The sequence below is a fragment of the Neopsephotus bourkii genome, unplaced genomic scaffold (genome assembly GCF_033783945.1).
Source record: "Neopsephotus bourkii isolate Nb327-2 ecotype Australia unplaced genomic scaffold, CSIRO-AGI_Nbou_v1 NB_1825, whole genome shotgun sequence".
Taxonomy (NCBI): Eukaryota; Metazoa; Chordata; class Aves; order Psittaciformes; family Psittacidae; genus Neopsephotus; species Neopsephotus bourkii.
In genome coordinates, this window is record NW_026902298.1 from 7,042,024 (window position 1) to 7,112,386 (window position 70,363).

At 43.5% G+C, this 70,363-nt stretch overlaps 5 protein-coding genes across 7 annotated transcripts; 3 read left to right on the plus strand and 2 right to left on the minus strand.

Annotated features, from left to right (window-relative positions):
• Positions 1-3,317: 3,317 nt before the first annotated feature.
• GPR83 (G protein-coupled receptor 83) lies at positions 3,318-7,900 on the minus strand. Its single transcript, XM_061343414.1, has 4 exons — positions 7,425-7,900; positions 6,588-6,713; positions 5,549-5,682; positions 3,318-4,777 (listed from the first exon to the last, which is right to left on the minus strand). The coding sequence occupies exons 1-4, from the start codon at positions 7,809-7,811 to the stop codon at positions 4,153-4,155; spliced, it is 1,272 nt and encodes a 423-aa protein (XP_061199398.1). The 5' UTR covers positions 7,812-7,900; the 3' UTR covers positions 3,318-4,152.
• Positions 7,901-11,187: 3,287 nt separating this feature from the next.
• Positions 11,188-32,937, minus strand: MRE11 (MRE11 homolog, double strand break repair nuclease). Of its 3 annotated transcripts, XM_061343737.1 has the most exons (21): positions 32,910-32,928; positions 32,428-32,531; positions 31,827-31,959; positions 29,223-29,383; positions 28,497-28,584; positions 27,750-27,891; positions 26,297-26,411; positions 25,114-25,299; positions 24,466-24,637; positions 23,698-23,778; positions 23,035-23,161; positions 19,478-19,581; positions 17,652-17,825; positions 16,440-16,502; positions 15,528-15,547; positions 15,295-15,491; positions 14,291-14,374; positions 13,221-13,273; positions 12,661-12,728; positions 12,185-12,263; positions 11,188-11,569 (listed from the first exon to the last, which is right to left on the minus strand). In XM_061343737.1, the coding sequence occupies exons 2-21, from the start codon at positions 32,445-32,447 to the stop codon at positions 11,522-11,524; spliced, it is 2,115 nt and encodes a 704-aa protein (XP_061199721.1). In that variant the 5' UTR covers positions 32,448-32,531; positions 32,910-32,928; the 3' UTR covers positions 11,188-11,521. The 3 variants fall into 3 exon arrangements, with proteins under 3 accessions (XP_061199721.1, XP_061199720.1, XP_061199722.1); XM_061343736.1 differs by having other exon boundaries at positions 15,295-15,547; positions 32,910-32,937; XM_061343738.1 differs by lacking the exons at positions 32,428-32,531; positions 32,910-32,928 and having other exon boundaries at positions 15,295-15,547; positions 29,223-29,364; positions 31,827-31,960.
• Positions 32,938-33,329: 392 nt separating this feature from the next.
• Positions 33,330-36,087, plus strand: ANKRD49 (ankyrin repeat domain 49). The gene is made up of 2 exons (XM_061343307.1): positions 33,330-33,936; positions 35,118-36,087. The coding sequence occupies exons 1-2, from the start codon at positions 33,676-33,678 to the stop codon at positions 35,574-35,576; spliced, it is 720 nt and encodes a 239-aa protein (XP_061199291.1). The 5' UTR covers positions 33,330-33,675; the 3' UTR covers positions 35,577-36,087.
• A 2,056-nt stretch (positions 36,088-38,143) lies between these two features.
• On the plus strand, positions 38,144-42,312 carry CUNH11orf97 (chromosome unknown C11orf97 homolog). Its single transcript, XM_061343463.1, has 4 exons — positions 38,144-38,327; positions 38,897-39,001; positions 39,868-39,993; positions 41,920-42,312. The coding sequence occupies exons 1-4, from the start codon at positions 38,240-38,242 to the stop codon at positions 41,925-41,927; spliced, it is 327 nt and encodes a 108-aa protein (XP_061199447.1). The 5' UTR covers positions 38,144-38,239; the 3' UTR covers positions 41,928-42,312.
• A 7,537-nt stretch (positions 42,313-49,849) lies between these two features.
• On the plus strand, positions 49,850-54,392 carry FUT4 (fucosyltransferase 4). Its single transcript, XM_061343304.1, has one exon. It carries the CDS (start codon positions 49,865-49,867, stop codon positions 50,945-50,947), a length of 1,083 nt encoding a protein of 360 aa, XP_061199288.1. The 5' UTR covers positions 49,850-49,864; the 3' UTR covers positions 50,948-54,392.
• Positions 54,393-70,363: the final 15,971 nt, after the last annotated feature.

Genomic DNA, 70,363 nt, shown 5'->3' on the forward strand with positions numbered 1-70,363 from the left:
TACTGCCTTTAGCTTCAGAAACATCTTACCTGTAATATATGTATGTCCTTGAAAACATTCACTGAAAGGGAAAAAAACATTCACTAATGTAATATATGGCCCAGCCCGAATGGCTCTGGTTTGCAAAGCTGCGTTAAAGCGTTGGGTAGACAGAGCATCACCTCTCATGAGGCTCACCTCTGCTGTCAGTCTGTTCATCACCTCCTATTGATCATCAACCTGCAACCTTTGTCACACCAAAAGCTCCCTCAGATGGAGCTCCCAGTACCTGCACCTGTCACAGTGCTCCAGGAGTCCCCAGGATGGTGGGATGATGGCTGATGCATGAGCTGTCATGGCAACATGTACCTCTCCAACAGTGAAACTGTTTGCTCCCAAAGTTTTAGGCCCTTCAGTGCCTGATGTCTTCTGCCTGAGGGATTGCAGAGTGCAAACTCCCGCCTGTGTCTGATGATGAGTATCGCAAATCAAATATACCATCCAGACAAAGCTCTGAAAATGCTCTGAAATCAATGATTTATGGGCAAGAAAGAAACTTTGAACATCTAATACGACTGAGCCATCAGCAGGTGGCAAGCAGAATAATCACAACTGAAGTATTTGTTCTTGAGTCTTCTAAGCTAAAGACACACAGGAAAAGAAGGGGAAAAAAAGACACTACAGAAAAAGGTAAACCATTAAACAGAAAAAGATTAATTTCAAATGAAAAGGAAGCTTCTTTTTTGGTAAGACTGACAACAGCAGAATCATACTTTGAAGATGCCTTGCTTTAGTTTCCTGAGGAGGGTGGCCCAGCTGGCAGATGATGCTGACAGGACAAAGTCACGGCAGTGCTGGCCTGGCAGAAGCCACAAGAGATGTGTGGCCATGCACAGGAGTGGAGAAGGATCAGAGCAGGTCAAGCTGCTAGCAAAATCAAACTTTCAGAAGTAGATTTCAGGCAGACTTCTTCTCTCAAGTTGTCTGACCAAACAGAGAAAGAATCCTGCATAATACTGGATGCCATATGAAGATTTGAAACATTGCATGTCCCGAGGGGGAGACTCTTAAATAAAACCCCAAAACTTGAGTAGACAAAGTTTTTAATTCCTGAAGCCACATGACTCTATAGGTAAACGCAACCATAATTGCTTCCCTGAGTGAAGCAAAGATGCTTTTGGGAAGGGTCTCTTGATCTGCTCTCTTCTCCTTTTGCTTAGGGAAGCTCTTCTGTTCATTACTAGCTTAAGCTGAGTAAAGCCATTCCAGAAGTCTCAGTAATGGATTTATTAATGAATAAAAAACACCAAATGTGTAGCCTTAAAAATGGTTTAGTTCAACATTTACATAACTTGTGATGAAATTAATGTGTGAAGAAGGTGGCATTGGCTTCCTGTACCTCTTTTCCTCATGCTATCTGCTCCCTTTGTGTCTTCTCTCTGAGTCTCTTCTTCCTCCTGCTGTCATCCCACACTTCCTTCCCTCTCAGCTTCTTCCTCACCACTCTTCTCTCTCCTCTTTGCTACCACTGGATGAACACTTGCTTCTAGAAACCACATGAAAACCCAAAGCGTTTTTCTTTTGACTAAGGAAAGCAAATGTAGCATCCAGTTTGTCGCTTTATCCCTTACCCATATGTGCACACATGTGTTTTTCTTCTCCTAGGGAAATGTTTTAGTGTTTAAGTAATGTTTTAATACTTAAATAATTAAAAAGTGATAAGGATGACTACAAGGGGTTATAGAATCATAGAATAGTTAGGGTTGGAAAGGACCTTAAGATCATCAAGTTCCAACCCCCCTGCCATGGGCAGGGACACCTCGCTCTAAACCATATCACCCAAGGCCTCGTCCAACCTGGCCTTGAACACTGCCAGGGATGGAGCATTCACAACCTCCCTGGGGGACTCTGAATTTAAGTTGGAACTGTGTGATTACAACGAAGGAAGATGCAAAGGGAAAAAGGAAGGGATAATGTCCACTGAACAGACCTGGGGAGAGAAGGGCTAGCTTCCCAAACTCTCATGCAGAGGGTCTTCCAAGACTACCAGACCCCTCTCTCTTGTAGGGCAAAAATAGGCTGAGGTTCCTGCTTCTCTCATTTGCTTTGGCATGTTACCTTTTGTATCTTCTGATACAGAACATATAGGTCAGATCTTGTGCAACTGAAATCAGGGAATGGGTCTGATTTACTCTAAATAGGTTCAGAATATGTCCCAGGTTACTGTGGCTCTCAAACCATCCCATCACCACTTCCCTCTTTTAAGTGCGTAGTATTAGATTTTTAGGTATTCAGCATTCCTGAAGGTTTATCTGTTGGTAGAGAGTTGAGATCTGCTGTCACTGGACAAGGGCACAGAGCAAAGGCTCTGCATGCTTGGGATCTCTAGTAGAATAGATTAGACTAGGATATTTCAGTTGGAAGGGACCTTCATCTGTCCAGCTGCCCAACCACTTTAGGGCAGATGTGTTGCAAAGGTTATAGGAGGGAGTGGGACTTTCCTTAGGGGGTCAAATCAGTATCTGCATATCAGTGATACAAATACTGTGACTCATGAAGCCTTGATAAAGTAAAATCGCACTGGATTCAAAGTGAGACATTGGTAACACCTTGTGAAAGCAGCCGAGCTGCAAGGCGAGGTAGTCCTTTCAGTCTTTTTACTCAGCTGTGAAAGACCTGCACAAGGCATAGAATTATTTCTAAGTTTATACTAAGACATTGGGGAAAACTGGTTTTCTTTTTCCTCTTTCCCATTTATAAAAGGAACATTTTTCTCACTTCACAGCTGGCTGCTCCAAGTTGAATATGGAACGAGGCACACTGGTGTGGCATTCAAGCTAATTTCCAAAGCACGAGGAGAGTTATTGCTCTCCTGTGCAATAAGAGGTACAGCTTTTGAAGTGCCTTTTTTTTTTGTGTGGTTTTGTTATTCAAAATCTTTTCCTGCTAAGAACATTAAGTTCTGCAAACTACTCCAGACAGCTGCAGTCACATGAATTTTCTTTGCCACCGCGAGAAGGACACATCTCACTCGTCTTTAAATGCATCAGAACTGTGCAATCACCAGAGGGTATCTTACAAAGAAATGTTCCACTTTTATTACTTGCTATCAGAGATATTATCTGTTCTCCCAAAGCAGTTCATTTATGAACTAATTCTACAGAGTGAACATCTTATCTGGGATGAAATATCCCAAACGACTGATCTGAGAAATACCTGGGTATTTACATGATAAAAGAACAACATTCAAAGGCAAATTTAAAAGTCAAAATGTGGGATCCTTTAGCTGCCATTTGACAATAATGTAAAGGTGCGCTGATCGTAGTCCAGACTTGTCTAACTGTGGATGGGATGTCCAGCATTCTCCAAAGTGGCTTTTTGGGGCTTAGTTCTCTATTTGAAGAAAAGCCTTCTGAACTCTATGTGATATAGCACTGGTGGCAGATGCTGAGCTAACAGGTTGGTGTTTACCATCTACTTATGCAAAGAACAGGCATCCAGTTTTCTTCAACTTTACCTCAGAAAAAGTTCCTGTGATGTAAGAAATTCCTCTGTTTATCAATGTCGACCTTACTCTCCACTTCTCTGAGGGTATCTTCACAAAACCATGGACTTATGAAATACACCTGTTCATTCATTCTGAGGAGATCATGACTTTTCAGACCCCAGTTCAGAAGGGATGCCTTCCTACCCAGCTGTCCTGGTTAAACCATGACACCAGTTGCATGGATCTAAGGCAGCAACATAAAGGTCTACATCTTCACCACTTCCGCATTGCTATGAAGAGAGTTAGAAAAGGAGGAGGAAGGACAGATGCGACTAGACTGTTGCTTTAGTGTTTAAGTACCAGCAAAATACACACACAGCCACAGTGGTAAAAAGGCTTAGTCACACAGATAACAGTGACATACATGCAGAGAATCCCATCCTGCAAGCCAATCCAAAGTCAACTTGAGAAAGAGAGTTCCTTCCTGGGAAGAGTTTGCTTTCTCTCCTTTAGGGGTTTCACACCATGATCATCAGCCTGCATGAGACATGTAGCTCTTCCATACAACCAGAACCTCCTCTTTAGTTCTATCACCTGTGGTTGCACACCCCCTAAGTAGGCCAGGGCTCCACATCTTCCCACCATTTCAACTCTAGCCATATCTATGGGCTGTGCAGGCTCACTGTTTAACTCACAGGTACAATTGGCTCAACTGCAGAGATGTCTGTCTTTCCTGACTGGATGTTGGAAGCTGACGAAAGGACACGGGAGGCCTGCAACCTCTTGAAGTTGCTGTTTTCTGGCCAAGCCGGTCGGTAGGATGGGGCTGTGGAGGGAAGCCTCTGTTCTGCGGGCCTGGGAGGCTTTCTGCACATGCTGAGCAAAGCTTTGAGTTCTGATCGGAAGCTGTCATTGAGCCAGCAGTAGATGAAAGGGTTGTAGCAGGTGCTGCTCATTGCGAACCAGTGAAAGGCGAAGTACAGGGCGTTGTTGGTGTGGATGGTCTGGCTGGAGAGGAGGAGGACGTAGCAATTCAAGGGGAACCAGCAGACTGCAAAGAGGATGACAACCAGCATCAGCATCTTTATGGTCTTCTTATTCTTCTTGCGAAGGGCAAAGTACTGCTCGGTGGTGACGTCGCCAATGACATTGCGCAGCCAGAGCTTCTTAGCCACTGTCACGTAGGCAGCAGAGATGATCAGAAGGGGCAGGACATAGAGCAGAATGAAGGTTGTTAAGTCAAGATACTTCCAAAAGAGGTCAGCAGGCTCAGGAAAATCTGGCAGGCACAGACACCGGGTAACCTCCTCACTGCAAGTGGAGACACCGAACAGGGTGAGAGCACATACAGCATGACACTGTGAGAAGAGTACACCAGAAACAAGGAGGAGGGTAGGAGTGGGCTCCTGCCATAAAGCCTGGAGGCAGACAATTTGTTTACCTACATGTCAGAGATAAACCAAGCTCTGCTGTCCAGGATTTGAGCCATGGAGCAGCCTGTGAGCAACGTGGTGATAATTTCTCGTGGGCATTCATGACCTTTTAATTATTTTATGAATTCCATCAATTACAAAATTTCCAGCTGCACAGAAGCAGGTTTTTATTTTCTGTCCTTTGGCAAACAGAAAATCCTTATTAAAGGACCTCTTCCTCATTAAAGCACTTTCCAAATACCAGTGTCCACGACAGTATTTTATGGAGCAAGGAGCTGAGGCAGGTTTTGCATTTTCCCAGGGCTGATGAGCAGATTAAAAGCTGCCAGGTTTTAGTTTTTTCCCCATTTCTGGTCAGATTGGTATATTGTGTAAAACATCAGTGTATAGAAATAAAGGCTGCAGGCCAGATCCTCTAATTTACTTGCCTATTTCATGTGATTAGTGTGAAAGAATAAAGATAATATGATTAAAAATAGAAACAAAGACAGGACATAAGCCATTGCTACGGCATCTGATGAAAATAACAGACTACATGTTTGGCTGCCCTCAGTATAAGCTCAGGGCTTTCAGTAGAAGATGCCAAAGTACAACCACTGAGAGTTTCGCCTCTAGGGAGACTGTGGAAGAAAGCAAAGCACATCCTTACCTGTACTCAAAGGTAAAGAGTTTTTGGTAGATAGCATGTGGTAGAGAAAAACAAGTTGCCATGATCCAGATTACAGAGATGTAAATAACACCTTTTGCAGTAGATATGCGAGGTTTCAGTGGGTGCATTATAACCTGTGCAAAATAAACCAGTACTCAGTCTTATGATATTTCAGGAAATAATTACATCAATTTTTCATATGATCTTCTGGCCTTAAATCTATTACTTCATGTGGAAATGCAGCATGCCAGCAGTACAGTCTTCACCCAGCTCTCATTGATTACAAGCTCTACATGAAAGCCTGAACTTTTCTTCATTGAAATGGGTAAAGTCACATCCCAGTCCTGCCCTCACATTTCAGTATTTGTGTCTAGGTGGGGAAAACTGGGTACCAGGGAGTCTCACACATATTTTAACCAGACCTGCCTAGGGATGCTTCTGAGAGCCAGTGCATTTCCTGGAAACAGGAAGCTTTGTGACAGAAAATGTCAAATGTCAACTCTTTTGTGTGGTTGTTGAGTGCCTCCAAACCAATAATGCCTGACTCACCCCAGTTTTGAGCCCATTATCAAGAGCAAGCCACAGCTGTGCTTGTGACAAAGACCAGTGTGCAAGAGTCAGCTCTCTAGTGTTCAGGGTATCTTAGAGTAAAGGGAGGCAGAACTGTGGAAGCTGTCTGGAATGTCCCTGCATCCATGGTGCTGGACAAACCACCCCAGAAGAGAGCTGCCCACATGAATTCCTGTTAGGCTCTTGGACTTTCTTCTCATTTGAGGCCTATTGGATTATCTACTGCAGAAAGGCTCCCATTCCCTAGCTGGAGGTAACTGCAAGGTGATGGACAACTCCCATCTCCCACCTTGCTGCAGGCTCGAAACTGCTCTTTCTATCTGACAGTAAGAACTGCTTCCCCACCCTGTGCGCTCCTCAGGCATCTTAGATTAATCTGGGAGCTGAGAAGGAAAGGGCACAGGAATCCTTTCTCATTTTAAATATGCTCTCCCAAGCTTTCCATCTATCTGCTTCAGAGAGCCCTCACCTGGTGCCTGTCCACGGCAATGGCTGTGAGGGTCAATGCAGAGACATGGAGGGAGCAGTACTGCGCAAACCTACTGACGTGGCACATCCCCTTCCCGAATATCCAGGTACTGTTCACAAAACGAGCCTGAAACCAGAACACCATTAGCTTTGTGCACCCTCCCACACACCTCCACATGCTTATAGACATCCGAGACACCCCTTGCACATCATTCTTTGTGCTGTGGAAAGTGTATTTTGTAAAACTGCAGGTTCTTTATACAATCGTACTGTTTTCTGGCTTCTGAACCCTCAAGAGTCCAGTGCTGCTCAGTGGCCCAGCAATATCCTCCAGGACAATACTGCAGCACAGTATTAAAGATGTTTGTTCTGGTTTATCCACAGTGTGTCCTGCAGCCTAACTATTGAATCAATACATTTCTCCTTTCTGCTTACAGAATAGGGCTGACCAGCATCTTACTTTACTTCAAAGCAAAGCTTTTCAACACAGCTTGTAAAACTAATCTTTTATTTTTTTCCAAGAGGTTCATACTATTACCTTGGAAATACTTCAGAAAAGGGAAGGAGAAATAAGACCAGATACTATAAAGTACTCAGGAATCACTGGGAAGTTATTACTGTCCAGGTACTATCAGGGCCACTTTTAACAAATGGATAATCTCAGAACTTCAACTAGATAACAGGAATTAAGAGAAGAAAAAGACAGGTGGAGTTTTCCAAGCGTAACTCCAATCACTTTAATTTGAACTGGACAGAACAGCACTGCCTACAGTAGCATAAAGAAGAAAAGGCCACCAAGTACCTGTGATGCCCTTATGGCATCTCTGCCCATTCTTACCAGTGTAAAAGGTGTGTTGAGGAGTGTGATCATGATATCGGCTACAGCCAGGTTCACAATGAACAAGCTGGTGGCGGAGCGCATGCGCTTGGTCTTGATGACAACGTGACAGACGAGGACATTGCCGAAGAGGGAGAAGACAATGATGACAGAGTACGCCGCGACCAGCAGGGCTTTCACAGTGATGCTCTGCGACTCTGCTCCATACCGGCTCCTGCCCACAAAGCTCTGCCACTCAGCCAGGCTGTCGTTATCCCAGGAAAAGAAACCCGAGATGTTCTGGATCACAAAAGTCTTCTCCAGGCTCCCGTTGAGGGACAACTTTCCTGGGGTTACAAAGGTGTTAACCAGGTCGGGGAGGCAAAGCCAGATGAAACAGGACAACATCTCTGAAACGCCGCTCTGCTCCTCCGAATTGGAAACAGCTCATTTGCAAGACAGCAGAGCTCGCCTGTGTGCCAGCAGAGCTGTCCTCCCCTCGCTCAGCCCAGGTGCGCTCGGCATCAGGAGCAGGATGTTCTGGATTCTCTCCCGCTCAGCTTGCTGTTACTTTTGCTCCTTCAGTCAGCTTTATAGCCCGAGGCGAGCTCCGAGCCGGGATCTTGTGCAGCCATTGGTCTGCATTACATTATTTGTGCTCTGACGTGCTGCTTTTCCATGCAGTCACACTCCCCCAAGCGCTACTCCAAGATAAGCACATCAGAGAGAAAGGCAAATTGTCAGCATCCTTTTTCTCTACTGGCACCCCAGCTCACGCAAATTCCGTGCTGCTTATAAACCATCAGTGTGTGTGGTAGTTTTGCTGTCTTCCAGGACACAATTCCAATTTAAGATCAGTTTTAAAGGTCTGGCAGGCAGGTTGCAGCTTATTTCACAGCATGACACTCGCTAACTAGCACAGAATAAGGGGCAACAGATGAGCTGTGAGTAACAAGCCAGCTTACTTAACTCATTTTTCCAAAGACCTTTTTCCCCTCAGAGATGGAGAAATACTTAGACTTTCCCTTTAAAGAGTTTCATCCTGGCCAAGGGAATAAAAGTTTGATGTGAAACTCTGCTTTCTAGTGTCTACAGAAATACACAGGTAGTTACAAGGAGGTGATTATATGGGATAGAGGACGGGATGTCTCAGCCCAGTGAGTCCAGTATCCAAAGAAACATGCTGTATACTGGACAAGCATTGAGGAGAGGGCAGCATGTTGTGACAGTGTGCTACCCTCAACCTCACCTTCACTTCCCATAACCCTGCTCAAGTGACAAACAGTCATGGTCCTAATGTTGCATCTGGTGATGACATCTTCATCTAGGTCAACATGGGCTGGGGGGGGAACAGATAACAACACCATAGCCAAGGGCTAACTGGTAAATGGTTAACTTGCTAAACTTTGAAATCTTAGCTAAGTAAAGGATTGATTGTGCACATATAATCTTTTAGACATAAAACACTGACCACATCTGGGACTAAGTCTGGATCCAGCTGCACCTAGACTCCTGAGTTTAGAACACAACAGAGTCCTTTCTGAACCTCATGACTGACAGTTTTGTTTGACCCTGTCCTCTACGCAGTGCATCTTGTCACCAAGTCTTGTTAAACCACTGTCACATTCACTAACAGACTTTGTTAAATCACTGTTTTACATCAGTAAACATACTGTTACTTCTCGCTTAGAAGTGAGGTGTGTCAATCCAACTGTGACAGGAGTGTTCCCTGTGCCTTCCCCACAAAACACAGTAGGAAACCTAAAATCAGCATCAGACCAAATCCCACATAGCGCAGAAAGACATGTTTCTTCATGCCTGCATGTGTAAGGTGCCGCCCATCTTCTGGGGACAGATCTGCTTTTACATAAGAGGCTTTATTTAACTATCAGTTAAAAGACCATTATCTCAAAAGGTTGTATTAAAAGCTGGTCACTCGCTCAGAAGATGCTTATGACTCCCCCAGTGACCCACTCAGGCTACTTTCTCCTCAGCACAGCCAGAATCACAGAATCCACAGAATCCCAAGGGTTGGAAGGGACCTCAAGAGATCATCTGGTCCAACCCCCCTGCAAGAGCAGAGTGACCTAGAGTTCATCACACAGGTACTTGTCCAGACGGGCCTTGAATATCTCCAATGTGGGAGACTCCACAACCCCCCTGGGCAACCTGTTCCAGTGCTCTGTCACTCTCACAGTAAAGAAGCCAGCCCGCAGCGCTCCTCTGCAAACTGCTGTCAGCATCTACTTCTTCCACAAAATTGTCCAATTTAAACTCTTTTGGACTTGGCCCATCTCAGAAGGAGCTTTCCAGAGAACATGCTGGAACTGCTAAGGTAGCAGTCAACTGTGACCTTTCAGAGAGAAGAAATCTGTATCCAGCCTGGAAGCAGCTGACCAATGAGGATGCCCCTGATTTGATGCTGCCAGGAAAAAGTCTCACAATGTAACATAAAGGCTGGGAAAAATGTCAGGAAGTGGGACAGGGCAGTGTTCTGGTGCAGGTCTGGGATGAGAACAGAGCAGAAGAGGCACCTATCTCTTCTCATTGGGCTGCTCCAGCAGCTCCCAGGCCCTTCCTTTTCAGGGCTATTAACCCCTGCATAACGGTATTCCATCCTCTGACACTCAAACTCTATTTGTTACTCTTCCACATCTAATCAGATCCTGCCCCCCCTGTACTGTAATCCATATACTGGCAAAGTTCTGTGTATTTACTCCCCCTAATTTGATTCTTCGTTTCTAGCAAGGGACCCTGGCATGTGTAGCCAAAGCTACCACTGCCTTCGAAGACCAGGTGTGTTCCAGGAGAGCAGGCGACCTTCTCACCTCCTCAGCCAGGCTGCTGGGGATTGGACTGGAATCTCCTCCCATGCAGCCCAAGCCCATGTTCCTTGGAGCTAGGCTCAGTGTCTTGTGATCCAGAGGAGGTAGGGTCCCACCACACACAGGGCAGGCCCACCTCAAACACCCCCAAAGTGTCAGGGAAAAAAAACAGTGGAAGGTCCCTGGGTTATGCCTCTCCCATGTCACCCATCTGCTCTCAACACCACCATTCTGCTTCTGTTTGTATTTAAACATACCCTAGTATGAACAGGCTGCAATGGATTTGTCAGCTCAGTACCCTTACTCCACTATTCCCAGCACCCACTGGCAGCAAAGGAAGCAGCTGCCTCAGAATGCCAGGATTTGGTAACTGTATCTGGTACTTCTGTAAAAGGTATTTGTGAAATGAGGTAATTTATAAAGTGGAAAGTATTTAGAAAATGTTTGAAATAAAGGTAATATGGCTCATGAATTCAGGTCACCAAAAAGTCAAAACCATCCTAGCAACAGCACCCTTAGAGTAACTAGAAAACAGGCCTGGTGAAAACAAAGGTGTAAGAAGAATGTAAGTCACCCAGACACACCAAAAAAATGCAGTCTGAAGCACTGCAACAGGCTGTAATCACAGAGTACCCTTTGATGCTTCTTTAATACCAAAGTCCAAAATTCTTTAATTCCAAAGTCCAAAAAATTCTTTAATTCCAAATGTCTATATACTGTGACATTTAGTAACAGTGAAACAGCGGGCTTGGTTTTCCTCATAGAACTGAAAGTATCTTCCAGCTTCAATACTGAAAACTGTATTTTGGGGTCAAAGTGTTACTCTTCAGAGTTTTCAACTCTATTCATAGAAAACTGCAAATAAGTACAAGTTCTTTTGCGCTGACAAAGTCCGTGTCCATATCCATACTTGTGTACTATTATAAACTTACTCCTCTGCAAAATTCAAGCCCAAGAGATAGAGTTCTATAGAAAAGATATAATTGTTATTTACAATATCACCCCAAAACCAAAACAGCCTTTTAGAAGTTTTAGAAAGAACTTGCAGCTTCAGGCAGTACTTCAGATTATCAGACACTTGTGTCTAATGCATTAAGCAGCGCAAAACCCAAGTTACACCAAATTTGGTGCCACTGGAAAAAAATCAAAACAGAACAAAACCAAAAACATTTCATAGAAGTGAAAATTGAAGGCATTTACAGAGAAATGTCATAAAGAGAACGCCTTGCAAACTGCTTTCCATCCTCTTCACTGTCCTTCATGGTCTCTCTTGTATAGCAAGCCAGAAATTACTTATTTCCTTCTTGATGTTGCAGTGGTTTGGAATGGATCAAATTCATCCTGCAATTTGTAAACAGATGTATGTTAACTGAACTAGATGAATTTAGAGCCATAGAAAATACAATCACTTTTAGAATAAACTAGAAAGTCTGGTCATATTACTCCATGTTTTCTGACAGACCTGGTTTTATTGGTTGTAATATGAAAGAAATTATCTATGGATTTAAAGGCCATCAGTCATTTACAACTGCAAAAAAACCATATATATATATATATATATATAATACTTCCTTTTTATAAGAAAAAATTAAACAAACAAATAAAAGGACATAGCCAAGCACTAGGATAGATTTACAATTATTTTCTTCCACAGGCAAAATAACCTATTTCACACATGTCAGGAATGACAATGAACTGATTAAGAACTGAAGGGAAAAAGGACTGGATATTTTCCTGAGGTCCCTTCTAGCCTTGTATCTGATGATTCTGTATAGATTTTAAGTCAAGCTCGTTGCAATAATCTAGTCCTGTTAGTGAGGGGAAAAAAAACAACAAAAAAACAAACAAAAAACCCGAAACTATTTTCCTCTGAAATGCTTTATTTAAGTAGCTTAGAACAGTAAGTTATAGGAACTTGCATGAAATAAAGGTAAAAAGACACCCCTATTACCATACCTCATCTGACTCAAAATCAACTCCTTTAGATGTCTGGCTTTGTGAACCGCTTTTGCCAAGTGAAGGTGTAGACGACAACCTTGAAACATACAAAGAAAAGGCATCAGCATGTTCCTGATTACCAGATATTCCAATAAATTGCCCTTCATCTTAGATTTAGACCACCAATATAGAGATTTACAATAAAGAGAAGTAACAAATAGAACAACTCAAATTCCCAAATGCTAAAGCTCTGACCTAGGTTACCTCAAGCAGCAGACCAATTTATTGTTAGAGAAAAATCTACCACATTAATAGTTAAAAAAGAATTAAAAAAATAAATAATAATAATAATAAAGAATATGAATTCTCTGAATAGTGATATGACTGTCTTAAAAATCTGGTTTTCCAGACAGTGTACCAGATCCATGGACTCTGATGACTGCCAATCAGAGATATATCAGTTATGGTAGTGATCATGAAGTAAACATACCAACCTTGGATTGACTTTAGAAGAAGGAGCGGTAGAAGCTGCTTCTACATCGGAGTCATCATCTATAATATCCTGGAAAAGAAATACCATTTATAAAGCTTTTTTACAGAATTTATTATTACAGTGATAGAGTGCATAGCATTACAGCATAGAACCTTTGGGAGTTTTCCAACTATATTCCCACTTTGTTATAATATATATGCATATATATATATATATATATATAAAACACAGGGCTCCAGGCTAGAACTGTATGATGTATAAATACAGCACAAGTTTTGCTCTTCAGATCTTTGATCTTGCAGAATTCACCAAAATACTCATGTACCTACAGTCTGCATCAGAGGCTATAGTCACAAATAAAAAACCCTGGTATTTGTTTTTCTCAGACAAACACGATAGCAAGAAAGGGTGCAAAAGGTGTACAACTGACCATGCAGAAACTTGCTGCTGGAACTTACAGTTTGGGAACAGCTCCTGGTTAAAGGCTAATATTTTGACCATGTATTTATTATTCAAATCAGAAGACAGCACAATTTCACTCATGCAAAAGTGAACTCTTACCTCAGAGTAAGATTTAGATGAATTCAAGAGATCTGGTTTCAAAGACCTAAAGGCTAGAATAAAACAAATGTAATATTTTTAAAGTGCTCACACAATTACACGCTGACGTTTTATCTTTTGTTTTATTTAACATCTGCTTAGCAGGTATTTCCTCTACAAAACAACCTATAAAACAAACAAGTAAACCCCCACAAATCCAACCCAAAACATAAATTAAGCCTTTGTTAGAGCACGACATCCCAGGGATCTACCACTGCTGTGCAGCAGCAGGTGCTTCCCAGTTCTGCTGAAAAACCCTCAGTAACTTTAGTTAAGAGGAGAAAAACATTACTGTAACTGATATTCCTGTATGTCTAATAATTTAGACATCTGCTAACATCGATTTATCTGCAGTATTTTAGGTCATTTGCTGTTCAATTTCAAATCTAGGTAATCTTCTGATTAATTTAAAGCTCACTCTACCATTGGGCAGTTTGTGAAGTCTCATGTATAGATTTGTGAACAGTATTTTTTTCTTTATTACTCAAGATTAGCTGTGCTGTTTCCTCAGAGCCCCTCTCCTCTGGAGCAAGGAAAGGATACTCTCACATATGTGCTTTAAATCACAGGTAAGTTTATCTTCCCTAGTAAAATCCAGCATTCCCAAAATTTGCTACAACATAAGACTAAATGGATTTGCATTAAAGCTCACAAATGTGTAAACATCAATCAAGTTCAAATTTTGTATCCACTGAGGAATACTCTACAGATAACAGATTCTATTAAGTTGCATTCACTCTATGCTTATTTCTTAAGGATCTGCATACAATAAAATGTTCCCTATCTCCATGTCTAGACAGAAGTTCCTAACACATTTCATTTTACCCCATGGTAGCAGGATATCACTATTCTGTTCTTCCCCTCCATTTGTCTTTCATCACTGTTTCTATTTCACTAGAACCAAAAGAACCTCTCCACAGCTGAACTGGACTAATAGAAATAAAGGCAATTTAGGCACTTTATCATTAAACAGACATCTTCATTGCAATTTGAGAAAGCAGGTTAGAGCAACGGGCAAATCAAAGTCCTACCATTCATAATAGACATATTCTTGGCAGGCACAGATAGAGCCTTGTAGGTTCTGCTGCTAGGAGCTGACTCTCGGCCACTGCTTCCTGTAGGGATAATAAACGATATGCAAATCTGTTCAGTGGTAATTTTATTTTTCCCTTTAGCCTATCATAACTGAGTAGGAAGTCACTTAAAAACCTATACCGTCTACATTACTCCTTCACTTTCTAACTCAAACCAAAGCCCTCCTTACGTGCAGAAGAGCTGCTCCAAGTCAAGTGTCCATTGCTCTACACAGTCTCTTCACACGCATGCCCCTGCTCTGATGTGATCACACCAGTGCTGCAGCACATTCTCACAAAGCTTGTCTGAAGGCACTAACCAGATCAGTCCCAAGATAACTGCCTTTGTTTCAACTCATCTTGCTCTTAGACCTTTGGGAGTATTACTGAGACAACTCAAAAGAGTATGTTATTGCAAGATCACATCTTTTCTTTATATATAATGGAAGTAAAACTATAATGGAAGTACAAATCTAATAGAAGTTCTGCTACCACTGTAAAGTGCACAATCACACAAAGCCAAGCAGCTATTTGATGCTTTTTGCTTAGGAAACACTCCCCATTTCCTCAGTCTCTAGAAACAATGAAGTCTCTTGTAAATTGCATTAGAGACAATCTGCACCTCTTCTCTATACTCATAAACCTATAACAGTAACACAGATTTAGCCATGCACTTCACTGCACACACCTTCCCAATAATGAACTTCTTAAGAGTCTGTTATGTTTCTGTAGCTGAGACGCAAGAAGCAAGACATTTTTATTTTAAGCACCCCACGAAAAAGTGGTAAGTTGTAAGGCAGCCAACTATGTAAGATGATAATAAAAATATTTGAGAATTATTTTCTTTCCCCAGTAGTCCTCAAGCACCAGATTTCCACTTGATAGAAAATTCAGAAGAGAGTAGCCTTTTAAAGAAAAAAGAGTCAATAACTGCAGTACAAAGAATGTGAAGCTTTTCTTACCTCTTCTCCTTTGAGATGAACCTCTTGCTGTTGGATTTTGCCCTCTGGCACCTCTTGTCCTACCTCTTGCTCGACCCCTTCCTCTGGTCAGTGTTGCAGGAAAGCCATCATCTGAATCACCACTGCCTTTCATCCCAGTATCCATGGCTTCTTCATCACTGGAGGCTGCGACAAGAACTGCATCCTCAGATCTGTGGGCTCCAGACATAGATTTTGCATCCTCAGATCTGTGAGCTCTAGCCCTGGTCATTGCCTGAAATGGAACAATAAGTACTATAGAAGAAAGGCTCTTAAACGATGAAATGCACCATTGTTAAATCCTAGTTGTGATACATAGTTCTAATCCACTGAGGCTTAGAAGACCCAAATGCAGTGTTATGGAAGGCAAGGCGGTTTGCCAAAAAGCAGGGACAGGATTTAGCCTATTTTACATGTGTACATGCAAAGTAGTTCTGACAACAGAGTGGAGCTAGTTCATATGATACATTGTCATCCTATGTCAGCTATATACATCTGCTCAGAGGAGACCTGATCCTGATCCTTGATGACAGTGGATTCTTAAGACTAGTTCATGTGAAGACATCTCAGCCTAGGGGAACTGGATCTCACCCCAGCTGTACTTTTTCCTCGAAATCTTACTCCAGTCACACAGCTTGCAAAGACAAAAGAGCACCAGTGCTATCAGGGGTGGCAATTTTCTTTGGAAAGACATATGCAACCTAAGTATCAATTTCTGGAAGATCTAAGACTCCCAGACTGCTGATGAGGACAATAATACCTAAAGGCTTACCAATAGTACCAGTTTGTCAAAGTAATATCACTCAATACAGCCCATCCCCATGTCCACTGGTGATGGGACCACACACAGTTTAAGCTGACAGATCTCTCAAGGCCACCTGTCTGGTTTCACCTCAGTTTAAAGCAAGAACAAGTGAACATTCACATTTACAAATTACACAAAAGAGATCTCAAAAGCTTAGGCACACGTAATACCAAGGAAGATTTTAGAAAGACTTACTAATCTTCTCTAGGCAGACAGGCACTTTTTAGCAAGGACAATGTTGAAGTATTGCTAAAAGACTTCATTTGTATGCAGAAGTCACTATTCTATTCTATTCCTCATTCTGTGCATTTAAAGCAGTTACCTCACGAACTTCCTCATCCTCTTCTTCAGCATTCTTTTTTCTACTCTCTCTGAATTTTCTCACCTGAATAAAAAGAGTTCCCATCAAAATAACAGTTCATTTCACACAATAATCAAAACACAGAAGTCTTAATGAGCACCGAATTGTTAAATCAAACTCATTTGAGAGGGGAAGAAGAGCACAATAATAGCTAGTTTATTCAGAGCCTTTTCATGCTGTCCTGCAGTTTAAGAAACTTACATTCTATGAATTACTGGAGCTACATCACTGGGAAGAAAAAAAGCTTGGGACATGATGAGAAGTAGGAGATTCTGCGTTCAAGAGAAGTAACTGGGATTTGACAATAGGGAACAGTGAAATACAAGTAAGTGGAGAAGGTGTACAGATGAAGCAAGATAGAGAACAACACTGAGAAGAGACAAATGTTGCAATACATGTACAATTAAGAAAGCTCAACTTGACAAGTATGGAAGAAGATATAATGGGTGGATAGTAAGAAAATGTTAGTCCAAAAGACAAACATACCCCCTGCGAATGGCACAGAAAGCCTACAGGCACTGATTGTTTATGGTTTCCTTCAACCCCCCATGAATTAAAGCAATCAATCAACAAGAAAACAGCTAGATGCAACCTTCAGCACCAAATTATTCTTTACACAGTGCACAGTTAACAACTTGTCACACAGTGCTTGAATATTACAACTGAACACATGGGCTCATGTGGAAGCTCAACAAGTAGAGAAGTCTCTTAAAGATTACTTGATACACATAAATCAGGTTTGTCTCTGGCAGACCCTGAGCTTCAAGAAGTTAGAAGCTAGTAGAGCACCTGAAAGAAACATGTTTGCCCTGTTCTTGTACTCTTCCCTGAACCAATATGAAAAACCTAAGAAGACAGCATATCTACCATCTTTCTCACAACAGATATACATACAGATCTACATAGAGTGACAGATCTTTTCTACATATGCATGTGCCTATAAAGTGGGAATCAGTAAAAGCATACCTAACACTCTGTGTACTTTTCAATACAAGCTTTTACACTATGTATCTGAAACTCCATCACCATATTTACTAACTCCAGAAAACAACTAGAGGCAAGTCACCGCACATGCTCCTCACACAGGGAAATCTACTAAACCAGGTTTGAGCACTGCTTATTTTGCTTTCTGTCCTGACCTCCCCTAAGAGATTAACATTAACAGAATATTACCTCCTCATCTATTTTCTCTTCCTCTGCAGCAGTGTGCCGCTCCTTAAGAAACCTCTGCGTTTTTTCCAGTTGAAATTTCACCAATTCTTCTATGGCATCTTTTTCCTCTTTGTCCACAAACTCCTGCACTGCTTCTCCCATTCCTTTTTCAGTTAGAAGCGAAAGCTGTACTTTCTTTAAAATTCATATTGAGGGAAAACATTTTGTTAAGAAGCATCTGCCAAAGAACACCAGCAGTATTCCCGCCGTTTCACATAAACATGACATTAAAATGGTTCCAAATATGGTAACATGCATTGAAGACTTCAGAGAAAAGCACAGCACTAAGCAAACACATTACTTTGCAATAATATAGTTACAATCCTCTTGCTAGCAACATGCTATACCTACTGAAGAATATCTTCAAGACTCAAAAAGGTTTCAGGAACAGTTAAGAAGCCACAATGCTAATAATTTCTAAACCAATTTGTCTGAAATGTGTTACTGACAGAAGGTAACCTGTACTCTTTCTTGGCTTCCCTCCCTTTTTTAACTAAAGATCAACCTGAGGAGACATAAAAATGCTATTAAAAACCGGCCCTGAATTATTGCAGATGTTAAATTTTCCTGTAAAATTCTGATATTAAAAAATGGCAGTTACAGCACAGAACAAATCATTGCTATAAAGCATTGAGAGCTATTATGCAGAAGTCCACCCTACTGAATTGCAATCCTGTAAGTATCAATAGTTCTCACGAATCCATCAAGTGAAATGACATTTATCAGGATATTCTATTACTATGGACATTAATTAGTAAAAGTAGTAGATGCTACTGGTGCTGTTTTGCAGCCATTCTCTTCTTACCCTACCTGCTTTCCCAATACAGTATTTTTGGCAAAATGATGTAATTTGGGGTATCTTTACCTCAGGAATCCTTGCTCTAATGGCTCCTGAATGCTATGCTTGATCAATAGGACAAGGGATAATGGGTTCAAACTTAAACAGGGGAAGTTCAGGTTAGCTATAAGGAAGAAGTTCTTCACCTTGAGGGTGGTAGGCACTGGAACGGGCTGCCCAGAGAAGTGGTAAATGCTCCATTCCTGGCAGTGTTCAAGGCCAGGCTGGACAGAGCCTTGGACAACATGGTTTAGTGAGGTGTCCCTGCTCATGGCAGGGGCGTTGGAATTGGATGATCTTAAGGTTCTTTCCAACCCAAACCATTCTATGATTCCATGATCTAGATCAAATATTTGGGCATCTGACTCTCTAATTTATTGGGGATTTTTTACCTCTGAGATGTTACTGTTCTGGTATTGAAAAGGGAAATAAATTGGGTCTAATGGAAGGGTGGGGAGATGGCAAACTACTGGAGGGGGCTCTCTTCTTTCTTCCTCTGCTTTAAATAAAATACAGAATTGAACTATGTCTGAAATATATTGCAAAGTAACAGGTTACTCCAAGTCAGCTGGTAATAGTAAATGGTATAGTCTCGCATTGACCCTATAGAAAATTCAGGTAGGTTCTCACTCAGTATGCTGCCTCCTATTTTCCTCCTGTAAGAACATAACATGTCATCTGGTACAGGGCAGACACTGCCAGGTTCACATGAAGTGTTAACATAATGTACCCAAATCAGCATGTGTTCACATACCTTACACTACCTACATACACAACAGTTGTCAACCCAAGACAAATACTTCATACAGGATCTCACATACGGTATAAATCCACTTCTTGGTGAATGTCAGTTTTTTCATGGCACATCATTTCCATTAAGAAAGAAGGAAAAAAAGAATAAAAAGATTATATTCCATTAAAAAACAAATCAGAAAAGGTGGACAGATACCTTCTCCGCTGTCTGAAAATACTGCTTCACAAGGTCTTCCACCCTCAGTGTCATCCCATCAGAAGCAGGTCTGCTAAACAGACTCCCAAAATTAAGATCATTGTCTAGAATAGAAAAGCACAGTGGAACTGTCACCCGCATTTGTAGCTTTTATCATCCCACTGATAGGAATAGGAAAAAAAAGATTAATATAGGCCTCAGGAACTGTGGTCCCTTTTTATGTAAAGGATTTTTGTACTAACTGCAGAGTCTATCTGGAAACACAGGTAAACAGATACAATAACTGTATAAGACAACTCTATCACTAGCAAAGTGTTCTTCTAACTCCCAAGTGTCTGGAATTCTAAATTTCACACTATGTCCTGAAGGTTACCATAACTATACTCTAGAAGTTCACAAATGGAAGACAAGCAAAGGACCCATAAAAGCACAAGGCTTTTTTCATACATGACTCTGTTACTAGGGAAGAAGTTTTCCTTCAAAGCACACTGATTGAATTTTAGTGGAAAGTGCTCATAGCTCATTATGGCTGTCCCCAATTCTCAGGCAGCAAGGTAAGAATGACAGAAAATAAAAGGGTAATCAAGTGAGATTACCACAAACCATGCAGAGTAATCTGAATTGACTACAAATTGCTTCCAGACATCTCCCATACACAAACCATTGCTTTGTTACATAAGCAGCTACAACAAAAAGAAGCTTGATGAGAAGCTCAACATGACCCAGCAGTGTGCGCTTGCAGCCCAGAAACCAAGCATGTCCTGGGCTGCATCAAAAGGAGTGTGACCAGCAGGTCGAGGTGATTCTGCTCCTCTACTCTGCTCTTGTAAGACCCCACCTGCTGTCCTGCATTCAGCTCTGAGGCCCAAACATAAGGACGTGAAGCTATTGGAGTGAGTCCAGAGGAGGGCACAAAGCCAATCGAAGTGCTGGGGCACCTCCACTATGGAGACAGGCTGAGAGAGCTGGGCTTGCTCATCTCAGCCTGGAGCAGAGAAGGCTCTGGAGAGAGAACCTTAGAGCAGCTTCAAGTACTTAAATGGGTTGGCAAGAAATCTGGAGAGGGCCTTTTGACAAGGGCATACAGGGATAGGACAAGGGTGAATGGCTTTAAACAGAAAGAGGGGAGATTTAGATTAGATATTAGGAAGAAATTCTTCACTATGAGGGTGGTGAGACACTGGCACAGGTTATCCAGAGAAACTGTGGCTGCCCAATCCCTGGCAGTGCTCAAGGCCAGGTTGGACAGGGCTTGGAGCAACCCGCTGTAAGTGGAAGGTGTTCCTCCCCATGGCAGTGGGTAGGAATGAGAAGTTCTCTAAGGTCCCTTCCAATCCAAACCATTCTGTGATTCTAAAAGGAACAATAACAACTTCTGAACTCACGAAGTCTTATCATCTGTACTGAACTACAGCATTACGAACACATGTACTGAAAATTCTGACTACTTTATTAACCACCTCCCTTGTAGAGGATATCTAATAAAACAATGCAAGAACCATAATAACATTTTTACATTCCCTTCCTGAAGCAGAGATGCACATGCAGTGGAAAGTTAAAGGAATGTTAAAATGCACTGATGAAATGGGATGACAGCAGTACCTATGCTGTATTCTGAAATGTTAATGAGATTACACAACTACTAAATAAACCAAAGCAAAATAAGATCATAAAGTATAATTAAAAAAAAAAAAATCACTAAAAGCATTTTTTATTCATGAAACGTATTTTGAGCTCCATAAAAATGACCGTGTACGTAAAAACTGTCAATGGAATTGGAGTACTTGTAATGTGCTAATGTGAAATATTAACAGTTCTTTAGCACAGTCTGTTCTTGTTCAAGCTGCATCTTCATTAGCAACTATTACAAATCCAGTATTTGGGCAACATCTATTAGAATCATAGAATAGTTAGGGTTGGAAAGGACCTTAAGATCATCCCGTTCCAACGCCCCTGCCATGAGCAGGGACACCTCACACTAAACCATACCACCCAAGGCTTCATCCAACCTGGCCTTGAACACTGCCAGGGATGGAGCATTCACAACCTCCCTGGGCAACCCATTCCAGTGCCTCACCACCCTAAGAGGAAAGAATTTCTTCCTTATATCCAATCTAAACTTCCCCTGTTTAAGTTTGAACTCATTACCCCTTGTCCTGTCACTACAGTCCCTAATGAAGAGTCCCTCCCCAGCATCCCTATAGGCCCCCTTCAGATACTGGGAGGCTGCTATGAGATCTCCATGCAGCCTTCCCTTCTCCAGGCTGAACAGCCCCAGCTTTCTCAGCCTTTGCCCAATTATCCATTTATGAAAAATTCTAGGCAGTAAGGAATGCTGCAACAGTAACAGCTATTATTTGTTTTGCACAAATGTTTGAATAGAGCCCTACCTGGAACAGACAAGCCAAGAGCATCTCAGACATGTAATTAAATAGGGCAGACAAAATGCTGTCCTACATTCAGACGTGGGGGTTTTTTTGAATATACAAACAACTCTCAAGCCCACCCTCTCCATGACTATTTTAGGAATAAACAAATTAATGACTACAGCAATTACACAAAAGAAAAAACAAAGGGGGAAACACACAACACCCCTTTCTTTTCCTGCAGAGTGTCCAAACACAACACTCCTCGTTCTGAGAGGTCTCAGGAGCGAGATGTTTAACACCTTTCATGGTAATTAACACAGAATCATGGAATAAGTCCGTCCGGCACGGGTGTATGTGTGTTACCATAAGCAATACATTATGGTCTGAGGCCAAAGTATTATTTATAAATAGCTGCCACAAGATGCTGTGCTAAATACGAGAATTTTAGACAAACCCAGAAATAGAGCAGAAATACCTGTGCAATATATACTCTTTAATGAAACTCTGCATCTTCACTTCTCCTATAACACACCAGATGGTAAACACCAAGCCTTTGCAAGCGCTGGGTTACAAAATAACGTAAGAATGAAAACCTAAGCAAGCCAATGATTCCTAACTGCTGTGGTTTAAGCCCAGCCAGTAACTCAGAACCATGCAGCTGCTCACTCACTCCCCCCTCTTCTTCCTCCCCCCATCCAGAAGGGATGGGGAGGAGTATCAAAAGAATGTAACTCCCACAGGCTGAGATAAGCACAGCCCAGTAACTAAGGTGTAATACAAAACTACTTCTGCTACCACCAATAATAATGATAAGGGAAATAACAAGGGGAGAGAGTACAATTGCTCACCACCTGCCAACCATTACCCAGCCTGACCCAAGCAGCGATCTGGGCCTTCCAACTAACTCCCCCCAGTTTATATACCGGGCAGAACATGGTTTGGTAGGAAATACCCCTTTGGAAAGTTTGGGTCAGGTGTCCTGTCTCTGCTTCCTCCCAGCTTCCCCTCCTCCCTGGCAGGGCATAAGACTGCGAAAATCCTTGGTAAGAGTAAAAATTACTTAGCAAGAACTAAAAACATCGGTGTTATCAGCACTGTTCCCATGCTGAAAGTCAAAATCACTGCACCAGCTACTAAGGAGAAAAATGACTGCTACTGCTGAACCCAGGACACTTCCTTTATAATTACCATTTTTTGCTTTCTGTTCACGATGCCTGAAGAAGTGTATGATGTCTTTTGGGTTAGCCACCCTATCCATGTACTTCTGGCTAAAACGATGGATATTGAATGGTTCAAAGCCACCTGCATAATCTACCTAAGAGAGAAAAGGAAAAATTTAGATATGAAATTAACAGAAACAGAGAAGCCACACGGGTGTCCCTGGCCATGATCAGGGGGTTAGAACTAGATGATCTTTGAAGTCCTTTCCAACACAAACCATTTTATGATTGTATGAAGATGGGTTTATTACCCTTCAAAGGAAAAGTGAAAAATAAGCCAACCTAAAATTAATGCTTTACCATACTATGCAGAATAGTTAACAGATAATAACAACAATAATAATAACAACAAATAGTTGCATTTATGGAAACCTTCAGGAAGGTTTCCATAAATTATACCAGCAGTCTAATGCTCAGACCAGCACTGACATACACTTATGACCAGTCTCATCCTTTACCACGGAATACTCGCTGTACCACAGGTAAATGGAATCATGGTATGAAGATGGTTTATATTTGCCAGTACACAGTAAGACATTTAATATACTATCTGTTTATGCTAGAGCACGACTATGCTTTGAAGCTCAATGATTTCTCAAACCAAAGCAATCCAGAGTGAAAAATTACTTACACGTAATCGTATGAGAGGCTTTGCTGGCTGGCGTGGATTGCCCAGGCGCTCTCGTTCTGCATTGTCTAGCATCATCTCAACCTGTGAAACACTCAGAACTTCAGTTCCACTTTGTTTTCTTACAAATGTATGAAACCTTCAAACATAGCTTAAAATACATCCACAGCTGCAGGGGGAAGCTATAAAAATGAAGAGCTACAGGATGCGCTCTCATTCCTGAACAATCCACAGCCGGATTCAGCCAAAACGCATGAGTGAAAAGAGTCATAATAAAAAGCTTATTTTTCAGCTATAGTGTAGTCCAGCAGTACCTACATAACTGAACACCCAGCATTTTACCTTATACTTTGCTATATTTCTAGTTCCAGGGAAAAGCAGAGAGAGACTTATACCAAAGAACTAATATCAATTAATAAACCTGCTTCGTTACTTCTGCCCCTTCAGGCTGCACAGCCCAGCTCCCAGGGTTTAGGTGCATGCATTTATGCTAATTCCAAAGTGCACATCCAACAGTGCCCCACTCTTATGTGGGAGTTTTCATGCAAAGATGATATGGAGCCCCATAAAGCAGTTATCCCAGCCAAGGAATCTGGAAGCCAAGGCTGCAGTGAATGGCATGGAATTAGACTGTGTTTCCACAGGAATTAAGTTCTTTTCAAGTAATTTGGAGAAAGACACAAGATTACTCATTTTTGTCTCAAAGCCAGTTACAGATTCCATTCCCTGTCCATACACTGTTGTCCATATACTGTTAGCATTACAAGTTACCTTTTCCATGCAGAATGCTTGTATTGCCTGAGTTACTTTTGGATTGTCAGGATTAAAGAGATCTGGATGATCAGCTAGAACAATATCATCCATGTAGAAAGTCCGCACTGTCTCCAGAGGAATCTTGTGCATTTTCATTTTTTTCCCTCTAACATGCAGCAACCCAATGTGTCTAGAAGGAGAAAGGAAGGAGACAAGTAACTTCCTACAAAATTAACTTCAGAGATCTATGGATTAAAAATCTGGTTCCAATTTATGTCTACTTTACAGGGACAAAAGTTTAAAAGCTATAGGAAATTCCTGAATCTGTATTTCAGGGCTGGCCCTGCCAAACTTCAGTTCTATTATATTTAATTGTCCTTGCTCCATCCACAGCACATGAGCACAGCTCCTTGTATGCCAATTTATCAAGGTGCAACTCCTCAGATAAATTCCATTTGCTTCAGATGTTAGGCTTAATCCTAAGTAAAGCAAAAGTTATTCTAGGCACTGATTCTATCTACTTAATTAGTTCTATCACACTCTGAAGCTAATCCACATTCTAACACAAATCCTTTCATACTTAATAGAAGTATTTTTCCTTTTTCAAACACAATACATCACAGACATAAGGCAAGGGATAAAAAAGAACAAGAAAATATCACACACTTTTTCACAGCTTCTCCAGGGGATAGAGATGTCACCACTGAACTTCCTGGCTGGGAAACATAGAAATGCTGCTGTTGATTTTGGCATGGAGCTATTTTGCACTCATGTTCATGACCCCACACAACAAGATTAATAAAGTCATCTAAAAACTGCTCTGGGATGTAGTTGGTAGCTCCATGCTTGCTCCTGTTCAAGAAAAGAGAAAAATAATTAGAATGTGCAGCAAGTGAGCAAGGGGGGAGTGAAGAAGGAGACAAATTCAGGGCGATTTAAAGTGATACAGGAACTCCAGCAAAAACACCTGAAGTACATGTCACATCGGTTACTCTCCACATTTATTCCTTACACAATTGTTTAAAGTGTTTAGTTAGAGAGCTCATTCTTTTCTGCTCCCTTTTATTCAGATCTCCCTTTTTTATTTACTTGACTTGCAAGGCTTTAAGGTTTTTTTCCCCTATAAATGCTTTTATAGCACCTCACAGTGTTTTTAATGGTGGCATAAAAAACACTGAATTAAACAGATATGGGAGATATGAGCCCCCCATCCCTTTACAGAAGGCAGAGGAGATGAAAGAGTAATGAGCTTATTTAGCCTACTGGACAGAGATCAGTACTCAGGGTTACCTGGGCTGTATTTGTTTACTCCTGCCTCTCTGCTACTCTCCCATGAGGAATGTACCCCTTGAGGAAAAACTGTTAAGAATGGATTTGGAAAATAACTCTACCTGTTCCTACTACCACTGCTGGAAGTGTGTAAGCAGAAAGAGCACATGCCACCTATCCTGGATTCAAACTGTAAAGTCCAGCAGTGTAAGGGAAGATATAGTAGTCCTCAAATCATAGTCAAAACAAGGACAGAAAACACTATATGAAGTTTAGTGCTCTAAGACAAGACTTTATTATATACATATTACACTACAAACCTTCCACTGCCCCTAACTATAAAAGTTTGGGAAGAGATTTCCCAAAATTCTTAAATTCATTTATTCCAACACTTTTCCTTTATGATTCTTTTGTAAAGAGCTGTAAAACAATGCTTGCATTTGGGAAAATCCAAAGAAACAAGCTACTCACAAGAACCAGCAACTAGTACAGCTGGCCTCCTCACCTACCCTTTTCATGGCAGTTTAATGAAGTAACACAGTAAGTTCAGAAGTCACTCTAATTCATTCAGTACTGTTACCTATTTTGATGAATCACAAACAAGTTAAACCAACTATCTTCATCTTCCTTTGGTCTCAGCATGGTTACTTGTTTATTAACAAACATACGATACAACCTCTCATCTGGAATAGCCCCTGGAGTGGACAAAACAAAACACTAAATTATCTTTGTGTGGTAAACTAACTATTTGATAGCACTTTTATTAGCAGCTCAATTACAAAGAGCATAAAGAACACAACTTTGTGCCAAGATCAGATCTTCATTTTCATGACCATGAGTCTAATTATGAACCTAAACATACCAAAAGTATAACTTGCCTATTTTACTAGATAGACTTCAAAACATGAGATATTTTAACATAAAATCCATCTTTAAGCAACTGCTAAAAGGAGTTTCATTACCTACTTCTGGTTTGAGACCTCTTGCCAACATTGTGTGCCGAACAACTGACTATGGACATAATAAAAGTCATACAAGATGTGTTTCTTGTTGACAGAATAAGAAGTATATTTGGTTGTACAGTGGAGTCTAAAACCACATAATACTGAGTAGAGATGGACATCTTAAGCATACTTTGAAATTCTCTACCAAACAAGTCATGAATTATGCAAAGTCTGTGCTTTCCCACACAGCAGTATTTCTGAACTGTGTGTGACTGATTATTTCCTTGATGTTTTTAACAAAGAAAAAACAAACAAACAAAACATCCATACCCAGGGTTAATGATGCATCTCAATAAAATACTATATGGAGTTTAAATACGTTGTATGAGAACAAGCGCTCTCTAAACCAGAGAAAGTCAAGAGGGTATATAATCCTGGCATAAACTCAAAGAAACATCTCAAACATTTTCATGCAGCAACACCTGTGCTTTAGAAAGTTTCTGCATTTCCCAGTAATGATTTTGGATATTAAAATTCAAATGCTTTTGAAAACCTTTATACTTTGGTATTAGCACACTCACTACCAACCCTTAGGATACCCAGCAAACTTTTAGAGCTCAGGCAGTTTATGTTTTTAAATACAACCAAAATGGCAGGTGAACACACAGTGCTTATGTTTTACTTAAGCAGGAGAAAGTAAGATTAACACAACAGTGAGAATTTAAAAGTGTGACTGCCTGACTCAGTACACATGCACTATCTCTGGCTAACTTAAGCCATGTTCATTTAAGACCAATAGAAATACAGAAATAAAGTTACTGAATGATTTATTTTAAATTAAAAAAACAAACAAAAAAAACCCAGAAAACAAACCAATGACAAACACAGAGGAAAAAACCTGTCAGCAAGTGTCAATGCAGCAGGAGGAGAATCCTAACACTATCACAGAGCTGATATGTTTTCATTTAGCGTTACTTAGATCTTCATGCTTGTTGCAATGCTGTATGTTTTTTTCCAACCTAATTTAGACCTACTGAACTCCAGTGATACATGAACAGTCTGGCCACAGTCTGGCAGGCTGATACTTACCCAAGCCATACAGAGCAATTTTTGTTCTACCCTTACGCAGCAAAATGGGACTAATATCTATTTTCTCCACAGAAGTTGAACGCCCAAAGTGATTCAGCAATCCTGCACAGCTTAAAATATCCAATGCGCACAGTGCATCTGCCTGCAGAAAATATCAAGAAACAATATAAAAGCTTTGAACAGAACACTTAGTCTTCAAAGCCTAAATGAAACAGTCTCAAAAGGGAGAGAGAATATCTTTCCTTAACTTCTGCAGTTGAAAACCCCGCCACATATATTGGCTTTTTTTTTTTAGTACTCACAGATACAGAGGCAAATCCCTTTTCCTTAGAAGTCTTACTTCATTTGAACAACTTGAAATTAAACATGAAATCATTCAAAAAACCAAACCAAAACAAAAACCTCTGAACAACTATAGCTCATCCAGTTCTAAGCCCCTGGCCACAGGCAGGGACACCTTCTACTAGACCAGGCTGCTCCAAGCCCCATCCAACCTGGCCTTGAACACTGCCAGGGATGGAATACATATGGTTCCCTTAACCTCTTTCCATTCTCTTTTTTCATGTCATACTTGACTTGCATATCTTTAGCAATTCTGTTAATTAGTGACAACATAGTATTTAGCTGGAGAGTGGAGCAACTGATTAAAACCAGGTGGTTCTCCAAGAACTGTGTTTTTTCACATCTCTATTTCTAGAATATTATTTTTGCAATATAACAGTAGAGTACAATTATGATAATAATTACCCCTGTGGGATCATCATGATTGCCATGAATACTAAACACTGGAATAGAAATGTTGAGATTTTCATCCTGATAATTCACCCATGGAAACCTGCACAAGGAAAAAAAAAACAAACCAAAAAACCCAAACTTAAACTCTATCTGCAAATTTGGGGACAGCTCCCAATATTGCCTTCAAACAAACGTCATCTCAAATACATCATAACAGAAGCACAAATAAGCACTAAATGGTTATGAATAAGTTTCAGCTGCACAGTGTAAGAACGTTCTTACTCATGGCCTGGAACAGCACTTCCCACTGGGAACAGTGTAATAAAAGATGCTATTTAGAGCAAGCCTGTGAAAAAAGTTGTACAACATGCAGTGTAGTACATGCAAGAGCAGCAGACTGGGCTGTGCAACCCGTGTTCACACACAAAGACCTCTGCTGATTTACCATAGTGATTCACAGATATTGGTTTACTTGCACTGCACTTGCAGGACAGAAATGATAGATTACATGAATGTATCCAATGTCACAACACGCTCACAGGCTTCTCAAAAAATGGTGTCTGCTCCTTTATAGATTTAGATTACAGAAGACGATAGGTGAAGTCATCCTGTGCACTGTTCCAAACAAACAAGCTTAAAACATCACAGTTCCAGCCACAGATGATTTAAATCACAAAAACCCAACATGTTCATGAGGGATGCAAACCAAACCTCACAAAGTTTACAAAAGATACTTACATGCTGTTACAAAAATTAACTGCCTGATCACTCAGTATTTCAAACTGAACAGGACGATCCCCCATGCAGTATCTTCTCAGTGACTCCAAACAAGCGTGTATTGTTTTCCTGGAAGGTTTATTGTCATGGAAAAGGTCCCCACCTAATAAAATAAAGTCCACCTGTATGTAACAAAAAGCTTTATTATTTTAATACGTTTTGTATTGCCTTGAAAGACTTCTAAGCGAGTAGTTTAAGTCATTTTGTCTAAGAAGTTCCACATATCTCCTCGTATCTGGACTTTTAGGTAGAACAAGGTGGTAATTGCAGACATGGTATTTCATTTCCCCATGAAACAAACATTAACTGAAATTATTCATTACATCAAAACAAAACCCAAAGAGACCCATTTATGAAGAGCTACAGGGGAAAACAACTGACAGTACTAAAACCAAAACCAAAAACCAGTGAAGTGTTTTAATAAGGGTCTCTGGACTGGCTCCTCAACATTTGCTTTGACAGACATGAAGACATACATTATCTTTTCATTGCTGTGGTACCTAGTGGGAAGAAATCAGTAACTAATCATAGAATAGTTAGGATTGGAAAAGACCTTAAGATCATCTAGTTCCAACCACCATCCCACGGACAGGAACACCTCACACTAAGCCATGTCACCTAAGACTCCATCCAACCTGGCCTTGAGCACTGCCAGGGATGGAGCATTCATAACATCCTTGGACAACCCATCCCAGTGCCTCAGCACCCTCACAGTAAAGAACTTCTTCCTTATATCTAATCTAAACTTCCCCTGTTTAAGTTTTAACCCGTTACCCCTTGTCCTATCACTGCAGTCCCTAATGAAGAGTCCCTCCCCAGCATCCCTATAGGCCCCCTTCAGATACTGGAAGGCTGCTATGAGGTCTCCACGCAGCCTTCTCTTCTCCAGGCTGAACAGCCCCAACTTTCTCAGCCTATCTTCATATGGGAGGTACTCAAGCCACCTTATCATCCTCAAGGCCCTCCTCTGGACTTGCCATATTACTTTGAGACAGTAATAGTTGCAGTGACTGCATATATATTTAGCTTTAGAAGAAACATTAGAAACCAAACAAACAAAACCCATTTTCATCAAAATTACAAATAATTTAACTCAGAAACACCTTTAAAATAGAACCATAGAATTATTTAGCTTGTAAAGAGCTTTAAGATGATCAAGTCCAACCATTACCCTAACACTGTCAAGTCCATCCCTAAGTGCCACATCTACATCTGTCTTTTAAATACCTCCAGGGATGGAGACTCAAGCACTCCCCTGGGGAACCTGTTCCAATGCCTGACAATCCTTTCAGTCAAGAAATTCTTCCTAATATCTAACCTAAATCTCTCCTAGTGCAACTTGAGATCACTTCCTCTTGTCCTGTCATTTTTTTACTTGAAAGGAGAGACTGACACCTCACTACAACTCCCTTTCAGGTACTTGTAGAGAGTGGTGAGGTCTCCCCTAAGCCTCCTTTTCTCCAGCTTCTCACGAGCTGGGTCAAGTAAGCACACTGGGACTTCTGTTCTTGTCAGGAGGGAGTCTCCTGTGACAATGACCCATCTTTTTTCTTTATGGAAGCAGTTTTGATGCAGGGTGGAAGTCAGCTTAAACTTGGTGACACCTCCAAGCCAGAAAAACCATCATTCTCATTACTGTTGCACTCCACTTGCAGAGCCTCACACCTGTTGTGGAAGAGCACTCAGGAAGGTGGGTTAGGCACAGAATACGCCGCTTCTGTGCATGTCACATGGGTGACATGGTTTAGTGTGAGGTGTCCCTGCCCATGGCAGGGGGGTTGAAACTAGAGGATCTTAAGGTCCTTTCCAACCCTAACTATAAGTCTATGTTGCTATTGCCCCTGTCCCTTAAGTCACTATGTTCATACAGGAGGAGAGAGGACAGGGAATTCTCCATGTCATGTGTCCTGTCTGCCTGTCAGGCCTGTCTCAGGGCAGGCCAGGGTGTGATTCCAGCAGTCTGTCCCATTCTCACACTCCCTAATACTCCTCCCCCTGCTCAGCTCCTCCCAGAGCTCTGCCCCTAAGCAGAGGGGTTCCTCCCTGTGGGCACACCAACCCCACAGCTCTGCTCACTGCTGCTATCCTACACTGGCACAAGAGCAGGGCACAGTCTGCAGCCAGACACCTGGGTGGCAGCCTGTTCCCACCAGAGCTGCCTGTGCAGCTGCATCAGTCATGGTGTGTGCAGAGCTCGGAGAGTCCATGGCTTTCTGCCAGGTGAACACCATCACCCTCTGGTCAAGCTGCAGAGCTTCAGCCCCTTCCTGCATGAACTGCTGCACAAACTGCTGCATCACACCCTGTTTGCCCACCCTACTGGTGGCATTCCTAGGTGCTAGCAATCCCCAGGGCAATCTGAAAAGACAGGGTTATAATTCATTAAGAAAGCTCTCACAGAGGAATAGGCACTCCTTTTACTACAAGAGAAACACAACTGGTTGCAATCAATAGCAAATTAAATTACCAAACTCTTACTAAAGATCACACACCAGGCCGAAGCTTTATAGCTTCTGGCAGATTGGAACATGCTTTCTACTGTCTCACTATCAAAGCAGTACTCACTTCATTTTTTTGAGCATGGTCCAGAATTTCGTTAAAGGTCACAAACGTGTCATTTCCACGCACTGGGTCCTTCTCCATATAGCCAAGATGAATATCAGTAGCAATAAGTATTTTAAAGGTATCTTCATCATCCCTGAGTAAGACAAGAAAATTTGTGTTAGAAAGCAATATACTTAAGAATTTCAACCCAGACTTTAGTAACAGAAGTTGTTCTGCTCAAAATCATTAAGTACACAAATTTTTGATAAAAGTCTATCAAAATAACAGTCCTGTAATATTCTCAAAACATTTCACTACTTTCACTGCAAACAGCACTACACCAAACCAACCAGATTCAGTTATTCCAATCATCTCACTTTAACAAAGGGCTACAACTATCTCTCTGAAGTGTCTAACAAAGTCTAAGGAATCATTTGCATGTTTTCTGCCCTTAAAAAGGCTCAGTGAACAAACATTCAGTTTCTCTCTTTGCACTAGCAATCTACCTTTATATGAAAGCAAGTATGATGACTATAAGGACCTGGATGAAAACACAAATCTCATTCCAAATATACAGAAGACTTTCTATTTTATGTCAGAGCTGCAGACAACAGGAGCTTACTGTGAGTTGATGGTACTCATCTTCGCACCAAGACTCTTCACGAAAAGTGCTTAGTAAGTCAGGTCAGAAAGCAAGCTTCCATCTTCATAGATGCTAGAAAGAGCCTAAGAGACAAAAAGGAAGGGCACGATGAGCTGAGCTATCAGTTACCCGGTCTCTGACTGGGAATTAGCGTTGCAAAAGAACTCAAGGTAAAGAAAGCCCGTGCTTGGTTTAGCCGTCCCCTACCGCCCCGAGGAGCAAGGCCCCCGGAAACATGCAACAAACAGGCAACTTCCCGAGAACGGCCACAAAGCCGTGACTGGGCAGGGAGCAGGGCGGGCGGGCACCGGTTCGAGCACGACCGCCATCGGGTTCGGAATCGACGCAGGTAGCGACGGCGGCCCAGAAGCGCAGGGCAGAAACCAGTGCACGAAGCGCAGCGGGGCACTGCCCGCAACCTCCCCGCCATAAACCGGGACCCGACCTGGCCCACCCCGCACCTCCGGGCCTAGCACAGCCATCTGCCGCCCAGCACCGTTGCCATGGCGCCCCGCTCGAAGCACACACCCACCTACCTCCTCTCGCGCGCCGCCACCGCGAAGGCCAATCCCGAAACGAGTTGGCGGTACGTCACATCCGGTAGCGTCCAGCCCGCCAGCCGGCCCGGCCCGGAAGAACTCGTGGGGCTGGTGGTAGGCGAGAGTGGCCCCGCCCCCGGAGCGCTCCGGCGGAGGAGGCTGCAGGTGCGTTCGCCCAGGTGGTGGGCCGCGATCAGAGCCAAGCAGGGCCGGGAGGAGGGCGAGTGTGGACGGGAGACACGTACGGCATGTGCGGGGCTTGGGTCGTGGGGGGCGGGCTCGGCCCCCGACTCGGGGAAGGCTTATGGTGGACGCAGGGTTGGGCGTTGAGGCCCTCCTGGGGTGGCCTGGCCCCCGCGGCGGGGCCGGGAGGGCAGTGGGGGCCGCTGGGCGGGAGGAGCGGAAGGTCGCTGTGAAGCCTGCCCTGTTCTCCCCACTTTTATGTATGAGTTTGGAGTGATCGGATTGTGTCTGAATGCGGGGCCGTTTGTCGGTGAGGTGGTGGCGTTTTCTATCATGGATGCGGGTGCGCAGAGGAGCTGATCCTGCTCCCGAGCGTTGCTGGTCGTGGCGTTGCTCATCTCTGCATCGTCTGTCAGGTGTTCGAATCGACAGCCAGAGCTCGGATAACAGGAAGAGTTGTTACAAATACCGCTGGATGTCGGCTGATTACAGACACTAAGTGAAAATGAGTAAAGAGAGACAAATTGAAGACGATGATGATGATGATAGTGATGAGTTCGAAGCCTTTATGGAGAATTTTAACCAGCTGGAGCTGCTGGAGACACACAGGCATTTGATTCCTGTAGGAACTCAGAGCTGTTGGTCAGGACAGTCGGATGATGACGACGATGAGCAAGAAAGAAGTGAGGAATGGTATGAAATGCAGGAAAAAAAGATGGAAAAACATCCAGAGAAGTTGCTGCTCTGGGCAGCTGAAAACAATCGGGTAAGGCATTTATTCGGCTCGTATGAACCCCTGACAAGAATGTTATTTTGCGTATATTTGTAGTTTCATCCAGAAACAAAAATACATCTACACTTGTCTTTATCCCTTTGAACTATTTAGATCCAGTTTTGCAAGCCACTCTATGTAAAACATCTCCCTTTGTAGCCCACACACGATAAAATACGTCTGGATCAAAAGCTTTGGGAACAAAAGCTTTGACTGCTGTTCAAAGTGAAAGCAGTAGCACTTTTCTTAAGCTTCTATATACTGAAAGCTTGCCAGGCTCTTCATGGCAAGTCAGCCTTCTGCTGGGGTGGAGAGGATGTCTCCAAACTTTTAGTTTCTAAAATCTGCGTGGACATAATGAGTGGCTGTTTTCCTATATTTTTATGGAAAATAAAGCTTTTTACTCTTGGGAGTGAGGGAGAAATGCCTAAGATTCCTGTTAGGTTATTATGCATTTATGTACATTTATTTTTATTCATTGCCTTTCTTACATGCACACAAGCTCCGTTTACAGTTCTGTGGAGGTACTTACATCCTCAGAGTAAATGGGGAGAAGATATAAGTTAAAGGTACTCTTAAGGCATCACAAATAATGCTCATGTTGTATTTCTTTTAAGAACAAACAAAAAAAAACCCACCTCAAAACAAAACCAACAAAAACCCAGCAACAATAACTGGTTTCATTTTAATATTTCTTAGCATAGAGCCATAGAACGTTTTGGGTTGGAAGGGACCTTAAAGCTCATCCAGTTCCAAACCCCTGCCATGGGCAGGGACATCACTAGAGCAGGTTGCTCCAAGCCCCATCCAGCCTGGCCTTGAACACTGTCAGGGATGGGGCAACCACAGCTTCTCTGGGCAACCTGTGCCAGTGTCTTACCACCCTCACTGAAGAATTTCTTCCTAATAGCTAATCTAAATCTACCTTATTTCAGCTAAAAGCTGTTCTCCCTTGTACTGTCACTACTTGCTTGTAAAAAGTCCCTCTGCGGTTTTCTTATAGGCCCCTTTAGGTACTGGAAGACTGCTCTCAGGTCTCCCCAGAGCCTTCTTGTTGCACTTTTAAGACTTTTTGAGACTGATAGAAATTGCTTTTCTGTAAAACTTTGGCACAGTAAAAGCTGTGCATCTTGCTGGCAGAGTTTCATACTAATTTGCCTGCTTTCTTCCAACAGCTGAGCACAGTGAAGAGGCTCCTTACAGAAAAGCTGGCTCCAGTCAACACTCGTGATGAAGACCAGTACACTCCTCTCCATCGCGCTGCCTACAGCGGGCACCTGGACATGGCACATGAGCTGGTGGCCCAGGGGGCAGACGTTCATGCACAGACAGTGGACGGCTGGACACCCCTGCACAGCGCCTGTAAGTGGAACAACACCAGTGTGGCCGCATTCTTACTTCAGCAGGGTGCGGACATCAACGCCCAGACAAATGGCTTGCTGACACCATTGCATATTGCTGCAGGAAACAAGAACAGCAGGGAAACCCTTCAACTCCTGCTGATGAATCGCTATGTGAAGCCAGACCTGAAGAACAACTTGGATGAAACAGCTCTTGACATTGCCAGGAGGACTGATATATATCACTATCTTTTTGAAATAGTAGAAGACTGCATAAATGCTGTGTGCCCTTAAAAGTCGTGGTGACGCTTGTGAAAATGGGATGTTTGCTGCCTTCTGTTTGTGTCCTGCATGCTCATCCCTGGTGGTCTGTCCCTTTGCAATGAGGTTTTCATTTAGCGTACTTTAGTAGTATTCTCAGGCAAAATGTCACTTCTTGCAGCTCTGCTCAGTGGTCTCGCTCATACTTGGAAGCATTTCTGCTGTCACTCAAGGAATTCAGAAAGTCTTGGTAATTCCAGTGAGTTTCCATTTAATTAGTGCATACTGGGAGGGGCCTTTGCAATTGATCTGTACTATTAAAGCAGGAGAGGAAACTGGAATGTTTACTTGATGTGAAAGAATTCTGGCTTGGTAATGCAGAGTTTGGGACAGCTCAACTTGAAAATTATTTTTTTTTTTGAGAAATTTAACTTTTTTAGACCTGCATGAAAGCTCAGAATGAATGTAACTTATTTGGGTGATACACAAAATGTTCGGTGATTCTGGTGTAAGGCTTCGTATAAAATAAAATATTTAATCCTAAGGAGTTTGTAGTCATATTTTTAACTGAAAGCACAATTATCAATGCAATTGCCTGTTCATAAAATCATTAATCATAGAATGACAATGGAATTTTGTTGTTTGGTGGGTTTTTTTTCTTGGTACTTTCCAAGGAAGTGACTTTCTATGAAGATCCTGTTTATTTTTTGTTTGTGAATTAGATTGAGAAGTTTCAATGTCGTAATTATACCATAAACTAGAACAAATTGACTTCAGCTTTGTACAGGTAAACAGCCAACATACTGTTGTGTCTGACTGGTTACAGCTAGTTTAGTGCAGGACATACTTCATAGAATCAGCTAAGTTGGAAAATACCTTCAAGACCATGGGGCCCAACCTTCACCCCAGGATTGCCAAGCCCACCACTAAACCATGTCACTAAAGGCCAAGTGATCTCCATGCCTGCCACTCATGATCGCCAGTCACAACCACCCCTCATCTGCCTCCTCAGCTGTCCCCTCCAACCCTCATGGCCATCCCTCACAGCCCATGGCTACTCCTGCTTTCACCTCATGTTCTCTCACACCCACCCCACCTCTCCTCTTCTGATCCTCCCTCATGGCTGCCCCTGCTCTCCATCACAGTCTCCCCCCCGCCCCATGGTTGCCCCTCCTGTCCCCTCAAGATTCCCCCTCATGGCCTTTCACGAATACCCCACCTCTCCCTTTACGATTTCCCCCCATGGCTGCTCCTCCTATCCCGTCGTGATCTCCATTCACAACTGCCCCTCATGATTTTCCCTCATGGCCGCCCCCTGCTCTCCCCTCATGGTCTCCCCTCATCCCTCATGTCCACCTCTCCTGTCCCCTTATGATCTCCCTGCACGCCTCGTGGCTGTCCCACCTTTCCCCTCATGATCTTCCCTCACACCTCATGGTCACCCCTTCTGTCCCCTCAGGATCCCCCTCATGACTGCCCCACCTTTCCCCTCATGTTCTTCCCTCACACCTCATGGTCACCCCTTCTATCCCCTCAGGATCCCCCCTCATGACTGCCCCACCTGTCCCCTCATGGTCTTTCGTGACCGCCCCTGCTCTCCCCTCACGATCTCCCCTCACTCCTCATGGCCACCCCTCTCCTCCACTTTTGAATCCCCAAAGAGAATCCCTCATCCCAGCTCAAATAAATATTAAAAAACCTTACAGATATTTCCCCCCAGAATTCCTTAATTTCCAGACTATTTTCTTTGACACTTTAACTTTCTGATCGCTTGTATATCTCTTCCAAGGCGTTCACATCTGAGTTGGGCTTCCAGAAGTCCTGACTGATTTGGCTGCTGTCACTTAACCCCACTCGAGGTGCCAGGGGTGGGTTGGTTGGTTTGTGTCTTAGGACTTGGTTTATACCTCATAAACTCTCACTGCTGTATGCACAGTCTTGGTTTCAAGGAAGCTACTGCGGAGCCAACATTCCAGCGCAGCGATCAGGACGGCTTCTCTGTGGCAGCAGTGCCAGCTGACTAAGTGCCGGCTGCTTTTCTTAGAACAGCTGCAAAACAAGGAGTCAAATCTACTTCAGTCTTACGAACAGTATCACAAGGCATTTAATAATGCTTTCATTTTGTGAAAAGTGTTATTAAAACCAAGTTACTACTTTTGATAGATCTACTTCCTCCTCCCAGTTAAACTGGTCTCTACGGTCTTTATTTCCAACAATCCACCATTGCCTCAGCTGAGGACAAACACCGCTTTAGAATGCAGGCCCGTGGTGACTCCCCACAGGGGTACACAGTGTTTGCGATGCCTGTGCCCACTCCTGAGCACGTTCTGACGGACTCAGCCGAGGCGCTTCGGATGGTGCCTAGAGCTGTCACTCACTGTGCCCCTGGGGATGGTGACTGGCTACCCCCGTTGTTAACCGCCTGTGGACGGGATAAGACAGCCCCGCTATGACGGGAGAACAGCAGACCTGCCTCTCAGCACCAGGCTGTAACAAGAAACGCGCTCCGACCCACAGCCAAACTCACCCAGGCCCAGCCCCAGCATGAGGGTGACGGCACCGCCCCGCCGGGAGCGGCTCCACCCTCTGCTCCAGCTGCGCTCGCTCCGGCCGGCAGAGAGGCCGGAGCCGGGGTGCCCGCGCTGCTGTGGTAACCGGGCCTCCCGACTTCTCCCTGCCCCGGCGCGGCGGTGGCCATGAAGGCGGCGACCAGGGAGCGGCCGGCGGCGGCCGAGGAGGCCGGCAGCGATGTCCGCGGCCAGGCGGCGAGAGGCGGGCAGGAGTGTGAGCGCGGGGGGGCCCCGGCCTGGCGGCAGGGCTCGCCTCCCCTACCGACCGTCCGTCCGTCCGTTGCGGCCTTCCCCCCGCATCCCCGGCTTGTCCCTGCGGGGGAGCCGAGCCTTTACCTCTTCAGCTCCCCACTGATCCCCCGTAGCCACCTTGCGCAGTGGTCCCTCGCCGCCCCTGGCACCGTACACGCGGCCACGGCAGTGCCCTGCCGACATGAGGAGCCCTAGTCCCTCTATAGCTCCATGGAGATCTCTTTGAGTAGGACATCTCCATGAAAACCTCTGTGCTTGGCCGTGCTTTGGGCTGTTCGCCATGAGCAGGCACAGTGGCCGTGTCTCCCTGGGGTGGCCTTGGCTCTGCCCGGGAGGTGCACCTCACCCGCTGCTATTTCTACCCACCATCACCTTGTACTGCTTCATGTCAGGGAGCAGGGCCGTGCCTTTTATAAACAACTTGTCTTAAAAGTGTATTAAGACAGAAGCAGGAAAAAATGTATTCAACAAATCATGTCAGCATTCAGGGGATTTAAAATAACTTTTTTTTGTAATATGTTTTGCTAACAGGGAAGAAATCTGTCTATGTTGAGCCATCTAGGAGAGTTAAAGAACTACTTGAAGAAGAGCGTTATATTCAGAAAGAAGCATGCTATGTTAAACATCCAATGGCAGGTAATCCTCCTTATCAGCAAATGGTGTAGCTGGATGCTACCATATATGTTCTCATGGATGTTACAAAGGCTTAAAGTACTAAAGATAATATAGAAACACCATAGAAAAATACTCATAGCAGGAATGTATGATCTGAATGTATAACAAGCTCGGTATATAAATGGTATTTATAGCATAATGTTATATGCACAGCATAGCAATGCTATGTATAATAAGATCAAATAGATGCTGGTGTACAGATTACTCAGCAAATTCCTTTTAATCTATATACATCTGAAGAATTAGAGATGCTACCGAAGTGGCCTGGGCTTGGATAAACAGCAGATGTCAGGCTGGATGGTTACTTATTTACACAGCTTAGCTCATTAGTAAGTTTGTTGTTTTACACAAATTAGATGGTGAGTGAATTGTAACCTTTCCACAAAATAAATTAGCTTTTCTGTTTCATTTTCGTGGTGTTGGGTTTGTTTTGAGGGTTTTTTGTTAGTTTTCTTTGGAGGATGGGTGGGTTTTTTGTTATTGTTCTCCTGTCTTTTGATGAGGGCATTTGGTATTCCAGTTTGACCAGTAAATCCTACTGGATGCATCGATGGTATTACTGCTCTTTCTTATAGATCAGCTGCATCCTGCTTCAGTTGGGAGTTTAGTAGTCTTAAGATGTTCTACAGACAATAGAGAGCATCATATACCTTCAGCAATCTGAATTGCTCTCTGCAGGTGTCAATCTCTTTTTTTTAACTGTGGAGGAAGATTATAGTGTTCTGCTTAACTGCTTCTCATTGATGTATAGACCAAAGGTTACATTAATTCTAGAACAAGTTGAAGTAATCAGTTATATCATTATTATTGTGACAAATTATTAACAGAGGCTCTGGAAGGAATTTGGAATGTGAAAAAGAATTTCTCCATTGGAAGCCTGAATGCAGTGCCACAGAACAGAAACAGTTTACTTTTACAGCCTCAATTCTACTCAAGACATACAGGAATGAAAAGTAAGAGTCAACAATAAGAAACTTTCACTATAACACCTTAATTTAAAATTGCAGGGTAGTATTATTTTATAATTCATGGACATCTCACAGGACTGCAGTTATATGGTCTTATAGTAATCATCTCTGGGCACCTTTCTGCAGAGCTAACCCACCTCTTTGTTTAGTAAGTAGCTAAAAGTCTTTAAATCTTTGCTTAAGAAACAGTTTAGGAGTGCTGGGTGTTGAGCCACGTTCATGTTCTGAAACCTTTTGTAAATGTCTAGAATAATCACTTGTTTCCTACTGGTTGGTGGTGTCGGTTTCATGTACATAATGAACCTAACATGCCTTTCCTAACGTCCAACTTTAATAAATTCAAATGTTTGGAAAAGCCCTTCTCCAACACACCAACTGAAAAGAGATTGTTCTAGGCACCATTTCAGGCATTCTAGCATTTGGCTGCAATGGTAATCTGGTGCTCTGGAGCATCTACTTCTTTTTTTACAGTCTGTGGAATGTGGCTTTTGTGGAGCAGACCTGTTCCTTACGAGCTGGCAGATTTTAGCAGTCTCAGTATGCCTGCCTTCTCTCTTTTAGTGGAATGTACTGACTTTGTAGTGGAAGGTGAAAGCTTCCAGTGCTAAGGAAACAAAGAGCTCATTAGCTTTGTAAGAGGAGTATCATTACTGCCATGAGCTTGCAGAATATATGAACCAGCATATTTTGCCATTAAATTAAGCTTCTTCCTATGTTCTCAGGGGATAGTTGTTTAAACATACAGCTAGCTGCATGACTAGCACCTCTTTCTCCCTATCTTGGGCTTGTGAGCTCTGGGGATAGCGCATCTTAGTTACAACAGCAGCATGAATTAAGTTACTGCTAGTACAAAAAGTGTTTTACCAGCACAGCTTTCTGCCATGCTGCCTTTACTGTAGAGTTACTACTTGCAGGAATAGTTTGGTTATAGAGAAGGCTTAATCAGTGCCAGCTATGAACTGCAATCACTTCTTGTATGTACTTAAAGAAAATTTTAGCCACACCACAGAAAACAGAACTGCAGAATGCCTCAGAGTTGTGAGATGTTGGCATGATTTTAAAACTTACGTTAGTCGAGGCTACTGGTGGAAGCATGTGGAGTTTTCAGAGATCCTGGTCTCCACCACTTTGTTAAATTCCATGCAGAAAGAACAGTTTTAAACCAAAGCAGTTTATTCAAATTGATTTAGGCACTGAAATGTATGGGATCTGTTGGTTTTCGTTTGTGAATTTAAATGTCCCTTCATTCCCAGTGACTTCTGCTAGAGACAAGTGGTGCTCTTCTCACTGCTGTACTGCCTGTTTTGCAGCAGAATAGGCAGGGAGAGAAGGGGTGGCAGAAAAGATACAAGACAGGAGAAAATGAGGGAGCAATCTGGCTTCAGCTGCTATACTCATCAGACCATTTCCATTCACACACTCTCTTCTCTGTAAGGAATAAGATGGTAAGATACTAACTGGGAGATGGAGTAGGTATAGGCTATATACGTGGGCAAAAAAAAAAAAGTGGTTTCTGGAGAGATGAGCCTACAGTGGTTAGTGCCAGAAGGAAAGGCATCAAAAATATGAAGAGGAAGAAGCACAGACAGACACAGGGAATAAAAAAGGAGACATATAATAGCAGCTTAGGAATTCCTGAAGGGAACTGGAGAGAGGAGAACACAGTTAAGCAACACAGAGATAGAAACTGTAAGAAATGAAGGAAAAAGTTGTAGGAGAAATAAGTAGAAGAGCAAAAGAGGAAAAAAAAAAAGAATAAAATATATATACCTATGTTGCTGAATTTACTGAAGTTAATGTGTTGATTTTTGCTTCTCCCTTTTACTGGCTTTCCCTAAAAGTGAGTAGTGGTTTAAGGGCTCACTGTGTGGTATCTCACCCATCCTTAGAGTAGATCTTGGTTTTTTACAGATTACTGAACTTTAGTGCTGTGAAGACCTGAGCCTGTGTGTCAAATCAAACATCAAAATGACTAGCTGCCTTTAGAAGTGTAGATCTCTATTTTTAAGATGTTGACGAAAGTTCTGCTTGGAAAGGGAGGTATTTTCTCTTTGTTATTGTTTTATTCATATCTTCACACTGTTTTAATCTGATGTTGTAGTGGCCGAATGTCATTCATATTTCAGCCAGTGATGAAGATGTCACAACAAAATGTTCTTACTGCTGTAAAACTGAAAGTTTTCACTGGCTTCTCTCTTGCAAAGTGATTGTAAGTTCCAGCAGAAAATTATAACGTCATCGAAGAGATGCCTTAAAATGCCTTATGCTGAGTCTGTTCATTAAACTGAGCAGTTTGGAAGCCAAGAGTTTGTGATTCAATATCTAGCTTGATTTAATACAAGTTTAACATAAATAAACCTCTCTATATGTGTCTATGTGTGTGTTACCATACTGTTGAAGAACCACAGAGGCAGCATGGGACCTGAAATAACCCATCATTTAACTCTCACTCTTAATCAGTACTACAGTGGATTAATACCAAATGATCATTAGTTTGGTTCAGTTTATCATAGCACCTAGGAAACAGAAGTGGGTTCTCCTGGGTAATGCATAAAACCAGAACAAAAGGTAGCTTTGGAAGGCTGTGAATGACTAGGGGAGGTACCAGAAAGAGGCATGACATCAGCTACAGAATAGCTTCAGTGCTCTGGAGCAGATGAGAAGTTGGAAGCTCTCCAGCAAAAAGTCTGAGCTGGCTCAGGTGGAAGTGCAGAATGAGGTGAAGAGAGATGGTAGTTGAAGACTCCCTGCTGTGGGAGAGGGAAGCTCCAATTTCCTACCCCAATGGGCTGCCTGGGGAGGTTTTTTTGGGGGGCGGAGATCTGGGACCATGTAGAAAGCATGCTGAGTCTTGAATGAGTCTCAGACTTTTACTCCCTGTTGCTCTTCCATGTGGTCACCAAGGATAATGCTAGGGGACACATGGAGTGTATCAAGCATGACTACATTGCTGTAGGGCAAGTCAAGGACACAGGTGCCCAGGGGTTTCTTCTCAATCCTACTGGTGAGGGGGTGTGGCTGGAGGAAAGGATGGATCCTGTAGGTCAACTATTGTTTGCACAGCTGGTGCTGAAAATGGGGGGTTGGCTTTTATGACTGTGTGATGTCCCCTCTTTGAGGACTAAGAACAGATTGAAAGAGGTGAGATTCACCTCAACAAGTGGGGAAAAAGTTCTGTTTGTCCCATATCTAGAAGGATCCATGATTGTTTCCTAAATGCTATGACAGTATGAGAAATACCTAATAGTGATCTTTGCCAGGCCAACCTGGGGAGGAGAACTATCAACAGAAGTGACAGGGAGGTGGTGGACCAGGTTGGTAGGCAGGATATTTTCTGTCCTCATGTTTAATGATCAGTTTGGTCATGATGATTAGTTTTTCATGCTTAGCATTACCCTATGGTTTCCATTGTCAGAATTCTTCCCAGACATCCCTCCAACATGTTCATGGGATAAACAAGTGCTGCTGTCTTTTTTGAAAGAGGGAATTGTATTGTACAAGAAAAAAAATATTGAGGATTGATGGAAAAATTAAAAGTAGAGTTGAAGAGCTCCTTGTTCCCAGTTCTACTTCAGACTGATAATTCACGTCTTTCCTAAGGTGCAATCCTAAAAGCTGGAGGTGGGATTTGCTTCAGAGGCTCTCAGATCCTAAGGAGGTATCTAAGCCACACTGAATATTGTTATAAAGGAGGAGTGTCAGTGACAACTTTGTGAAGCTGAGCTTTGTTTCCCTTTGTTTTGTTTTTTACCAATTATCTGTGAATGAAATGGGGTGTTTTTCATCGCCTGGAACTCTTTGACAAGAAAAATTTGGATTTATTTTTTGTAGAAGTGAGAAGAGAAAAAACATCCCCTAACCCTTAGCTGGCTCCAGGCCAACTCTTTCAGCATTTCCATTTGACTTGGAAAAACACAGATAATTGCACCTGAGGCACTGGAGACATAGCTGCTGTTGAAAGCATTATTCTCACTTTACAGATGCAAATTTGATCATGAATCACACAGTAATGTGTGAAAAAGACTGGGTTTTCAGATAGAGGCTTTGATTATGGTTGTTGCATCTCACTTGTGCTCCTTGCTTTCTCATTCTTAGCTTGTGGTTTATTTTTCATGATCTTGTTTTCAAATTTTCCTAATGAAAAGGCTTTCTGGGTCTTTCCTGGCTTCCTGCACTCGCTCAGTTTTGCTGCAGCGAAAGCAGATTTGTGAATGTCATTTCCTCCTTTGCTCCCTCTTCCTTTTTGTGCAGCTTTGTACAATGGAGAAATGTCTTTTAGGTCTTTTCTACTGAGTATTTTATTTCAGTTACGAGGCTTGGGCAATTCTGAGCTAGTCTGATACATTCATGTTTGTGACCTTTTGTGTGTCTCATTTTTGAATAAACCAAAGCGATTTGTTTAAATATAATACAATTGCCTAATAGTATATTAATGTTATTAATATTACTATGGTATTTATAATATAATATTTAATCACATGGAGGGTCAGGTAATTTAACTGTGCTCACATTTTATCATAGCAAATTTTACTGTCTAACTGTTCAGCTACCCTTTTCTCTTAGGTTTGTTTATATTCTTTCATTTCCAAATTGAACTCTTCTGTTTTGAAAGACAAATGTTCCCATTCCTTCCATGCAGTAATAACAGTGTTCAAACACTGACATCTTTCAAAAGCTACATCTATCAAGCAATGAAGCACAATAGGAGGGTGTCAAGTTACTAAAGCAATTGGTATTGAGAGCCCCATAACTAGGCTATATGGGGTTGAGATTTACTTCAAACAAGAGCTAGCCCTTTCTGCTGTACTGAAGTGTCACCTTCATGCTTGAGCCTCAAAAATGTTTGAAGAAAAGCTTTACTATAAACCCTTGCCCTCTGGCCTGGAGGGTGCCCAATGGGTAAAATGAAAGTGTCAGTGCTGGCTGCACTGCCCCTGTTACTGTGTAAGATGCAGTCTGGTGCTCTGTAAGAACCAAGGAAGATTTAAATTCATTGTAACTGCTAACAAACCTCCACAGAGCCAAATTCTGTGTCTGAGGATCGTGTGGTTTTGATGGAAAAGTTTTCTCCTCTGGTGTTGGCTCTAGTCTACACTGGTGAACAACAGAGATGTGAACTGCAGTGGAAGGTGGAAGAGTGTTCTGGGACAGGATACTTCATCCACAGCATGCACAGCACATTTATTCATGAGTGTGCCTTGACCTGGAAATGTCAGCTTTACATACATTTAATCCAACCCTGCTTACAGTCTGAAGTGGAACTGTAGCCAGGCAGAGTATTTTAACATCACATTTGCTTCATGTGCAGTAACGTGGGCTTGTGTGTCCAGAAGCTGTCATCCAGTGTGGTAGGCCTCCACTTTCAACTGAAGCTTTTCTGTCTGGTCATATATAAGAATTTTAAACTTCCAAGCAGAAAGATCGCAAACCCGATTGTGAAACACCAGGTAATCAGACTATAGGCAGTTAAACCTTATGCTAAAATACAGTGTGCAATTTATGAAGGACAGAACTTTTATCACTCTTTTTCATACAAGATTTAGGTTCCTTCTAAGTAAAAACTTGCATTGAAACCGTGGGGATTATTTATGAAGGAGAGATTTCAAAGTGATTCTTAGTGTCCTTTTGCTACCAGACAGCATCCTCCTACTCTTTGAAGCTGATCACGTTTTCTTAGGATAAAAAACTTCACAAGGTTTCCCTGGTTGACAGAATGTCTGGCTTGATAGCTGTGGCTGAAAACACAACCACATCTTGCAGTACCTCTTAAACTGTGTTTGCAAGAGATTTGACAAATAATATGAAGGACGTTTTTAGGCTTTAATACTTCTCAAGTGTGACAAAACAGAGTGAGTCAGAGAAGAAGAGGAAGCCAGCTGGGAAGCTCTAGGAGAAAACATTTACTGCTGTTAGAAACAGCAAACATTTAACCTTCAAATAAGCCAAATATTTTATATTTTGCAACAGATGCAGTACTAACAGCCAGCATTTTATTTTAAATCTCTGGCTATAAGCAGCACTGGAGCTTAACTGAGGTTTCCACAGAGCAGTTAAACCACAGTTCCCCCGTTTGTGTGTACCGTACCAAGGATTCTGTGTGGTTCTTAGTCCACAGAGCTATCTCTTGGGCTGGCTTACCTCCAGAGCGGACAAAGCCAGGTGTGTTCCCTCTGGAAGGTCTGCAGGCATCTGGTAATGCTACCGAGCCTTCACCACGTTGTACTTTGTGGAGTTTTTCTTGAGTTGGAGTGAACAAAACTGCTTGTTAAAGCATCACCAGTGCAGAGTAGCAGATGGTGATCACGCCATGAATGTATTGCCTTACAGCAAAAATCAGGCAAACTGGAGGTGATGTAGTTACTGCCAGGCTGGTATTTCTTCCCTAGGAGAGAAACAAGAATTAAAAAGGAGAAAGAAACTCATCACCCACACACAGGTCTGAGGACACCTCGCTTATAACCTCGGTCCTGACAGTGAGGTCACTCCCTGTATTCCTCACTCTACAGCAACACATCACCTCTTGCTTCTAAGTTTACTGCACCAACATTTCTAGGAGGCTGCTGGACTTAGAGGAAGGCACACCTATCATTACTTTCTATAGGGACTGTGATGTATACCTAACAAATACATTGCTGTGCTATCATCTCCCACATTTTGAGTATGTTGAAGGCAGATAGCAATAGCAAAACAATTGGATCTGTAATTTATAAAAATTATAGAATATAAGAAGAGGTTTCATCATGTTCTAGATATAAATTCTATAAAAGCTTTTGAACTAGTGGGCTATACACAACATGTAAATGTAAACGCATATTTAGTCTCTGCAGAAGCAGGTGTAACATGAAAATGAACTTACGGTGACAGTATTACTAGGAACATTTTGGGCTTCTGTCCTCTCATCTTGAAATGGTCTCTTATTTGCCATAATAAAACATATAGGAAATGTTACACTACTGGGTTTCCATGCTGTATATACCATCACAACTTACTGTGGCTTTCAGTAGTAGCTTTGTTCAATGTGCAGTGTAATGCATTAGCTGATGGTGTGTTGATGAATACAGAAAGCCTTTTTCTGATCTCGTGCTAAATAATTCATCACGTTTGTTCCCCTATGACAATAACCCTAAAAGAGAGGCCACTGCAGTGCAGCTGAACATGAAACACTGAAGTTTCACTGTGAGACTGCAAACAAAGCAGAACTAGCCAACTCCTGCTATTAATCCTTCACAGGGAAAGCATATATATTCTTTTTCCCAAATTTGTCACCACTTGACTTATAAAGACTTCCATGTTGAGTTGTCCTGAGGCATTTCACAGATCCTGAATTAATGCAGACATTTCTGTTGACTTCAGCATATACAGGATCAGGCCTGGAACCCTCCATGTAATTGGCTCAGCTCTGGAATTGGAATAGCTTAGCATTAAATCTTCAAGAAATGGAAATATAAACTTGACCAGACAAAGACTCCTCCATCAGTGCTGAAATGTAAGTTCCTGAAGGAAAATCAGAATTGCCATTGCAGCTGATACGATCAAATTTACTGAGTGACTCAGAATTCCATAAAAGTCACTTGAGTTCTTCCACTGACTTTCATGGGTGCCAAATTTCTCGTATTATCTGCAAAAATGTCTAAATAAACAAAATTACTAACAGGAGAGCGTTTGGACAACTTTGAATCTTTAATTCAGGCAGACTAGGGATTGTGCTCATTTTAGATAATGCTCACTGTTGTTGGATGGGCCCTGGACTGAATCTTGGTGCAGATCGTGGCCTCAGAGGATTTGACTCTCCCTTAGCTTCTACATTTGTTTGCAGTTTTCTACACTGGCAAAATAATTTTCCCAGCTTCCCATTTTTGACTGAAATCACTGTTACTTGTCAAGACAAATGCTGTGTTCATTGCACTAAGAGGTTTTTTTACTACCATTGGCTATCGCACTATTTTGCAGATGATGGTAAATTAGAAAGCAGAATTGACATCTTGGCTTGTAGAACTTGAGTACAGAGAGAGTTTGATAAACTTGGAGTTCAGCAAGAAGAAATAACCTACAAACCTATATGGTTACCAGAAAATCACATTTTCCAGCTCTGTTTCACAGAGCTGCTGTGTAAGAGTGTAGCAGATAGGCTCGAAACTTTTTTCTGCCAGGTCATTTGCTTCAGTGAACTAAGAGCTCGATTCACACAGTTCAGAGACCAGAGAGGTGTGGACAGCTTCCAGCTCTGACACTGCGCATTTTCATATCCAACAGCAGAGATCCATGGTCCTCTCATACAGGCAGCAAAGTTATGCCAGGCATAAACTCTTGCTGACCATTTGGATTGCAGCACAGGTTTTACATACCCACATAGATCAAGGCCCTGTGACTTATGTCTATAGTAGTGAAAAAAGTGATTCAAGCCTGTTTACCCCTGAAAAGTAAACCAACAGTCGTGTGTGATGTTGGTGTTGGGTTAGTAACTAGGTTGTGTGCTTCCTTAAGTTTATTAATTGTACATAAAAAACCTTGCAGGCTTCTGTTGTCTGTGTATTAAGCACTCATAAAACATAAGAAATGCCAACAGCTGTGGTTATAGTCAGTGTCATACTGCCTCTGCTCCAACACACATCATTGCTTGTAAGCGATCTCTGGGGGTCACTAATCCATTCTTCAACTCAGAAGAGCATCATTACGAGCACTAAACAAGGTGCTCACCAAGGTGCTGGCTGGGCTAGCACCAAGATGTTGAAAATATTCAAGGATAGAGACTGCACACCACCTCTGGAAGCCTGTTCCAGTGCTCTGCCACCTTCTTGGAGAAGAAGCTTTTCCTGATGTCTAACCCTGAACCTTGCAACCTGGAATTTGTGGTGGTTGTTTCTTGTAGTGGCTCCATTGCTTTCATAATTCACCTTCTGGTAGCTGCTGGCTCCCATTAAATCATCCCATCACCTCCTCTTCACATGGCTAAACTATCTCCCTCAACCTCTTCTCTCAGCTTGTATGCTGTAGGGTCTCTCATAATCTCAGTATCCTTCCACTGGACCATGTTCTCATCCTTCTTGAACTGGGAAGCTGAACTGGACACAGTATTCCAAGAGCTGCTCCACCAGTGGGGGAATAATCAGTTATCTGTCTGATGGACATCTTGCCCAGCTTTACTTTGGTGGGCACCTGGAGTCCAGCCAGGGTCAACCCACCACAGCTCACTGAAGCCCCCTGTGCACCATCCCCTGACCCCTTCTTCTGCTGCTGGGCTGGGCTCTGCAGGAGTGAAGATGCAGGGTGCAGGAATGCAGCAGTGCAGGATGCTTCTGCATCACCAGCAGCAGAAGGAAGGAGCCAATCCACATCAATAATATCAGAAGAGAAGATAACCAGGGCAGGGATAGCAACTGAAATGGTCACTTGCCCGAGTGCAGAGACACAAATTCCCTCTGCAGCCCTGAAACGGGGCTGAGCAACGCGCGGGCCGAGGAGCAAGGCAGTGACCATGACCTCAGTAACCGCCAGGTCTCCATGGCCCGTAGCGGCCCGCGGGCACCTCCGCGATCCCCGGCGCTGCTTCACGGTGCGGGGCGCGGCCGCGCAGGGCGCCGGGGACCGCTGCCCCCCGCGGGCGGGGCAGGGCAGGGCGGCACCCGGGGCGGGCCGCGGCGGAGGGCGGGAGGCGGCGGGGATGCGGCTCGGCATGGCCGGGAGGGGCGGTGGCAGCGGCTGCGGCACCTCCCCGCCGCCGGGGCAAGGGGTGGGCGCGGAGAGGCGGCGGTGGCAGCAGCCCCGGGCGCAGCCCCAGCCGCAGCATGCGCTGCCCGGCCCCAAGCCTGCCCCGCGGCGGCAGCGAAGGGCAGAGCGGCGGCAGCGGGCGGCCTGCATGGAGCCGGCCCCGCGCCGCCGCCCCGCCGGCCAGCCCGGCTGCCCGCGGCGGTGGCGGGGGCGGCGGTGGGCGCTGGCGGCCGGTGTGCTGGGCGCCGCCGCCGCGCTCGCCCTGTACGCCCGGCTGCCGGAGCCGGGGCCCCCGCAGGCGGCAGGGGGAGCGCAGGCCGGCGGCGAGGTGACCGTGCTGCTGTGGTGGGAGCCCTTCGGCCGGCCGCGGAGCATGGCCGACTGCCGCCGGCGCTACAACATCACGGGCTGCCGCTTCAGCGCCGACCGCAGCAGCTACGGCGAGGCGCAGGCGGTGCTCTTCCACCACCGCGACCTGGCGCTGCACGGAGCAGAGGGGCTCCCCCGAGGGCCCCCGCCGCGGCCGCCGCGGCAGCTCTGGGTATGGATGAACTTCGAGTCGCCGTCGCACTCGCCCGGCCTGCGAGGACTGGCCGGCCTCTTCAACTGGACCATGTCCTACCGGCGGGACTCGGATGTATTCGTGCCCTATGGGTACCTCTACACCCCGCCGGCGCCCCGGCCCTTCGTCCTGCCCCGCAAGACGCGGCTGGTGGCCTGGGTCATCAGCAACTGGAACGAGGAGCACGCCCGCGTGCGCTACTACCGGCAGCTGAAGGAGTACCTCGCCATCGATGTGTACGGGGCACGGGGGCTGGCGCTGGCCGAGGGCGGCGTGGTGGAAACCGTCTCAGCCTACAAGTTCTACCTGGCCTTCGAGAACTCCCAGCACACCGACTACATCACTGAGAAGCTCTGGAGAAACGCCTTTGCCGCCAGCGCCGTGCCCGTCGTCCTCGGACCCCGCAGGGCCAACTACGAGCGCTTCATCCCCCGCGACTCCTTCATCCACGTCGACGACTTCCCCAGCCCCCGGCTGCTGGCCACCTACCTAAAGTTCCTTGATAAAAACAAACCCAACTACAGGAAGTATTTTGCCTGGAGGAAGAAGTACGAGGTCCACGTCACCTCCTTCTGGGATGAGCATCTCTGCAAGGCTTGCAAGGCCGTGAGGGCAGCTGGGAATCAAATCAAGACTGTACGAAACCTGGCCAGCTGGTTTGAAAGCTGACGTTCCTGGAGGATGAGGTTTGCCCGGGCAGCCTGTGCCGGCAGTGGGCTGCACCAAGGCATAGGGAAGGATGGGTCTCGGGGATCATTAGCTGAGGTAGTGCACAGAAGTTGTCATCAGCAAGAGAAGCTTACAGGTAAACAAGCTGTGAAAAGCCTGCGAAACGAAGATCTTTATTAAAGTGCAAAATGATGGAAGGACAAAGAAACATTGGGCAAGATGATTCTTCAAGAGCAAAGCTGAATCTCCAGAAGTCGTACCGATCTGAAGCCTTTACATTTGTGCGCAGCTTGACGTAACTGACTGATGCCAAGTTCTTCAGCTGTACATCTGCAACCAATTTTGTCGGCTATGACAGCTTCCTGGACCATTTCTTCTGCTCGCAGAGGATACGTGACCAGCGCTGGCCTTCTGTGTTCCAAGGACAAAAGTGAATACTTTTAACCAGTGATGCACATTATGCACGTGAAAGCTGTTTGCAGACAAATTCTGAGCCACAAGTGTTGAATGTAAGAATGTAATGATACAGTAGCACCTTTTAGCAATGTTTGAAATTGCAACAGCCAACTAATAATGCTTTGAGCCAAATAATAATTCCATTTAGGAAAAAGTGTATGGAGAGGGTGGATCCGAGTGGAACAAACAGCTCGGATGATGTAGAGTGTTTCTTCCACTGCCTACCCAAAACATAGGCGCATTTATCCTGTATGAAGGTGGAGAAGAACCTTAAGTACAGGAAAGGATAGACTGTATAAAGAGTCGGAACATTTCCAACCCTTCCTTTATTCAGGAATTAGAAAATGTTTACAGGAATCTGCATTTTTCCCTGCAAAATTACTGCCATACAGGAAAAATCAGGGAAAGGCTCAGAACCATGGGGTTTTTATTACTATGTTGAGTATGTGTACAGAAAGGCCAACTTATTTCTCCAGTATCAGTAGACAGTTCTGGTGTGTAGCAAGTGTTTTGGTTGATGGCGCACGTTTGTAGCAAGGTGACAGAGTACTCAGAGTGTTGCCTTGCTGTTTGTACAATAATAGTTACCAAACCCTCCCCAAAATGCTCCAGTCCCAAATCACTGCCTTTTGAAAAGAAAGTTACTGTAGAGAATAATATCTGTTGGTATAATACAGATTGTGTGAGGAAAGAGTATCCCAAGGGAACGATTCACTACTTGTTTTCCTTTGGTTTTGAGGGTTTTTTTCTGGCTCAGTTTTTTAATTAATGAATAGGTTCCTTAGGCAAAACTTTCTTCTCTCAATACCTACAGGGAACATTTATGGTGATTATTCCCTTTCAGACTCTGACATTTTGCTGGAGTCTTCCTGGTAGTAGGTGTATGGTTACTTTTTGGTTACAGGTAATCTTGCTTGATGAAATCCAGAGAGAAACTTCCTTTGCTATTACAGATCCTCACGAAGCTTAGCCCTCCCTGCCCATTCCAACTGTAATGTTTGGTGACAAAAAATGATAGCCTACAAAAGTCCTGCACAAAGGACTATGGGATTTGTCCAGGTCCTATTTAAGGAGCTGGATAATCCATGGAGTTATCCAGAGACTTCACTCAGAGTAAAATCATGGGCACAAAACAGATGAGAAAAGAAGAATGTTGGTTACAAGCACAAGGTGGGCATGAGAAGAGGTGAGTTTACTGGCATTCCTGAGTCATATTTAAGTTAGAACAGGATTACATTTCCCTTAAGCAGTAAGAGATGTTGGATAGGTGCTTTTATGAGATAACAGCTTACTGTAATTTATTTTAAATTAGATGTTCCCCTTGATTAGGTAAGCATGGAACCAAGTATTATTGAAAAGAAAAAAAAAACCCAAACCTACCAAAGCCCTGAGCCCTCTAATAATAATGAAGTTCATTAATAATTTGCACAGATTTACCAGATAGATCTCGCCGGCTTCTATGCTTATTCCATCTGCTTTTGTGGAAGGAAGGATGGCTGAAAGTACTTTGTGAACCTTTCTGTTATTAATGCCAGTTTCACTGTAGAAATTTGATTGGGAAAGGAGGTAAGACAGTCAGCATGATGTGGAGTGTAGCAGGGATGCTCCCTGATGCTGCATTTTCACTTGAACAGGTCTTATGTGATTAAAGCAAAAGCATATTCTTCGTTGCATGCTCATCTGTTTCTCTACCAGTGGTTACTACTCCCATAAGATAATATAAAAGTGTGATTTAAGTATAGCGTCAACAGTAATAGCTGAGTTTCAGGATCAGAGAATCTGTCTGCCTTTGATTTACCCTGTCATTTAGTTCAGTTTTTATCACAGTTTATAGAATTATAGAATGGTTTGGGTTGGAAAGGACCTTGAAATAATCCAGTTCCAACCTCCCTACCATGGGCAGTTCATAAAGACGTATACAAAAGCCAGGTTTTAAAAGTGAGCTGATACTGAAGATCGCACTACTTTGCACCAGTGTGCTGAAACTAGTGCATTTTTTCCAGTCCTCCTAAATCATTAAGCATTTTCTGAAAGTTTCCAGGCACACGGTTCTGTGTAATCATTAGTAATGCCTCAGGCAGGAGAGCCAGCTCCAGGAGCATGGGAATTTACAGAGATCACAACCCATACTTTTTTCCTCGTCCTCTGTAAGAAAACCGCTTGAAATCTTCGATGAACTCGAGGTTTGTAAAGTTCAGAAAAGAGCTATGCAATAATTAAAGCATCATGTTTGAGTAAGGTGATCTCAACTGTGCTGTATTTCTATGTGCTGCGTTGAGTAATTTCAGGAGTTGTATAATGAAGACTGCAGTCCTGTAATAATTATTGCAGAGCACTTGTGCTGGGAGAGAAGAAACTTTTTCTTGTTTCATCAGCCTTGTGTGAGCATTGCACATTTTTCCCTTTAGACTGAGGAGGAAATTCAACCCTTGCAGCTGCTTAAGTCAGTAATATAGCATCTCTATAAATCTGCTTTCGTTTCTGGCTCATTCACTCCACTGGATAATAGTGTACTCATAACCTGAGGGCTGGCTTTTGTCATTTACTTTATATTGCTCAAGTACAGTGATGAATAAAAAGTTGGCCTGAGCAAATTGGGTTGTAGATAAGGTACCAGGCTCCACAAGGTATTGAAGGTGATGTATATAATCCGTCTGTAAAACTTAAGTAAAGTGATTTTATATTTTAAGTAAAAAACCCCATTTTGAATACATTTTTAAAAAGGGGGTGTTTTTCCATGCCTTAAAGTATTGGGGTGGAGGGAGAGAAAGGAAGATGATCACCTTCTGGTTTTTATAAGGTGAAGAAATAGTATTCCTTTTTGATTGTGGCATAAGTGGAATAGAGAAGCACATGATCCTTCAAGTTCCATATTGTACCTCAGGGAATTTTATACTGTAATGTCTCTTAATCTTCATAGAATGAAGTAACTTTGTATTAATTATTTAGATTGACACTCAATAAAATTCAAGGAAGCAGCTCAAAATGACCTTATTTCGTTTTCTGTGTTGCAAAAGCTGCTTTTGAAAGAGAATGGATTTCTTTTCATGTTTGTTTGATCAGTAGAAGTGGCTGATTGTTCTCAAAGTAACGAGACCATCTGAGGTTAGGAATGAAACCTGGTTGTGCCAGGAGAAAAATATTTTCATAGGAGAGGCTGCGCTGAGTTATTTTCTGCATGAAAAGGAGCATTTATTGAAGTTGGATGTCTGCTGGAAAAATGTCATTTCGAACCAAACCCAAAAACAAACTGTCTCTTGACCAACAGAGAATCTGACTGTGGTTGCATTTATTTTTGTCATCCTTAAATTTCATAGTGGAATTGAGATGGTGTTTATATTGATGTTCAGCAGGTAGGGCCCAAAGCTTTTCCCTTAGCTTTAGTTAACACCGCTTGCAGCATGGGTGATTGCTTACCTCTTTCTTTACTCATCTTCTGCACTGCTTGGTGCATAGTACTGAGAAATTCCAGCAGTCCTGAAATTTCCTGCCCAGCCAGGATCATAGAATAGAATCAGCTTGGTTGGAAAAGACCTTTCAGATCATCAAGTGCAACCTTTACCCCAGGACTGACAAGTCCACCACTAAACCATGTCACTAAGGGCCTCATCTACGTGTTATGGATTGGATAAGTGCTACAGTCCTCTCTTCCCCCCCCTCAGGTGACTGATGTTGTATCCCGGTAGCATTTAGCTTTTGTGAGTAGGGCTTAACCTGACTGCTTGCTTACTCATGCCTGAATGGGGAGACAGCTTTTTTCCATTTTTCCAGATGTGGTTGAACTCTGGATATGGGAAACTGGTACCAAACACTGGGTACCATTTGTTCAAGCTTCTTTGGTGACCTTAAAAAGTGAGTTACACCTGGTTGAACTCACTTGCAGAGCTCTCTTTCCAACAGTCATACAGAATGTACTTGTTTTAAGAGTGTAAACAGTTCTGTTTAGGGAGCATAGAGCTGGCTCAGTCTGAAACCTGTTGATGAGAACACAGTGAGTTAACATGGATTTAGGTGGTGTCTAACTAAAGATAAATCAGGATCCAAATATAAAAGCCTATTTGTAATCACTAAAAAGGGTAATTATTTGAATAACTCAGGTGTAGCTTGTAGCCAACTTGGTTTAACAATTATGATCTGTATAATTGTGTATTTTCTTCTGTGTGGTCAGTTTAAAAACAATACTTAAGGCCAGAGTACCTATGTTTGTTCTGCATTCTGCAGCTATTTTGCTTTATGATCTTGAGCTAATAACTTAAAGCTAAATTTGGAACAGTGGCAGTTATTCCCGAGACTCTCACCCCAAAGAATATGTGAGGGGAGAAAGAAAAAGCCTGTTTTTCAGGAGTGCTTTGAGAGCTGCAGGGGTTTTGCACTGCTGGTGTTAAGGTGCTCAATGTGTTCAGGAAGCATCCTGAAGCTGTGAGTCCTTTCCCTTAAAGAGTAAATACTTCTCTAAAGTCCTTCAGTGATTTTTGGTCCTTGGAATTATGACTGCATGGGTTTAAATTTTACCAACATGGTTAAAATGGAGCTTTATTTCTGTAATGCTCAATATTTTAATAATATCTTTTTAATAACTATCAAAAGATAGTCCAAAATTTGAAATTTGGGTTTCTCTCTATTTATTAAACCATCTTCTGAAGATAATCAGCTTACGGGTTGGTTACATGCATTATGGAAGACAATTCTGCATTTGCATCCTCAAATTGCCACTCGTGTGAAAGATGCTATAGCTATTTTGGATAACGGGAAGCTCAGTCCAGGAAGAAACAGAGCACTATCAATGCCCACGCTGTGGGATATTCTGGCTCTGAGACCCTCATCACAGGAGTGCCTATAACTGGAAATTGGCCATGCTGTTTGTGAGCAGAAGGCAGAAACATGATTGCAAATGGAAAGTGTAGATTATCAGATTGTGAATGTAATCAGATTTGGTGCATTTGTAATGCTGCCAAATAACTTACTTAGTGTAGTGTTAAAGCTGATCGATTTGTTGAAGCAAGCACAACAGGACTACATGAGATACAGAAAAATAATTGTCCTAAAGGTGAAGTTGGATTTAAAATGGAAAAGTGATACCAAAATAAAAGTAATAAGAGAAAAAGGCTTGCAATTGCAGGAAAGTATGGATTTCCATTTTTAATTCTTAACTGTGAACAAAGAGAACTTTCTTGGAAATGCTGACTCCAGTCCCAAGTAAAACGAGAGAACATAGGCTCAGAATCATGCTTGTGCTCATGCTTCCATCTGTTTCTGAATAGGAATGGCCTCCTGAGATTAAGGCAGAGCTCTGGACGTGTTTATTTCCTTTCCAGTCCCAAACCTACATTATGCTTGGCTTATTGCTAGCTTCACTTTCCTGTCATTCACATGTTGCTCCTCAAATGTGCACAGCCCAGTGGCTCTGATGGCTTTCCGCTCTGGAGAGAAGAGCTTCTCACTTTGGAGAAGCAGAGCTAAGAAGGGAAAAGTGAATATATGGATGTTTGCTGAGAATTTTGGTTGTATTTTGCAGTAGTCTTGGGATAAATGCAAGTAGAGGCTGAAGACAAAACAGAGAAGAATGTTTTATGGTAATACTTAGTCCTAGACCCCATCCTGCAGTGAAACATCTCATCAGATTTTAAAGCTGAGACTTTATGCTGTGAGTTTTCTATTTATTGGTGAAGATGGTTTTATCAGGTATCCCAGAAGATTCCCACTGCTATATTATCTCACAATGATAGAATCCTAGAGGTGGAGTATGAACACAAAGACTTCATTCAGTGTGTGTGTTGCAGTGAAAAAAAATGAGCTAACGTTAATCAGAGCAGAATTCGTGCTGGGCTCTGATAAAGCACCATCAGGCTTTACACATCATGGCTTTAGTGAAAAAACCCCGTAAGTTCACCACCCTGTCCATTGCAGTAGCTGTGATGAGGAATGTTTTCTGCACTGAACCTTTGGAGACAAGCTAAAGCCTGAATTACCCTTCTTCAGAGTAGCATTTTATTCCATTGTGCTGCCGCTGTGTCAAACCCAGATTGTATTGTTAAATGCAGGTATTAATTAAATGTATTCTGCCATTTTGCAAAAGTACTTTATAATAATGGCAAGAGTTTAAAAGACACATTTCACTGCTGTAACTGGGAAAAGGAAGTTTGTGGATTTATAGCACTGAGCTAAGAACCAGAAGGTTTTTGTTGTGGAAGTTTCCTCTGTAGCCATGGACAAGTTATTTGTGAGTATAGGACTGATCTGCAGCATTGGGACTTGGTTTCTGCAAGGCTTCACTTCAGGTCCTCTGGGACTCGTCCTCACTTTTGCAAGACCACATCTGTTTTGCAGGTACTCCAGGCAGACACAGCTGCAGTCAGCTGCATGCATCCTGGGTTTATCTGTTGTTTCTACCTCTGGTCCTGCATGACTGAAAGAGAACAAGGTTACCACCAGCTCCTCTGTCTCTTCTCTTGCAATCTTCTGTCCCTTTCTTATCCTCATTCTGAATGATACTGTTAGTCCTGGAGGAAGGGGAAGATCTATGAGAGCCAGCATGAGAGCTCAGGAGAGAGCTTAGGTGTGGAGCAGGTTAATGAAGAGAAAGGGAAGGAGGAAGAGAGATCTTCCTAATCATGCTTCCCAACATACACCCTTCTTAAACCTTAGGAAGAAAGATGACTGAAAGCAAGGGAAGGCACAGGCCTGTTTCAGTCCTTTTTCACACCTGGAAAATTGCTAGTTTATCTGGGATCGTTGACACTTAACATCAGTAGGAGTTTTGACACTGCTGTCATTGGGAACAGGGTTCCACTCAGCTTTTATCTGCCTTTAGTAATGGATAAAATTAACCACTAAAATTCATGCTTTGTTCAGAATTTGAAAAGTGAGTGTTCTGCTGAGTCCCTGTCAAGTTATTAACACAGTCCTACACATTATGTCTTTATTCTTCTCCTTGTGCTGAAAATACCCATTATATCTTGTAATGACAGCTAGCAGAAGACAAGGATGGCCATGCTCAGCACAGGAAGGTGCAGGTTGCACACCAGCAGCAGAAGAAAGGAGTCAACTACATCAATAATATCAGAAAAGGAGAAGATAACCAGGGCAGGGATAGCAACTGAAATGTTCACTTCCAGAGCCCAATTAATATGAAAAAACTCCCCAAAGAGTCTATTCTGTTTCTTTTGTTCTATCTCCATAGTAACACTAGTGGGAAAGACACTTCCTGGAACTTCACTGATTCCACAGCAGTCCCTTTGCGAGTAACCTCTCCTGTTAGAGGTATCTTCCTGCTTTGGAGTTAATGAGTAACTAGAGATACAAGGTCAGGCTCTCAAGTGATGGAAACCAGCATGCCCACCTTTACCTCCTGAGGTGCTTCATTTCATGCTTGGAACATTATGTACTGATAACTTATGTCTTCAGAAAGCCACACTAAAGAAATAACTAGGTTTATAGAACTAACCATTCCTTTGGTATTTAATTTTCCCTTCAGACCCTTTGCCTGAAGTTGCATTGTAGTTTGTCATTACAGTGCGGTCGTTTCTGTTTCTCATAATTAGGAAATTAATGAACTGAGGAATAATCCACAGGAGCTGGTGAGTTCTTAGTAAACAGATTGTTTTGTTGTACCTGCTGATGCAGAGGAGAGGAAATCTGGCCTCCTACTCACGGACGAGGTGTGGGGAGGACCCATGTTCTTACAGCTCTGCTTCACAGTGGGTTGCAGATCACTGAGAAACAATACTGGGGTACCATTAACGACTGGTGTTTGTCAGGAGTGGTCCAAAGTCTAATGCACACCACAATACTCTGTTTTCTTACCCCATTCAATCCTGCCCAGCCCTTGCAGCATACATTGTACAGGGCTTCGCAGATGTACCCTGAGCCTGTTCTTTGCTGGAGGGCAGCACCAGGACAGGTAGACATTGTAATGAGAGGATTCTGGTCCCTATTTCTATTCACACAGTGCATAGGCAAATGCTGAAGCTTGGGACATCTTTGATCCCTTCTGGACCACTGGCTTAGGTCATCCTGGAGCAGCCCGCAAGGGTACCAGCACTGCAGGTAGCATGAACAAGTGGCAGACGTGGGTTTGACTCCATGTGTGAGATGGAGAAGATAAATGTCACCACTGAAGGTATTTTTAAGTTGCTGAAGTACTGTTTTGAACCCCATTGCCTAAAGAATTCGACGAATGCAAAGAACTTCACAACGAAACACAAGAGGAGACCCTTTTGGTCACAGGCGCAGACTTTCTCATGGCATCAGAATGTTCCCATGCCTCAAACCTGCAGAAACAAGCTGGAAAAGCTTGCAGGAGCCTGGGAGATGAAAAGCTTGCAGGAGCCTGGGAAGCTGACTAGCAACCCTGATGACCTGACCAGGTCAGGGCCTGGGGGGGGAATTCCTTTTGGATCTCACATCTGGGAGTAATTTTACCCTGAGCAGGCAAGTAAGATGTGTGATCCACTCAGCCATGAGATTGGGTATCATCGGTAGGACCGTAGGGCACGGAACAGCAAGTTAAGGTTCATCTCAAGTGTTTCAGAAGAAAGATGAATCTTGCTCCTCCCTTTTATAGATGCACAAGGCACAGGCTTCTTTCCTTGCACTGGTTACTGACTTGTGACATACTGTGGGAAAAGTCCTCTTCCTAGTATGCCTCAAGGGCAGAAGGGAGTTTAACCAACCTTGTTGTATAGCCAATGGTCTTTCAACTCTACAAGCTCTCAACAGCTGTCAAACCTCTCTAGCTGTCTAAGGTATGGACTCTTTAAGCAGTGTCTGCTGGCTGTGGGGCAGCTAGACATGTTATTTAAGCATTTAGATAGACTTCATGCAGTTTGAAATGTTTTGTCTCTTCCTATTGCTCTAGTGATTGATGTGTCTCCCTTTGCACTTACCTGTTACAGTTCTGCTGTGGGCCATCTTCCACATCTTGCTCTCATTTACCTCTTCCCAGCTCAGCTGCTTGGGCAGGTTAGTCTGGTCTGGCAGGTCGGGATACTCAATGGAATATGTGCTCTTCTGTTTTGGTGTCCTTTTGGGACTGTGGGTAGTCAGGCTGGGGAGTTACCAAGTGACTGGAAACAGAAGGAAAGTGAGATGAAAAACTGAATAGTGTATCTCCTTGCCGTAACCAAAGCTAATCACACCCAAAGAGTAGAGGCGCTTCTAGAAGGCAGGAGTACCTAAATGGCAGATTGAAGAAACTCTGCATATTTGCTCTATAATGTTCCCATAATATACTGTATAATGTGACAGTAGCAGGAATGGAGATGGAGCGATCTCAGTTCCTTTTTCCTGAACACCTGCATCTCCACAAATTTAGGTTTGATCCTTGACTGCCTCAGAGCACTCTCTCATCTGATGCCTCTTCCCATAACTTATTCACCTGCTTGATCCTGCTTAACTGCAAAGGGATCTGGACTGTTATAATCTGTTATAATCACTTTCCTCTGGCAGATGCATAAGGCCCAGAGGGTGCAGTGAGCTCTGTGTGGGAGTGCTGATGGCTCAGATCTCATGCTCATATCTACCTAGAGGATGCAGAGATGGACCTGACTGTACTGTTCAGCTCTGTGAGATGCCTGCTTCTCCTGGGCATCCTTATGCTCCTACATCTTGCAGCCTGTGTGAATACTTGTGGGTACGCTGGCTGTGCACAGAAAAGTGGTGAGTACAATGACAGATCATATCTTGGCCCCACAAACCAAACATTGCAATGGGTATCTCTTGATGCATCCTTTATGAGGCATGAAATACCTCAGGAAGACTATCGTTTAGGCCATCTCTTGTCTGCTTGCTCATGAGTGACCTCATTTATCTTAGGTTACTTTCAGGAGGCAGAGTGTTTAGAGCACATTAAAGCCTTCTATATTGATCCTTCTGAAAAGCTACTGCTGGATCAAACATTGTTTTGGTGGCATCTTGCCTGTCTGGTTTTACTGGAGCAGGATAAGAAACACCAGCGAGGCAGTCTATTTAATTTCCAGGGCTGTCAATCATCTGATTTTACACGTATTTCTCTCTTCTACTAAAAGAAAATAAGTTCAGTTACATCTCAGGTTACTTGGTGTATGTGATGAAAACTCAGCATTAATATGATCGCCTGATCAAGAGGAATCTGCGGGTGAATCACTGTATAGACAGATAGGAAAAGCCTCACGCTCACAGGGCCTCATTCTCATGGGTGACTTCAACCACCCTGACATCTGTTGGAATGATGGTACAGCCTGGCACAAGCAATCCAGGAGGTTCCTCGATTGTGTGGAAGACAACTTCCTTCTGCAAGTAGTAGAGGAACCGACAAGGAGAGGTGCCATGCTTGACCTTGTGCTCACCAACAGGGAAGGGATCGTTGGAAATGTGGCACTGCACGGCAGCCTTGGATGCAGCGACCACAAGAGGGTTGAATTTGACATCCTTAGGACAGTGAGAAGAGTGTGCATCAAGCGCACTGCCCTAGACTTCAAAAGAGCAGACTTTGGCCTCTTCAGGAACCTGCTTAGTAAGGTTCCATGGGATATAGCCCTAGAGGGCAGCAGGGCTCAAGACTCTTGGTTGGTCTTCAAGGATCACCTGCTACAAGCTCAGGAGTGTTGCATCCCAACCAGAAGGAAGTGCAGCAGGAGGGCCAGGAGACCTCCTTGGATGGATAAGGAGCTGCTGAGGAAAATTCAAATGAAAAAAGAGTCTTATAGAAAGTGGAAGCAAGGACAGGCGGCCTGGGAAGAGTACAGGGATGTTGTCCGGGAAGCTAGGGACCAGGTTAGGAAAGCTAAGGCCCAGTTAGAATTAAACTTGGCTAGGGATATTAAGGATAACAGGAAGGGATTCTACAGGTACATAGCAAATAAAAAACAGACTAGGGAGAACGTAGGCCCCCTCAGGAAGCTCTCGGGAGAACTAGCTACACAGGATTTGGAGAAGGCTGAGGTTCTGAATGACTTCTTTGCCTCGGTCTTCTCTAGCAAAGACTCTGACCGCACCACCCAAGTCTTGGAAGGCAGATGCAGGGACTGTGAGAATGAAGACCTTGGGCCCACCATAGGAGAGGAACTGGTTCGAGACCATCTTAATGTCTTGAAGACCCTTAGTGATTAACACATAATTGGTTAAGCACAGGTGTGAGAACTTGACCTCGAAAGCTTGCCAACAGTCCATAGGTCTCATTAACTCGGTGAATTACAGCTTCTTCTTATCTTGCTTGCTTAAGCTTCCTTGGGCCTCTCACGGCCTTGCTCTATCTTTCAGGATTATTCAGTTTATGTACCAGTTATGCGTTCTCCATGAGAACACTGTCTCCACATCTCCCCCTTTTTGTTTTATATATGTTTTGGATGACCCTCCATCAGCAGGGGATTTGGGCTACATCATATTTTCAACATATGCCAACTACAGGCTGCTGGGCCTGCCCCTTTTTTCTGCTGTATGGCTCTCTGGTAACAGGGGAGGCCATCCTTCACATCAAGGTCTGGCATGGCATGTGTCCCCACCGCTCCACGCCTGCTGGGTTGCAGCCAGCAGCGGAGCTAAAGGTTCTTCTTGGTGGCAAACACAGAGGCCAACCCAGTCTTGCCCTTGATTGTGGTAGCAGGCATTTGGTCAGCCTCAGTCCTTGCACCTTGTTGTCAATGCAGTTTCACCTGCTTCATCCAATAACAAGTTGTTATTATGGCAAGGCACACACACAGATTTACATTAGCAGAGTAACTATTACAGGGTGCAGCAGCATGTTGAAGATGCTGATGCCAGCAAGGGACTAGCCAAAGAAATTTCTTACCAGTGGAATTCTCCCCCCTCTTAATTTACCATTGTATTAGAATATTTCTATCTTTTGCCTTAGCATTTTCTAGCAGCTACTACAAATTTGCATACTCTGACATCTCTTTTACAAGTGACAAATGTATACAATACAAGGTGTAGTTTCTTATTAGTAACTGGCTAGTAAATACAGGTGGTTTTATACACAAAATCACAGCATCTAACAATAGCTACTTTACAAGCACACATATTCAAGCTGTTACTTTTCAGTTGCCCCCAAATGATGTTTAGCAATCATTGGTTTTTCTCTTCCTCTATCTCATTCTGCTTGGGGTATTCACGTTCAGCTCCTGCAGCTGAGGCATCAGGTTCCTCCATTCGTCTGTCCAGCTCATGGCAAGGCTTGACAAACTTTGCAGGCATTCGCCATGGACCTGTAGGCAGGAGGACACAAATATACCCCCTCCTCCAGGTTATCAGTTCTTGAGAAGTAGATAGGTTCTGTATCTGCCACCCTGATGCTGCTTAGGTGACGGCTCGTAAGGCTTGTGGTTGCACTACCCCTCTCGCTTTTTCAGTTAGCAGTTCTTGTTTCAACCGATCTATCTGTTCCTCCAAGTCTTGGATTCATCCCCAGGTTACTTTAAACATATTAAGCTTGGTTTTGTTTTGTTTTGTTTTGTTTTTTCTCTCCTCGGCTCTGGTGTCCATCCTGGTCCTTCCACCGGTGGAGCACCGGGAGCCGAATCGGAGGGCAGCTTCTTTTGAACATGGGGACCGAACTCTTATCAAATAACTTTTTTTTTTTTTTTTTATTTTGAAGTTGCTCACCCTGCTTTGCACGGCTGCAAACCCCGGCCTGCCCGGCAGCAGCTACAGCTGCCTGCCTGCTTCAGCAGCAGCCATAAATACCTGCCGGCAACCGCACTTTCGCATTAACCCTCTCTTGTCTGAAATGTTAAACTACTATCTGTTAGAAACTTTTACATGAACCCAACAACAAAAAATACACAGAACACCGTCTGCCCTCAACACACACACACACACATATGGGATCCCACAAGCACAGTCCACACAACTACAATATTTGAAGCACAAAATCCCGACAGTCATTACTCCCACTACACAATCCCACATACAGAACGTGGCACAAGGACCCTGTGGAGACTAACAAGAAACCAGCTCCGAGAAGCATCATCGCAGTGCGAGGTGGCAGGCTCAACCTTAGCGGGCGTCCCCGCAGAGGCTCTGCCTCCCCCACATCGCATGAGGCTTGGGCTTTTATACTGACCAAAATGCACACTCATTCCGACACAGGTGGCCAGCCTATGTTGGAAGAAGTAGCCAGCAGTATTTATAAAGGTCTCCAAAGGTCGATAGAAACCTGGACATACTTAGTTTTACCAACTTCCAGTACATGAGTATCACAGAGAGACTGTATTAAATGAGTTGTATATGGGTCATAAGTCCTCAGTCCATCATAGTCTGCCCGATACTCCTGATAAGAGCATACGAGAGACCTTCCCACTGCGGGTCTTGATGCAGAACATACACCACCAGGAAAGCACACAATGCATCTGCATCCCCCACTGGTCTCACTTCTCCCTTTACAGCTGTGCATTTAACATGAGGATCTGGGGGCTATAAATCAGGCTCCTTTTCCAGATGAATAGGCTCCAGGTCAAAAGGACCATCCAGGTCAGCATCAGAATTATCAGGCATCAGAACCTCAGGAGCAGCAGGAGCAGTCTGGTGGAGGTGCGCAGGCTCCTTCTTGGGGTCAGTAGGGCCTGAGTGAAAAGGATCATCTTCATCTCTGTCCTCAATCTTTGCAGCCGCAGCAGCAACCGGTGAAGGTTGGGAGGAGGTTTGTGGGGTGGTGGTGGTGTTTTTGGTGTTTTTGGTGTTGGTTTTTTTTTTTGTGTGTGTTTTTTTTGGGGGGGGGTGTGAGGGGTTTGGTTTTTTTTACTTTAATGTAAAAAAGGTTGCTCCCTTAACTTTAAGAAGGACTGAAAACATCCATAAAGGATGTCCTAAGCTCGAATTTCAATTCATTTAATCACTGACAAGGGGGGTGTCCTGGGGCAGTGCTGACTCTTTGATTGCATCTGTAAAGACAGTTAATCCTACAACAGGTTTACTAGGATAAACGGTAACATCTTCAAACTGATTATTCTTTAGCATTATAAACATATTATGAGGTGGAAAATGTATACTAAGAGGACCAACAAAACCTATCAGAGCAAACTGAACAGCAGAGCTAGATTGTTGTGCCCAGTCTAACCATAGCCTGGTAAGTGGCAAACAAATTTGTGATGGATCACAGCCCATAATTTCCTGACAATGTGAATGACCTTGTATAATCAAAAGAGCAAATACTTCTAACCGAGTAGTTACAGTTTTACATAGGAAAATCCATTCTAAAATGCATAAAGAATGAGTCTTTTGAAGATGCCACTGTGCTAGTAGACTAAATGGATAATACTGTTGACAATAAACAGAATAACCTGTAAATCTGGATTCCATTGAGCAGCATAAGAGGTAGTGATTTTTGTCATGATGTGATCTAAGGCCTCATTCTGAGCTTTTAATAGAACCTTTTCCTTTTTTTTTTCCTTTTTTTTTTCTTTTTTTTCTTTTTTCCTCTGGCTCACCCTTCAGAAGGGGCATGAGATCAGTCAGATCATCATTTGTGATTCCACACAAAGGGCGGATCTATCGAATATCACCCATCAATTCCCGCATGTCAGACAAGGTTTTTATCTGTGTCGTAATTTTAACTTTCTGAGGCCTAATTTCAGTTCTGGAAATGATCCACCCGAGATATTGCCAAGGGCTTCACGCTGCTCTCTGTCTGGTGCAATTACCAGTCCTGCTTTCGCTAATTCTGACTGTAGCAGGTAGAGCAGATGGTCCTTGTTTAAATCTTTGCCTGCAATTAGGATATCATACATATAGTGATAGATAACACATTTTTGCAGTTTTTGTTGGATCGATTGCAATGCCCAGGCAACATACAGTTGACAAAGAACAGGAGAATTTTTCATACCCATTCATATCTTTTAGCAGGCTCTCCTTTGCTAATTGCTGGGACAGAGAAAGCAAATGTTTCACAATCGCTTGGGTGTAGAGGAATTGTGAAAAAACAGTCTTTTAAATCAATTACTATTAAATCCCAACCCCGAGGTATCATTGAAGGGCTAGGCAAGCTAGGTTGCAAAGCAACGACATTCAATTGTCTTGTGTCCAAATTTGTCACACCTAATACATTTATCTGCAAAACCAGTAACCCCACTGGGGCTGCTGAACTTACAGTACACTGTTTATTTTTACAATGTCCAGTCCGTCCACAATTATGACATCTCATACCTTTAGTACCCCCACGATCTCCCTAACCTGATTGTAGAAGGGGTTTAACAGCAGCAGCGAAGGCAGTAGCCATGTATCCATCCTTTTCCTCTGCTGTGCCCCCTTTAAACCATATCTGAAGGTGGGGAGTAAGCAACGATTGAGCTATCATACAGATATCATATGGTGCTAAGATACATGCAGAAAAAATATGTGCAGTAATTGCCTGAGTATACGATGATTTTAACCCGTAGGATGTTACCGGTTAACGGGCCTCCTTTACTACCTTTAAATCCAACGCCTCCCATTCCTTTCCCCCCCCGTGGAATGTTAAACATCGGGAATGCCGAGGGACCCATAGCCGAAAATTCCCCCATAACAATTGCATCTTTGATCATCTCATGCCAATGTTTAGCAGGGTTATTACCGTAATCCCCTACCCCGTGCCCAACACCCCCCTCCCACTCCCCTTTCTTTACTAGTGGATTGTAGGAGGGTGGGGCAGAGGGTTCGGAGGTTTCTTTTGCCTCCAATACTTTAATTTCTTCAGCAGCTGTTGCAGCTGACCATCACTGAGGCTGGTTCGCATCTGCCGATGAACCGAACTGTCTGAACCATCTGAGTCTGAGTCGGGGTCAGAAAGGGGAGGGTACAAGTCCATCTCTGCTGGAGATTCTGGGTCTGGTTCCAATTTCGATTCGGGGTCTTCTTCCTCTAGGTTGAAGGTGACCGCGTTTGCACTCTCTGCCTGTACTTTCGGGTGCAAGCGCTGTTTCACTTTATCGTCCCCCTTATGCTGAGGAGGCTTCTGCGATGCCGTGCCAGGCACAACGGTGGGGGGCAAATACCATAGACGTAGCACTCTTCTCTACCTCTGACTGACTTTGCGAAGGAGCAGCGGCCAGGAGAACAGATGCCACTGCTGCCCGTTCCGATTTCATTTCCTTTAAAGTCTCAATTATCAATCTCCATAATGAATACTTCAGGGCTTCCTTTGTCCCTTTACTAATCTCATCCCACAGTGCCTGACCTATACATTCCCATTCAGAAACTTCAAAGGTGGCTTGCTCTGTGGGGATAAAGCCACGATCCCGGGCCCACTTTAACAGCCTCTGTGAGGTGGCACTATCATGTTGCAGTCCTCTCTTAGAGAGAATTATGTGGAGTAGCTCCATCACTGCCTGTTCCTCTTTGGAAGGTGAGTGCCCCATCTCCTCCCCGGCCGCTCACCTGATCAGGGTGAGATCCCACTGTTATTCCACTGTTTGCAGACGTCTGACTTCCACCGCGCCGGGGCAGCGCTCTCTTTCGGCCGGCTCTCCACCCCCTCTTCTTTGATCGGACCTTCAAACTTGATGCCACAATTTACCGATCTGAGGGTCCCTGTTCGGGTGCCATTTGTCTTGAAGACCCTTAGTGATTAACACACAATTGGTTAAGCACAGGTGTGAGAACTTGACCTCGAAAGCTTGCCAACAGTCCACAGATCTCATTAACTCAGTGAATTACAGCTTCTTCTCATCTTGCTTGCTTAAGCTTCCTTGGGCCTCTCACAGCCTTGCTGTATCTTTCAGGATTATTCAGTTTATGTACCAATTATGCGTTCTCCCGTGAGAACACTGTCTCCACATCTTAAAAATCTGAGTGTGCACAAGTCCATAGGTCCTGATGAAATCCATGTGCGGGTCCTGAAGGAGCTGGCGAACGAAGTTGCTAAGCCGCTGGCCATCATATTTGAAAAATCATGGCAGTCAGGTGAAGTTCCCGACAACTGGAAAAAGGGAAATATAACCCCCATTTTCAAGAAGGGGAAAATGGATGACCCAGGGAACTGTGGACCAGTCAGTCTCACCTCTGTGCCTGGCAAAATCTTGGAGCAGATTCTCCTGGAAGGCATGCTAAGGCACATGAAAAAAAAAAAAGGTGCTTGGTGACAGCCAGCATGGCTGCATGGGATTGTGTAAAGCGTTCGACACTGTCCCACACGACATCCTTGTCTCTAAATTGGAGAGACATCAATTTGATGAATGGACCACTCAGTGGATAAAGAACTGGCTGGGTGGCCGCACACAGAGTTGTGGTCAATGGCTCAATGTCCGGCTGCAGACCAGTAACGAGTAGTGTCCCTCCGGAATCAGTGTTGGGACCAGTCTTGTTCAACATCGTTGTCTGTGACATGGACAGTGGGATTGAGTGCACCCTCAGCAAGCTTGCTGATGACACCAAGCTGTGTGGTTCGGTTGATACGCTGGAGGGAAGGAATGCCATCCAGGGGGACCTTGACACGCTTGTGAGGTGGGCTGATGCCAACCTCATGAAGTTTAACCATGCCAAGTGCAAGGTCCTACACCTGGGTGGGAGCAATCCCAGGCACAGGTACAGGTTGGGCAGAGAAGAGATTCAGAGCAGCCCTGTGGAGAAGGACTTGGGGGTTCTGGTCGATGAGAAAATGAACATGAGTTGGGAGTGTGTGCATGCAGCCCAGAAAGCCAACTGTATCCTGGGCTGCATCAAAAGGAGCGTGACCAGCAGGTCGAAGGAGGTGATCCTGCCCCTTTATTCTGCTCTCGTGAGAACTCACGTGGAGTATTGTGTGCAGTTCTGGTGTCCTCAGCATAAAAAAGACATGGATCTGTTGGAACAAGCCCAGAGGAGGGCCACGAGGATGATCAGGGGACTGGAGCACCTCCTGTATGAAGATCGGCTGAGAAAGTTGGGGCTGTTCAGCTTGGAGAAGAGAAGACTGCATGGAGACCTCATAGCAGCCTTCCAGTATCTGAAGGGGGCCTATAGGGATGCTGGGGAGAGAGTCTTCATTAGGGACTGTAGTGATAGGACAAGGGGTAATGGGTTAAAACTTAAACAGGGGAAGTTTAGATTGGATGTAAGGAGGAAATTCTTTCCTGTTAGGGTGGTGAGGCACTGGAATGGGTTGCCCAGGGAGCTTGTGAATGCTCCATCCCTGGCAGTGTTCAAGGCCAGGTTGGACGAGGCCTTGGGTGATATGGTTTAGAGCGAGGTGTCCCTGCCCATGGCAGGGGGTTTGGAACTGGATGATCTTAAGGTCTTTTCCAGCCCTAACTGTTCTATGATTCTATGATTAAGCTAGAAGAATGTATGGAAGATGTCACAGGAAGTTGTCTATGCTTCAGCCTTCACAAAGTCTGATATAAAACATGGGAGAGCTACATGAGGGGTTTCAAAGCCCTGTGACCATTCATGGCATCTTTCCTGACCTTGACTCTTAGGACAGTATTCTAGATATGTCTCTAGATATTCCATTGTCTCCTCAAAAGGCAACTCGTGCTATGTGCTTGTTGTTGATAATAACAGGAATTCATTTTCTTCAAGCCACAAGAGTGTATAGACATATATTCTACATGGAGATGCTGCAGAAGAATCATAGAAGGAACCAGGTTGAAAAAGACCTGAAAGACCATCGAGGCCAACCATGCCAAGTCCACCACTAACCCATGTCACTAAGGGCCATAGAGATCATCTTGGTGGACACAGCGATAGGACTGCTCCAAGGCTAACTAACTAACTAGAGGGACCACACCGATGTGCTGTTTGTTCTGAAAGCAGCAGAAAGTGAATTAAGGTCAAACTGTTCTTTCCATGCACACGGTTTACTTTGTATTATGCAGTAATATGTTTAGGTACTCCCAGTGCTTTGCATCCCTTTGATCTGTGCAATCGCACAAGTAACAGCACAAACAGAACAGGGGCTGCAGGAAATAATACTGCCTTGTGTGCCATTGTTTGCAGTGAGCATGATCTCATGGATGGCATTTCAGATGGGTCTGCAATGCAAGGACCTTGGCTGTATCAAGAAACGGGTACTGCAGAATGCAAATAGTAAAC

Bases quoted from the DNA above. Each gene is read 5' to 3' on its own strand.
- GPR83 (XM_061343414.1), bottom strand. From the start codon at position 7,811: ATGTTGTCCTGTTTCATCTGGCTTTGCCTCCCCGACCTGGTTAACACC. The intron at 6,714-7,424 runs GTAAGAATGGGC...TTCTGGTTTCAG, and splicing joins TCAACACACCTTTTACACTG to GCTCGTTTTGTGAACAGTAC. The intron at 5,683-6,587 runs GTGAGGGCTCTC...TATTTTGCACAG, and splicing joins TTGCCGTGGACAGGCACCAG to GTTATAATGCACCCACTGAA.
- MRE11 (XM_061343736.1), bottom strand. From the start codon at position 32,447: ATGAGTACCATCAACTCACA. The intron at 26,412-27,749 runs GTAAGTATCAGC...TGTCCACTCCAG, and splicing joins AATTGCTCTGTATGGCTTGG to GGGCTATTCCAGATGAGAGG. The intron at 23,779-24,465 runs GTAACTTGTAAT...AGTGTTTCACAG, and splicing joins AAGCATTCTGCATGGAAAAG to GTTGAGATGATGCTAGACAA.
- ANKRD49 (XM_061343307.1), top strand. From the start codon at position 33,676: ATGAGTAAAGAGAGACAAATTGAAGACGATGATGATGATGATAGTGAT. The intron at 33,937-35,117 runs GTAAGGCATTTA...TTCTTCCAACAG, and splicing joins GGGCAGCTGAAAACAATCGG to CTGAGCACAGTGAAGAGGCT.
- CUNH11orf97 (XM_061343463.1), top strand. From the start codon at position 38,240: ATGAAGGCGGCGACCAGGGAGCGGCCGGCGGCGGCCGAGGAGGCCGGC. The intron at 38,328-38,896 runs GTGAGCGCGGGG...TTTTGCTAACAG, and splicing joins GGCGAGAGGCGGGCAGGAGT to GGAAGAAATCTGTCTATGTT. The intron at 39,002-39,867 runs GTAATCCTCCTT...AATTATTAACAG, and splicing joins TGTTAAACATCCAATGGCAG to AGGCTCTGGAAGGAATTTGG.
- FUT4 (XM_061343304.1), top strand. From the start codon at position 49,865: ATGGAGCCGGCCCCGCGCCGCCGCCCCGCCGGCCAGCCCGGCTGCCCG.